Source organism: Cynocephalus volans, chromosome 8 (assembly GCF_027409185.1).
Source record: "Cynocephalus volans isolate mCynVol1 chromosome 8, mCynVol1.pri, whole genome shotgun sequence".
Lineage (NCBI taxonomy): Eukaryota > Metazoa > Chordata > Mammalia > Dermoptera > Cynocephalidae > Cynocephalus > Cynocephalus volans.
Window position 1 is genome coordinate 46,184,711 of NC_084467.1, and position 72,089 is coordinate 46,256,799.

Here is a 72,089-nt window from a genome sequence, read left to right on the forward strand (position 1 = left end):
TCACTGTCCAGTGTTCGTCTGTACAGCCTGACCCTTGTCCCTTGAGTTCCCCCATAATGCCCAAGATAACAATTCCCACACAGGGTGGATGGTTACTGATTTGATGACCTTAAGCTGGAATTTTCCAATCACAAGACTCATGAGAGATAAAGGCGAGGCACATGACAAAGAGAAGGCTGGCTGGTCTGTGGAGGAGACAGAGACACATTAAGGGCTACAACAGATGAGTGAGCCTAAGTCATGCCACGGGCCTAAGTTACACCATGGGCCCAGCTATTTCTAGAGGCAAGGACTTTTCCTCTCCAGTGTGTTCTATCTAAATTCCTCCATTTGACATCTGAAAACTCCATCCAATGTGCTCAGTGATCAGAAGCCATTTCTGGGGACCACCAGACATTCTCATGTGTGCAACTAACTGACAGGCATCTGATTTGATTCTCAAACAGCCCTGTGAGGAAACCTCTATCTTAAAAATGAAGAAACAGAGCTTCAGAAAGAGTTAGCAATTTGCCTGACACTACTGGCCTCACAAGTGGTAGAACAGGACTCGAAAACAGGTCTGCTCCAAGCCCAGTCTGTAACACCATGCAATCCTGGTGCTGTTCCCATGCTGTGTGGGAAACCTGGAAGGACCTGAACCTAGGCAGAGAGGTGAGGTGGGCAGGAGGAATGGAAAAGAAGGTCCTAAACTCAGGCTGATGGAACATGGGTCCGACTGAAGGAGGCTCTTAATAAAAGGTTATCATTTTTCACCTATCATATCCAAAAGTTCGATAATACCTTCCGTTGGCAAGGCTGAGAGGACATAGGTATATTCCCATGGAGTGTGAATAGGCAGCATAGGTTGAATATCCCTTATCCCAAATGCTTGGGACCAGAAGTATTTTTGGATTTTAATTTTTTTTTGGACTTTGGAATATTTGCAGATCCTTAATGGTAGAGCATCCCTTATCCAAAAATCTAAAATCTGAAATGCTCCAATGAGCATTTTGTCTGAGTGTCATATTGGCACTCAAAAAGTTTTGGATTTTGGAGCATTGCAGATTTTGGATTTTCGGGTTAGGGATGCTCAACCTATGTCTGTGAAAATTACAAATTAATTTATCCTTTGGCTCAGCAATTTTGCTTCTGGGAGTTTAATGAACAGAGATACTTGCATAGAACTAGAAGACCATGTGCATGAGATTATTTAGGGAAAGACTGAACTCCATTGTCCATTAAATACAGGGTCAATGGGCTGGCCCGTGGCTCACTCAGGAGAGTGTGGTGCTGATAACACAAAGGCCACGGTTTCGGATCTTATATAGGGATGGCCAGTTGGCTAACTGGCTGAGCATGGTGCTGACAACACCAAGCCAAGGGTTGAGATCCCCTTACCGGTCATCTTTATAAAAAAAAAAAAAATACAGGGCTAATTACAAAAACTAAGGTACACCAGCCAGCTGCCAAAAAGCCCCAGCAAAAACCAAAAAACTAGGGTACATTCATACAATGAAACAATATGCAATGGGAAAAAAAAGAATGAAGAAGCTCTGATATGAATAGATCTCCAAAACAAGCTGTAGAACAGTGTATATATACTATTTTTTGTGGAAAAGATGCGGGGGGAGTAAGAAATAAGGAAGAAATTTTAAAAATCTGTATATCGGTATTTGTTGTAGATGCATTTAGAAACTTTGGGAGTGCGCTGGGAGCGCGGCGACTCTCCCGCCGGGGGTTCGGATCCCATATAGGAATGGCCAGTGCGCTCACTGGCTGAGTGCTGGTCACGAAAAAGACAAAGAAATAGAAACTTTGGGAGAATATGCAAGAAATTAATAATATGGTCATGGGGATGGAGGGGAAAAAGAACAGGGTGGATGGGGGATATGGATGGGAAAGACCTCTCACTGTACATATTTTAGCTTTTTTAACCATAAAAATAGATTATCTATTCAAAAATTAATTATTATTTTTTTAATTTGGTGGCTGCCTGTACCTTTGACCTTGGTGTCACCAGCACCATTCTCTACCAAGTGAGCTAACTGGCCAGCCCCCAAAAATTAATTTTTGAGAAAGGCTGTGTGTAGAAGGCTCTGCCCATGCTCCCTGTCCAGTCGAGTTAGTCTGCTGCACATACTCTTGCACACACTCACTTGTCCCCATTGTCTACCACCCCTCCATGTGTCACTCAGGTTTTGGCTCTCCCAGGAGGTCTTCTGTGAGGTCACACTTGCATGCATTATGATTTGCTGCATTTGTCGGAAGTTGTACATATGCTCTGAACCATTAGTCTCCTTCCCTCTGGATGAAGAAGACAGTAGTATCTTCTCCAGAGAGACTAAGTGGCTTGTCAAAGGCTACCCAGGGGCAGAGCCGCAGCGTGAGCTGGCTCAAGCCCTTCTAAATCTCTCCTCCCTTCTGTGCCCATGCTGCCTCCATTGCAGCTCCCAGCAACTCCAGTCCCTGAAGAGAGAGAGTGCCTGCTTTGACTTTCTTTATACCCTGATGGAGTTGAGTGGCAGACAATCACATGCTATAGGAAGGAAGGGAGGAAGACGGAGGAAGGGAGAAGAGAGTGGGGACAGGGGAGGGGGAGGGACACTCACTCTTGCAGAGATCAGTCTGAATCATCAGCACTGGCCGTGCCCAGGTTTGAGTTGTAGGACATGGGCTCCTCAGAATAGTCTGGACTCTTGGAGCCATTCTCTTGGAGTGGGCAGCTATCAGATCTTAGGCTGCAGGACAGCTGCGACGAAATGGCCATGTCCAGGCTGAGTAAGGAGCAGTGAGTTACCTGTTCTGCTGGATCTTATGGCTTGAATGCTGGACTTCGATGTCCTCTGAGTCTGAGAAATGGGAAACTGAATCCAGACACTCCTGCTGCAGTTATGCCCCAGAGGTAGTGAGAGGGTTGAGCTTAGAGAGTGGGCAAAGCCCAGAGAGGGCCAGTGGGGTGAGTGTCCACTCGTTTAAGACGGCAGACTTGTAGGAGAGTTCAAAGGACAAGGACGTTAGCCTCTGCAGGAAGCTGAGAAGGATCTCACCCTCCTCAGCATCTCAAAGCAGGGCTGTGGGCTGATAGTACTTGCACAGCCAGGCCTGCTCCTGGAAGAGAGGTTCAGGTAGCACTCCATCAGGCCTTTGTCGAGGACTAGCCAGAGCCACACCCGGCAGTGGCCCGCGTCCGTGTTGACAAAGACCAGGAGCTCCAATTCCAAGATGATGTGTCTGGAAGGGGGAAGAACAGACTCATTTCAAGAAACTACCTCAAATCACTCAAATCACTGAGATGTTGTTTATCTACTGGGTAGCAAGAACCGAAAATAATGACTACAAATATATATAACAGGCATGAAAAATTCCTGGATGATAGTGTTTTAAGGGAAATACAGAAATATTAAACTATAACCCCCAATCTTTGAGGTTATGTCACGAAGGATAATTGCCATACTTATTACAACTACTCCTTGGACCCGTAACATCACCTGCTCATTCAAGACATGTTTGCTGAGCCCCTAAGTACAAGGTCCTGGCAGCTGTGATAAAGATATGGTCCCTGCCCTCAGTCCAAGTAACTGCCTTTCAAGGGCACATTGAGGTGAGCCCTTCTGTTGGTAGAGATGGAGTGGGGGTTGGGTAATCATTCCTGGGTTGGAATAAGAAAAATGCTATAGAAAGAGCAGTATCTGAGCCAGGCCCTGAGGGATTTCAAGAGGCAGAGATGGAAGGAGATCCTACTAGGCATAAGAGATTGACAGAAAAAAGGCATAAAGCATAGGAGAGCAACAGGCCTGTAACAGGAGTGGGGAGCACTCCTATCACAGCACACAGAGGAAGAGTGGGTGATTCGGTTGCAAAGTCAGGTAACGGAGTGTCTTGAATATCAACTGATAGGGCAATGCAGGACAATGGTTCCCAGCCTGGCTGTGCATAAGCCTGGAGAACTTGATCAGCAATGAGACCCCAGGCTAGCACTTGGAAGCCTGTGGGCTGGAGGTTTCTGCACAGGACCACAACTATGTACACTTGAGGTTGGATTACTCTGGATAAGGAGATCAGACCCAGGCGTTCCTGAATTCCTCAGTCTGATGTAAATGCTCTTCTACATTACCACGGTCCCCTGTGCCTGTTCCTCCGTGGGAATACAGACCACACTCTACTGGACTTGGACTGAGCTCCAGGTAGCTTAAACTAGTAAATGTTGAGTAGCTGACTGACCTAAGGAAAGACAGAGTGAGACAAGGGGAACAATTAGAAAGCCATTGTCGCCCAGGAGAGACATATGAACCTGAGATAGGACAGTGGCAGTAGGCATGGAAAGGAAGATCAGAGACTGACAAGGCACCTTGGGGCTGAAGGTGGCATTTAATAGCTCTTAGAGGCACAGTGTCAGGTACTTGCTCAAAAGCCTGGGTAGTTAGAGGCAAGGCCAAAAAGACAAGTGTCTCAGGGTGAGTATTCAGATGTTCTACCTGAATTCCACTTTTACTTAAAAAAAACAAAAACAAAAACCTGTACCTCATTATGAGTACAATAGTTGGAACACAGATGTTCAAATATTCTAGGATAGGGTCAGCAAACTTTTTCTGTACAGGGCAAGATAGTAAATATTTTAGGCTTTGCAGGCCATACAACCTCTGCTGCCACTACCTAACTCTACCATGGTGTGGTAAGAAAGGTTGCTCCTACTAAAGGCGACCAGCCCAGTGGCTGAAAGCAGTCACAAGCGCTTGCCTGAGGACCAAGGGTCTCGAGATCTATAGGCACACCGGTTGGGAAGCTTGGTCTAGAGATAAACCTTTCTACAAGACACTCTCCACCCCTACCTCACCCTGTGTCTGCGCTAGAACAGAGGGCATCTCTGCTGGTTTCCCACACAGCTGGAGAGAATAGCCAACTGTCTCACGCTGAAACTCCTCCCCAAAGCAAAACCTCTCCAGGTGATCTCACTTGTGGGTGACAGCTTTCAGGAGGGGCCAGAAAACAGGCTGAGGCAGAGGCTTCTGGTGGGCACTTTTCTTCCTCTTTCCTCCAGCTTCAGCTCAGATGTGCCTGGCATGCAGGACATGGATAAACACAGCCTCCAGGGCACTACACATGGTGTTGGTGTCTCTGTCTTCACTAGTGACCATGGTGTCCAGGGACACATACTGCTTCTGCAATGACTTCACGGATTCCACCAGCTTCTTGATGACCTAGGCAGCGCCAAACAGAACACAGGCTTTAGAGGAAAATCTTATGGAGAGCCCCTGGAATGTGATTCTGCCTGTTGCCAAATACATGTGCAACTACAAGAGTGCACACATCTATGTATGCGTCTATAGATGTCTTCTGCAAAATTAGCACATGTTAACTATAGCAAATAGAGACAAAGCATAGAGGAGAAAAGGAAAATTATGCACACCACCCAGAGATAAACACTGTTATTACTGTTTTGCATATCCTTCATTGCGGATCCTTTCTGTTTTCTCAACTGAACCTCAATGAACTGATGGCCATATAAACTTGTTTTTAAATACTGGCTTCATCACAGTTACAGCTACGGGAGCTTGGGTAAATCCATCTAGAACAGGGGTGAGACTTCCCCCCTTATTTACATAATCAAGGTTCTGCAGAGAATCAAGCTAAGAGGCAAAAACTGCTGTTTTACAACAATAACAAGAAAACAGGAGCATTGTCTGTATTAAGAAAGATCCTAGGCCTAGGAGCCAGAGGCCTAGGTTCAGTCACAGCTCCGTCAATAACCTGGGTCACCTCAGACATTTCACTTAACCTCTTGGAGCCTCAATTTCCTCATCTGTTAAATGGAAATAATACTTCCTGGTCTACATCACTGGGGGGATTGCTCCTATTTTTTATTCATTCTTGTGTCCTCATCACTTGACACTGTGCCTGGCACATATAAGTACTCAATAAATGTTGAATAAATACATTACAAAATGTACATAAAGTCTTCTGGCTGGTTAGCTCAGCTGGTTAGAGTGGGTGCTAATGACACCACGGTCCAGGGTTCAATTCCTATATTGGCCAGCTGCCAAAAATAAATAAATAAATAAATAAATAAATAAAAACCCTACTTTTTTAGTCCAGGTTTCGATCCTTGTACTGGCCAGCTAACAAAAAAAAAAAAAAAAAGAGAGAGAGAGAGAGAAAAGAAAAGTTAAAAAAAATCCATAAAGTCTTTTGGAAATATTGAGTAAAAATTGTTCAATAATAATTATGTCAAACTTACATAAGTGTTGGAAAAGGACTGGGAGGGTTTGCAGAAAAACTGAATTGTTGGGTGGTAGGATTATGAATAAGTGCTTTACTCTTTCATTTTGATTTTAACCAAAACTAAATGTTAATATTCTTTGAAATGCTGAATGTGTTTTTTAAATAACAGCTTTAATGCCATAAAATTCACCCATTTAAAGTATACAGTTCAGGATGGCGGGTTAACTCACTCAGTAGAGTGCAGCTCTGATAACAGCACATCCCCTTACCCGCCAGCAGCAAAAAAAAAAAAAAAAAAAAAAGTATACTATAGTTTTAGTATACTCATAGAATTGTGCGACCATCACCATTATCTAATTTTAGAAGATTTTCATCATCTCAAAAAGAAACAGTGTGCATTAGTGATTGCCAGGGGCTGGGAGAGAGGGGAATAAGGAGTGACTGCTAATCACTGATCTGCTTTCTGTCTCTATGGATTTGCCTGTTCTATACATTTCATGTCAAGGGAATCATGAAACGTGACCTTTTGTGTCTGGCTTCTTTGATTTAGCATAATGTTTTCAAGATTCATCCATATTTTAGCATGTATCAGAACTTCATTCCTTTTTACTGCCAAATAACATTCCATGCAGGGATAATACCACATTTTATTTATCTATTCATCAGTTAATAGACATTGGAGTTGTTTCCACTCTTCGGCTATTATAAACAATGCTGTTACAAACATTTACCTACAAGTTTTTGTGTGGACATATGTTTTTAATTCTCTTGGATGCATAACTAGGAGTAGAATTTTTGGATCATATGGTAACTATATTTACCTGTTGAAGAACTGCCAAACTGTTTTACAAAGCAGCTGCCCCATTGCTCATTCCCACCAGCTATGTATTTCTCTACATCCTCACCAACAGCTGTTACTGTCTAGTTTTTAAAAAATTATTATAGCCATTTTAGTGGTTGTGAAGTGGTAGCTCATCACGGTTTTGATATGCATTTCCCTGATAGCTAATGATGTTAAGCATCTTTTCATTTATTGTCTATTTGTATACTTTTTTGGAGAAATATCTATTCACATCCCTTGCCCATTTTATAATTGGATTATTTGTCTTTCTATTGTTGAGTTGTAAGAGTTCTTACTATATTCTGGATACTAGACTCTTATCAGACATATGATTTGTAAATATCTTCTCTCATTCTGTGAGTTGTCTTTTCACTTTCCCCATAGTGTCCTCTGAAGCTCAAAAGTTTTAATCTTGAAGTACAATTTTAAATGTTATTTTAAGTGCAAGATATTATTAGTATATTATATAAAAAGTACAAACACTACCTTCAACTGAGCACCTACTCCGCGTTGGGCTAAGGGATGCCGAGATAAATTTGGCATACCCTCAAGGAGTCAGTCCTTGTTAGAAGGCTGAGCTGGCCCAGGGCTCTGCCCCAGCTCTGGAGGGCCCTGGGGTGGGGAGGGAAAGGCAACACAGACGTAGGGGCGTTGTGGCGGGGGTGCAGTTTGTATGAAAGCCAGCTGTGAAACAGGTGGAGCTGGACCCTCCAGTACCAGGAGGGGGAAAGGCACATCCCTAAAGGCTACGGTTTCTTTCAAGCAGAAAGTTCTCTGAATGAGGAGCAGCAGTGGGAAGAAAGGGAAATCCTGGCTTCTCCCCTAAAGCAACCTCAGGACTCCCACTGCGGGGCCAGCCCAAAAGCTGCTTGAGCTCCTGCCTCTCAAAGGAGGTGACAGAGCTTGGTCCACAGAGTGCCCGAGACAGCCCAGGGCCCAGCAGGGTGCAAAGGGCTCTCCAAGAGAGGGGGTCCAAGGGGGCTCTGGTGAACTGGTCACAAACAACTATGTTTGAAAAATCCTGGAAAACAATAAATATTCAAAGGTATATGTAAGCCTCCAACTTATCCCCATTACCGAAACAATAAACCAGTGCCTGGGAGTATCTGTTTCTGACCAATTCAATGCATGGCCAAACTGTGACCAAATCACAGCCTAAGGGCAGAGGGCTGAAGAGCTGAATGGAAATCCTTGGTCTTCAGGTAAGCTATCTTAAATTTGCAATTTTTAAAAATAAATTCTCATTTTATCACCAATAAGATGATCTAGAAAGGGCAGGATCTCCTCCTGAGATATGAGGTGCTCACTTTCCTTGGGGTCGGTTTCCAGGCCGCTCCCCCAGGTCTGAAACCACTCCTCCAGGACTCAAGCCCCTCCTCTGAGTTCTGAGCTACTATTGCTTATTGCACCTATTTTCAGCACAAGCACATGGAGACTGAGACTGAGACTGCGGGAGGCAGGTTTATGTAATTCCAGTGGCTGAGCATACTCAGTAGAAAGAAGCTTATCTTATGAATGACCTTCCACTATTATAAGTGTATTCGGTGGAATTTGATCAATGAGCATGCTCCAAAGAGACCACTGAGCATGTGCAAGGCTATGTTACATAACCTGTTACATAACTGAGAACTACCTCCTTAGATGAATATTCATTAGATAGTGCGAATATGTATAGGTAGCCAAATTATAAAAGTTAAATCCAGGAAGAAGGCAGGGGTGCTGCTCACTCTCTCTGGAGCCAGCCCACACTTTCTCTGTGAAGTGTGTATTTCTTATTCTTTACATTAAACCTGTTTTCATTTTCTACTCAAACTCTGCTCTTGAATTCTTTCTTGTGGCAGAGTCAAGAACCTGGTGGAGGACAGGGTGGGTTGAGGTCAGCTATCCGACTTCCCGAATCCCTCTCCTCTGGTATCACTCAGAGTCTGTTTCTTTGATAACTTTTTCTCAGCCTGAGGCCTGTCTTTCCAAACAGTGCTCATTCATTTCAAAGTGAGAAAAACCAGTGTAATGGCTGTCTTCTGCAGCCCTTCCCAACCCATGATCCTTCCTTGCCCATCTACTGGGATGGTAGCCTGGGGGTCCAGTCCATTCTCCACCACTGAGAGCATTTCCACTTGTGCAGCAGCTCCTGAGGTGAATCACATGACACCTGCAGGGACAGATGGCAGCCAGATGAGCCAGCTTCCAACTCATTTCCCAGCCAGGGTCTCCTCCTAGTGTTGCGGTGAGCTGGACTGAAGCCATGATGGGACCTAAAACAGCATGGGCTATGGGAAAATTTTAAAAGGACACGGTTTTCTTCTCAGCATGCATTTCTCTGAGTTCCCTCTTTTCCCATGGTTATTTGAGATATATGTATATATATATATATATATATATTTTTTTTTTTTTTTTGACAGGAAGTAGGATTTATTAGCAGGCATGAGTATAGAGGAGGCAGCACAGTGGAAGCCCTCATGAGAGCAGGGCCCGCCTCTTGTCCAGGGGGACACAGTTGAGGATGTATTTAATCCCACAACCATCTGAGATGAGCCGCTTCTCAATGACCATGTCTTCAAATCATCTGCATTAAACTTGGTAAAGCCCTTCTTTGAGAGGTGGATCTTCTGACAGCCACAGAACTTGAACTTAGTCCTGTGTAGGGTCTCAATCACATGCTCCTTGTTCTGCAGTTTGGTGTGGATGGACATGATGACTTGGCCTATGTGAACCCTGGCCACTGTGCTAACCTATACAAGCAACAGGCTGCATACAATACTGAGGAGGTTGCTGTTTGCAGCCATTGCACACCGGACCCCCACAAAGAAAGGAGCACAGTCAGCTTAACTGGCTGCAGAGGTTATTTGATATTTAGAACCTTGGTTATGGGGCAAGATGACATTATTTACATAAATGTAAAGCTGTTTTGCAGCTAGCCTGAAGTTGCAGACTTGCCAGGAGGCGTGAACTATCTAGACCCCGAGAAACCAAGTTAGACATCAATAAAGCAATGCTGATCCCATCCCTCCAGAAGGACCCTGAGATAACAGCAAGGACAGAAGCAGAAACCAGAGGGAGCCTTTGTGAGCCTTGCACTTGGCACCTTGCACAGAGCCCCCACAGCTCATGTCCCCCGCCCTCCTGCTTTTCATTTCCCATGTTCCATTCCCTCAGCGTCCTCTTTAAAAACCCCTCAGTGAATGTGAGTCTGGGAGGTGGCTTTAGTCTGGCCATTCTCCTTCAGGTTTACCAGAGAGATGCGCTAGCCTAACATTTCTCCTCAGGTCACTGGTATTCCTGAATAAAAGCCGACTTCCATGTTCACCAACATTTGACTTTTGAGTGGTTTGCTTTTGAAAGGGGGCAGGTAGCTGGACCTGGGCCTGGTAACAGGAGGGTCCAGAGTGGGTGGTGAGGGCTGTTTACTCCACACCAAAAGCAGCACAGAAAGGCAGGGCCCTGTGCGATTGGGAGGGTGGGGGAGCAGGAGGCGTGGATGAAAGGCTGATTCAAATACAGAGCTGAGGGTGTGATGGGGACACTGCAACTGAAGGTGCCAAGAACCTGCAGGGACCAGAAGCAGGAGCTCACAATTCACATTCAGGACCTGGGCCCTGCAACAGCCCCTCTGCCTCTCCACCCCACTCCTGTCCCAGTCCCACATCTGCCAGCTCAGCAGTGAAAAGTGAAAGGACGAGTCGACACCAGTTGACGATCCACCGGAAAGAGCTCGTTTATTAGGCGGCACACACAAATATATATAGGGCTTTTAGGGAAGGCTGATTGGCTTAAAATACAATCTCTACTTAGCATACCGCATGGTTCGCACCGGGCGGGAAGGAGAGTAGAAGGGCAACCAGCACCATGATGGGGTGTGGCCGAGAAGGACTTATGTGATCAGGGTGTGATCCCTTGGGGCATTTGGGTTCTTACATTCCTTGGTGTGATCCCTTGGGGCTTTTGGGTTCTTACAAAAAGTACAACCAGAACAGCTTCAAAAGAGGAGGGCTCTCTTGGTGCACTTGTCCTTCAGGCTGTTAGGATCTAGCGTGAGCATCACGGGGACATGTCTACATGGGACCACTGAGGGTTCTAATCATAATATGCCATTAACCAATGTTAAATAAAAATTATAGGAGGCTGCTGTTTTGGATGAAGTTCCTACACTAGGCCCCAACAGACAGGACTAAAAATCAAAATGGAGTCATCCCTGCTAAATTCCATGTCATTTAGGCTGTGGTCTGACATTCTGAGAAATCAGGAGAAAGAGATAACAGGCAATTTCCTGAACAGGACAGTTTAAATCTTCAGTGGGGGGACTGGTCCATGGCTCACTTGGGAGAATGTGTAGTGCTGATAACACCAAGGCCACAGGTTCAGATACCTATATAGGGATGGCCCGTTAGCTCACTTGGGAGAACATGGTGCTGACAACACCAAGTCAAAGGTTAAGATCCCCTTACTGGTCATCTTAAAAAAAAAAAAAAATCTTCAATAGATGTGATAATGAAGTTCCTTTCACTTTCATCCTCACACAGAAGAGAGAGCCAGAAGTATCCTGATGTAAACTAGTCAGTTATTTTTCTATTGTTCTGTCTTCCTGTCCCCACCATACAAGAAAAGTAACTTTGATATGACTGAGCTGCTTTCTTGTTGTTTCTGCTGTCTTCAGCCCTTTTCAACCCATTTTGCTCAGCTCAGTGGCACACTTAATCTATTTTATGGAATGAAGTGCTGCTGCCATAGAGATCTTTAACTAAATTTGTTGTTAATTGTGTCCTTTGACGCCAGCTAGGCATGCTAGGACACAGTACCAGATCTCTCAGATGGAGAGTAAGAATGCATAAAAGGCCTAGCACGGAACAGTATATGTAACCCCACAATGCCATTGCCTAAATGAGTGTGCAAGAGTAGCTGAATCAGTACCTTGTTAAATCCCTCAGGGCAGCCTGGCTTCCTCAAGGACATGGGTGGGGCTTCGGCATGAGCCTGATGGGGCTGCTGGTTGGCCTGACCCCAACCCAGCAACTTGGGCAGACCTGGGCTGGGCAGCCACATTTATATTTAAATAAATATCCAGGGCCAACCCAGTGGCTCACTCGGGAGAGTGCGGCGCTGGGAGCGCCAAGGTCGCGGGTTCGGATCCTATATAGGGATGGCCAGTGCAATTACTGGCTGAGCACGGTGCGGGCGACACCAAGCCAAGGGTTATGATCCCCTTACCAGTCACAATAAATAAATAAATAAATATCCAGCTCCTGCTGACCATCAGGGGACCAAAAACATACAAACAACAACAAAAAAATGGTTATGGCTGTCTCTGCTCTCAAATAATTATATGCCAAAGAAGTTAACACAACCAAGGAAATGTTACATACATATGGCCTCATTTCTACTCCTCTTAATCACCCTAGGATTGATAAGGAAATGGAGGCTGACCCAGGCTAAAGACCTTCCCAAGATCCCAGGGCTGATAGTGGCCTGGCCCTACCACAGCCCCCAGGGCGAGGCCAGCCCCAGCTCCAGGGAAACCCAGACTCCTGAGTGAGTGCCATCATCTCAGAGCTAGGATGCAAGGGCTGGGCTGGGAGGAAGACACTTCAGCTGGGGGCCCAGGGCAGGGGGTGCAGGGGAACATCAAGGCCAGTCTGGCAGGAAAGGTTTCCAGGAGAGCCCTGGAGCATGAGGTTTGGACAGGGTGTCCCTTAGTGGTGGAAGACGCTGATTTAGTCTCTGACTTGGGGTTGGCAGAGGGTAAACAGGACAGAATCAGGACCCAGAGCCAGCCCACCTCCCTAAGCCAGGCCATGAAGAAGGAGGGAGGTATGAGTGGAGAGTGGCCCCTGTAGACCCAGCTCTGTGCAAGGGGCCACAGACACCAGGAAGAGCCCTTGTCTCTGGCTGCAGCGCAGGGTCCTGCCTCACCCCTCACTGCATTCTCTGCTCCCACCTCCCCAGGGATTCCAGGACCCTCCTCTGGAGACCAGCTCCATGCTCTGGCCACCAGGACCACCAGAAAAGGGGTGTGTGCTGTGGTCAAACAGAGTCACTCTGGGAAACAGCCTGGTCCTGGAAGCTGGGCTGCTTCAAAGTTACCCTTGTGCAGCCCAGCAGGCAACGTCCAGGCTCCCTAGCTCCAAGACCCTGGGCTCTAATTCCAATCCACAATTCCAGCTGTCTAAGGCATCGCAGGCCTGCCCTTCCAGACAGAGCCCTGAAGCTCCAAAGCTGCCCTTCCCTCAGCCAGCTCCAAGGCCAGGAGCCTGAGGGCTTAGACCCCAGCAATCTGAATAATAGCTTGGGTCCATTAAGGCCTCATTATCTAATTAGCTCAGAGTAATAGAGTATTAAGGGGGGGGGGTTGATGGAACTATCAGTAAGTGTGTGCTCTGGCCAAAGTCTGCTAAAAAACAAAAGTAAACTGAAGCTAAAAGAGATCAGAGCAGAGCCAGACAATAGACAAGGAACTGCCACCTAAAACAAAGTATCAGAAAAGCCACAAAATGACTGACACAGCTCAGAGGAATACAGGAGAAGAGCCAATTGACAATTCACAAAATAGGACCAAGACTTTGGGGTTCAGGCCATAATTCAGGTCACTTTTGGAGGAATCCAAAGCACCCTACCTATTCGAGTCTGTTCTATCATGCTCAGGGAGGCAGGAATCTGACATCAGTGACATAAGAACTCACTTGGTGGGGCCTGAACAAGGCTTTGGGTCTCCTGCCTACTGCATCAGCACGCCATCATCCACCTGGCTGGCCCAGACCCCAAATGAACCATCATATGGGACTGGTTTCACTTTCTGTCCTCAGAATACTCTTCATTGACACCAAGAACCAAACCGAAGAGAGGTGTGACTTCAAGGAGACCTATGCTGAAGGGCGTAAGGAGAACTTGGGCAGCACAACCAAAGGGCTCTTCAAACATCACTGGTGAAAATTCAACAGGGGAAAGGTGACTTCTGCCATTTAGGAAACCCCAACTCACATTTAGTTCACCTCCACCCCAATGGATTGACTCACCCTTCCACAGCTCTCCAGAGTGAACAAAGCAAGCTGCTCTGATCTCATTCTCTAACCTCATTTAATTCTTATAACAATGCTGTGAGAGACGGATGATTATCTCTGTTTTACAAAGGAGAGAACTGAGGTACAGTAGAAATGAGCCTCAGGTAAAGGACAAAATTCTCTGGTTTCTTCATTCTAACTCCTGTGCCTTTCACTGGATCAAACTGTCTCAGGTCTTTGGCTTGAAGACTTTCAGGTAAACTATTACTGACAGAGTCTTCAGAGGTACTCAGAAAATCCATTTTATTAAATAAAGTCTAAAACCAGTAAGAATCACTCTTGTTAATCAGATTTCTAGCTGCAACCAGCTGAGTCCAGGAGCTTTCCATGGTACCCAAGTTTCAGAGCTATCCTTCCTTAAATGCTCCAACACAGTTAGGAAGGAATTGTCCTGTTGTTTTTCTTCATTATACTGCTTGGCCTTCTGTGCATGCCCAATTTTACTTCATCCGGAAACCAAGGAAGAAAAAAAAGAGAAGAAAGAGACTTACATTAAAAGAAGAAATAGATAACCTGGCTTCACCGCTCTCAAAACACTCAATCCATCAGTTAAACAGCAACCTCTTCTCCTTAGGGACTTCTCAAGCACTCCCAACAGCCTTCCCTCTTCTGCACGAACCCATCCAGCTGCTATACCAACTGATGAGTCATGTTTTTTCAGTTGGAAAAGAATGACAAATTTATCTTCTGATTCAGAAAGGCAGCTGATCTTTCAGACATGTGAGTGCTGAGTAAGTAAAAAGCACCTCCTTCCATGTGAAGAAAGTTGGATTCCTGGACAAGTGTCCTAGGAAGGGTAGGATTGGGGTGGGGTGCGGAGAGAAACCAGGTCTTTGAAGCAATTAAATACCAGCTGGAGGACGAGAAACTTCTAGATTGTGATTCCCAAACCAGGGGCTAGTGGGTGAGGGCAGAATTGTGAAGTCAGTGAATACTGGCTATCTTTCTTTCCTCCCTCCTTCCTTCTATCCAATAACACCCATCTCCCCCATATTCTTGTCCTACATTCCATAGGATTCTATGGACAAGACTCTGAATGGATGAAAATAAGAACTTTGCCTTACTCACTCACTATTGCGTTTCTAGTACCTTAGAACAGTGCTTGGCACACGGTGGGACTCAAAAAATACTTGTTGAGTGTATTGATGAATAAAATAAAAGCAAGGCACAAGGCAGGTATCTCCATTCACAGACTGTGGGAAGTTGAGGTGTACAACTCTTAAGTGGTGGGGTCACTGCAGAACTCCTCCTATTAAACCAAGCTGCCAATATGCTGAAAGTCATTCAGATATAATAGTAACTTACCTTAATGGGAAGGTAGAACGACATTCAAGTTTTAAAGGGTCATATATGACTATAAATGGCAAGCAAAGACAGTGGGGAGGGGCCTTCATAACTGCTGTCAAATGGCTGACACTTCTGAAGCCAGGTCATCAGAATTTGGAAGAAATGTGCACCAAAAATCCCTAGGAGACTATAAATACTGAGCATGGTCCTGGGTACCTCAGGAATGTCGCCCTGCCTCAGCTACTCTGAGATAACTCAGCTCCCTGTGTTCATGGAACCCAGATGGCCAAAGCTCAATGATCCAGTGTCCGCAAAAAGAAGCAGCAATTCAACAGCCTCCGTACCCACCCAGGCCTCAGCCTCCCCAGAGCCCATGCTTTTCACAACATGTAACATCACCTCTGGTACCCATCACAGCCCCTATATTCAGCATTAGGACTGATCTACAATCAGCTCTGGCAAGGAGGAGCACTGGGAGAGAGTAATTTATAAGTGCCAGGACAATGCACACAGGCAAGGCTCTGCAACCATAGCCATCTCCACACAGAACCTCCCGGAGATTCTCCAGGGCCAGAATACCACCCAAAAGGAAGTGTCCCAGCCCTGGGTTGAGTGAGCCGATCAGTGGCCATTTCTCACCTCCCAGGTATTCGAATGACACCAGAAGCCAGCACAAGTAAGTCAATATGAATGCCAGAAACATGATCCCCAGGTTCAGGGGCCAGATACCAGGAAAAACCCCTAACCCAAGAGTGGGGGGAGGAATCTCTAGTTCCCCCCTTTTATTTACCACCTAAAGCCCTGTGCACACCTATCAAGCTGCTTAATCTCTAACTGCCTGTCTCTGACCAAGCACCTAGATTTGGCTGTTGAGAGGCAGCTGGTGGGGTTGGCAGGGGACTGTACGCTAAGTTCTCAGATTTAATGGGAGCTGTGCCAAGGGAAGAATGGGCACAGAGTTGGGGTGAAGAGTTGTGGGGGGACGGCAGAGGTGAAAGGACATAGCGATCTCATTTTTAATAAGATTGGGTGTGGGTGATAGGAACTGAGGCAGCAAGAGTTGGTGGCTGTTTAGCAAAGACTTAGGAATGGGTGTCCTCAGGATAGCAGAGGGAAAGGAAGTATGTGGTGGGCTAGGAAGTTAGGGGTCCAGTCTGAAGACAAGAAGACACATGTAAGACTTGAGATGAGCCTGAAATCGGAGATATCGAAAAGAAAGGGGAGAGCTGTACAAGACACCAACTTTGGTGGTGGGTCTTAAATGAGAGGAGGACAGAGGTAGGGGGTTTGGGAGGAGCAGACCCTGGGGAACTGAGCAGGGAGGTGTGGGAGACTGGGATAAGAAAGCTAAGCCAGAAAAGGGGAAACCAGAATGGTGGGTCTAGGGAAGGTCTGCGTGGAGCACTAGAATTGCAGTTGGGGGGTGAGAATGAGTTGTGTTGGGGAAGGCGAAGGGATGTGGCTGAAATCGGGGTGGGAACTGGGGTAACGTGGGGTCACGAGTGAGGCTACATTTACGCAAGAGCGGTGGTGAGCGGATGGGGGTAAGGGCTGAGATCGGATCACGGGTGGGAATGGAGGGGACTGGCAGGCAGTGGCAGTGCGGGCCGAAGGCTAGGGTCGGGGTGGGGCGGGGCGCGGGCACCGGCTGGGAAGGGTCGAGGGCTCTGAAGCCCGACAGTCTCAAGGCACCCAGGGCTCTGGGATCACGGAGAAGGCTGGGGGCCCACCGCCCGTTCGCGTCGCGGCCCCGCAGCCCCAGCACCGCCCTCCTCGCCCCCGAGACTCACTGAAGGGAGCGGTGAGCGGGGCGGGGAGCGCTCCGGGCTGCAGCAGCTCCCGAACCCGCCGGCCGCCGCCCCCGAGCCCGCCGGCCGCCGCCCCCGAGCCCGCCAGCCGCCGCTGGGGCCGCCTGGTCACTGACACCGGGAAGCGGCGCCCGCGGCGCTGACGCCATCACGTTGGCTCGGCGCCCTGGCCCCGCCCCCGGCCGCGGAGCCAATCGCGGGGCCGGGAGGAGCCACGGGCGGGGCCAGCCGCTCTCGGAATCCGGAGAGGGCAGAGCGCCGGAGCCGTTGAGCGGCCTGGGTTCCCCGGGGCTCTAGGACGCCAGCCCGGCACGGAGAGGCGAGGCCACCGGCGCCGGGCGGACAGTGACCGCACCGCCCGCCTGCCGCGGGTCTGCGTCAGGCCAGCTCCTGTCTCCTGGGTTCCTGGCCTCGCTCGGCCTCGGGACCATCAGCGTGACTTTGGGCTGTCCCTTCGCCTCCCTCAGCCGAAGGCTGCCCACTGTGAGTGGGTCCAATACCGTCTGCCCGACCTTTGCCTCCCGAGGGCATCAGCGCAGCCTGGCGGACAGAGTCCGGGCCCTAATTGGAGCCTCTCACGCTTTCAGGAAAACTTGTTTTGACTGCACCTTATACCAGGGGACCTTAAGGTCCCTTTGGGCACTCTCCTATATGCAACTTGCCCATCAGCCCCAAGCGGTGCGAAGCTCAGGGGCCGCCCTGTTTTCCAGCCATGTAATTGTATGTTTTCTTTCCATAGTAGAAGTGACACTTTTCTCAAATGGACTCGGAACAAAATGTCAAAAGTAGCGACTGAAGCCAATGAAACACAAGGCGGGGAGTGTCGGCAGGTACCGTGCTCTGGACACTTGACACTTGCAGGTGTCGGTCAAGTGGGAGCCTAGGGCCTGAGTGTGGGCCGGGCGGGGGTGGGAGGTACCCCTATATGCAGGTCCTGAGAGTGCACAGGGGTGGCTGGGGACAGGCCAACTCTTGGAAGCAAGCTCCACTGACCTGGGCCACGGGTCCTGGGCACCCTCACTTCTCCCGGAAAGGTCTTGTTGTGGAAATTAGAAAAGGACAGGAACGGCAAGAGGAAACCTGGCTGTTTGTCAGTAGGGTAGCCAGTACAGCCCATCCCTGAAGATGTAGGTATGCACAGCCACAGGAAATACAGACAGATAGGGAGCTCCACCCCCACGTAGGGCACCATCCCGTTGGACCAATGAGCTCCCACCAGTTAAGGTGACAATCAACAGACTATCAATGGCCATATGACATGAATCCACCTGTGAGGGGTTAAACCCGCCCCCCCCAACGGCCCCCCGCCAATATAACTGTTGGGGCTTTGAGCTGTTGTCTTTCCCTCAAGCCGGCTCCATCCTCTGGATGGAGTGTATTCTCTCTAAGTAAAACTGTTCATTGCATTTCGCCTCGGGTTCTAGAGCCACACTATCACTCAAGCCCGCTCCATTCTCTCTGGAGTGTACTTTCTCCTTACTAATCTGTCCTTTGCTTTTCGCCTTTGTCCAATTCTTTGAGACACCAAGGACCCTGATTTAGCTGGCAAAACTTGCAGTTTCCCACAACATCTTGGTTCCCTGAATGGGAAACCTGCACTTTTCCCACAGCATCTTGGTGTGTGGCTGGGAAACAAAAAGGTAACTGCTTTTCTTTAGTACTGCTTTCACTTTTACCATTTTCTTTCTACCTCCTCCTCCCACGTCTCTAACTGCTCTCTGAGCCTCAACTGGCCAGGATCACACCCAGCCCGCTTGGCTTGGCTTGGTGCGGGCAGGTGAAACGGGCAGTCTGCCCTTTCTCCGGCTGGAGTCCTCCCCCTGCTCCTTCCTCCTCCGCTGCCTCAATATGAAGTCAGCATTGAGCTAAGAGTCCTGTGCCCTTCAGGCTGTGGAGTCTTATTTTCTCTAGGGAAATATCACCCTTCTAATCCATGTTAAGTGTTTCCTAACCGATTATTGCAATTATTGCTGACTGCCCTGTTGCTTTTGTGGTCTGCTTCATGCTCTGCTGAATTTTTTTTTGAGAAAAAAGCAGAGCTATATGACACAGGTGGCAGAGCCCCGCCCCCCAGCAATTTCTCTAGGGGTGGGATATTGCCCATCAGTTGTTAATGAGGTGCATCTGGGAGTCATTAGGACAAAGGGCATCTGGTGTGCGATTGGACAGTTCTTCCTGGTTCCAAGTGGTGCCTTGAGGAAGGGTCTCCCAGCTGAGCAGGTCTAGGTGGACTTCGTAACTCTGGGTCTTAGTGAGGAGAAAGCCAATTTTCTGAAAAGTGGAAGCAGAATGCCTCCAGTCTTGCTTGATGGGTCATAGGTCAGATTCTGATGATTAACCAGCTTATAGATATGGAATGGAAATTTGGAGTGATATCTGGGAGCGGCTGCAAATTAGAGCCTTTTAATTTAACTGCAATTTTGTTCTCCTGTATTTGAAGTTAAGGGCTATTTTGAACCCCTATATTCATCAGAATGGCAATAAATGACATTGTCGGGTGATGGAGTTTGGATGTGTTGTCCCCTCCAAAACTCATGTGGAAATTTGATCTCCAATGTGGCAGTGTTGGAAACTGATTGAGACATGGGGGTTGATCCCTCATGAATGGATTAATGCTCTCCCTGGGGGAGGGGGGAGTATTAATGAGTGAGTTCTTGCTCTATTAGTTCCCGTAAGAGCTCATTGCTTAAAACGACCCTGGCACCTTCTCTCTCTCTCTCTTGCTTCCTCTCGCTATGTGATCTGCTTGTACTCGCTGGCTGCCTGCCACTTTCTGCCATGAGTAGAAGCAGTCTGAGGCCCATGCCAGATGCAGCTGTCCCAGAATCGTAAGCCAAATAAACCTCTTTTCCTTATAAATTACCCAGTCTCAGGTATTTCTGTTATAGCAACACAAAACTGACTCAAACATTGGGCTAGGGCTCAGACCCTTCAAACCTGAACAGACTGGGCCACAGATGCTTCACATATAGGTCACGAGCTAGGTAATTGGGAAAAGACCCCAGGAGCCACTGGCAGAGTTGACAGGTTCATTCTAACATGAGCTTAGTCCTCAGCTTTCTTAGCAGCAGCAGCTTATGGCAGCCTCCAGCAGCAGCGGTGGTGGCCTTACCATAGCGTCCCAGGGCCCTGGCAGCAACAGTCTCTAGCAGCAGTAGCAGCCTCCCCATGGCCCCCCCAGAGGTATCCCAGGGGTGGGGGGCACTGTGGATCAGAGCCACTCATCCTTTATACTTAAGTCTGATAACCCAGGAACACCTGGGTGGAGTCAGACAACCAGAGAACACCTGGGTGCACATGCACAATTATATTAGACAATAACTGAGGAACACCTGAGCAAACATGTATATTTACATCAAATTCTCAGTAACTTTCTGAACATCTGAGGGACCCTGACCATTTACATTCACTTTCCCTACACTCCACCCCTTCAGGGTCCCTCACCATGCAATCTATGCATTCAGAATCTTCCACAATGTTCCCTTAGTGAGGATAACTAACCCTTATATTCATATAACCTATTGCACCTTGAGGCGTGTTCCTGTAGCTCTATCCTTTCAGCTATATTTAGTAACATTTCATCTCAACAGTTCCCAAAGTCTTTAGCTTGTTCCAGCACCAACTCAAAAGTCCAAAGTCTCATCTGATACTAAAGGCAAAACTCCTTCCAGCTGTGAACCTGTAAAAATCAAAACCAAATTTATCTACTTCCAAGATACAGTGGTGGGACAGACAACATTAGGTACACATTCCTATTCCAAAAGGGAGGAATAGACCAGAAGAAAGGAAAACAGGCCGCAAACAAATCCAAAACCCAATGGGGCAAACGTTACACACAATAGGGCATCTGGGCCCTCAAAGCATTGGGCAGCCTCCCTCCCACAGCTCTGCCAGGTGCAGCCCATTGAGCTGCCCTGGTGCCTGCAGCTTTTCCAGGCTAGCGCTGCATGTTGCCAGCAGCCCCACAGTTCTGGGCTCCTGGTGGCAGTGCTGCCATCCTGGCTCCACTAGACATTTCCCCAGTGGGGGCTCTCTGTGGGGGCTCCAGACCCACTTTTCTGCTCCACATTGCTCCATAGATGACCTCTGCAGCAGCTCCACCCCTGCAGCAGGTCTCTACCTTCTATACATCTTCTGAAGTCTGGGTGGAGGCTACCATACTTCCACTGCTCTTATGTTCTGCCAGCCTGCAAACTTAACACAACATGAATGCCACCAAGGTTTCCGGCTTGTGCTCTCCAGAGCTGCTGCATGAAGCACACTTGGGGCTGCCCAAGGCAGGGCTGCTCCAGTCAGAGCAGCCAGAAGGCAGGGAGCAGGTTCCTGAGGGCAGCAGTGCCTCAGGTCTGTCCTCCAGAAAAACAGATCTCCTAGGCCTCCAGGTCTGTGATGGGAGGGGTGCTTCCCAAACTTCTGAAATGTCTTCAGGGCCTTTCTCCCATTGTCTTGGCTATTAGCATCTAGCTGCCTCCTCTCTTGTTCCCGAATTACTTGAACCAGCTTGGCATAAGCTTGCCATTTACTCACAATTTTGGGCCGTTCTCCAGCATTTGCCCACACAGTTTGGACAGCTGTATCCACCCATGTCATCAAGGAGTGGTTGCTCTGCCCCTGTGCATATCTGCGGCTATTCTGTAACCACTGCTAAAGAGACAGGTACATGGTAATGGAAGCTAACTTTTCCACCTTGACACCAGGTGAAAACATACTTGAAATTCTGCAGGGGCGCCCGACCTTGGGTCATCTCCCCATCTGCATGTGGCACTCTTTTCTCAGGTTTGTGGCACCTCGCAGGCCACCTGCTTTCTTGGGTTTATGTGGCACTCAGCGGGCCACTTGCTTTCTCAGGTTTAAGTGGCACCCAGCAGGCTATTGGGTTTATGTGGCACCCGGCAGGCCATCTGCATGTCAGACAAATGCAACATGCATTTACATGTTCTCCAGAGCACATCACACCATCCACCCCTAGGTCCCATAACTGCAGCAGCCAGGCAGCCAGGGGCTCTCCATGTTTCTGCTGAAGCTGTTTCCCCAAGCCAACCAATTCAACCTGGGTATATGGACATAGGTAGTGAATTGGGTCACCTGTGGGTTGCCTACCAGTCTTCCCAGTCCCATTGGCTGCTCATGTTTCATGTTCTGTTGAACAGGTCATTCTAGGAGATACACAGTCTCCCCCAGCTCACCAATGGGTTCATCATTTTCCCTGGTGTCAGAAGCAGGAAAACCTGTTGTTGCTCTTCAGCCTCCAGGGCATGTACTCTCATTTCTAACCTGTCTGCTTTCTGTTTCAATTCTCAAAACCATGCCACTTCATGGAGTACCTGGTCCATGTTGACTCGCAGTACAGAGAGGAACAGTCACACCCCAGTCAACAGGAAAGCAGCCACTGAGCACCACATACCTGAGGGTAGCCACATTCCCTCCCCCTCCTAAGGGGCTAATGGCTCCTTTACTTTCTTGACCTCCTGTGCACTGCACCAAAAATGTAGTCTCCTAAACAGAACATAGCTGAGGGGAAGAGCAGTCCAACCAAAAAGTTGGAGGTCCAGTTGAAACAACCAGCCCCTGCCATTGCAGCTGGGCAGGGTCCCTGGCTGAAGAGTTCAGCCACAGTAAACCAGGGAATGGGGCTGGGTCCAACTTCAAAGAAAGCCACAAAGATCAAGATAGCTGCAATGCAGACATAGCTCATCCCATTATATTCATTCTTTAATAAGAAAGAAACAGTCATGAGGATGGAACAAAAAGCCATCCCTCCAAAGCCTATCATATGTAGAGTTCTTCTTCCTGCCCTTTCCACTAGAAACAGAGAAACTACAGTGAAGGTAATATTAACCACACTCACACCAATGGTGGCATAGATTGGCTCCTTAACACCTGCACCTTGGAATATTCCTGTTGAGTAATAGAACACAGCATTGATCCCAGAGAGCTGCTGAGAGAGCTGGAGCATGATGGAAATGAGGACAGGCTGTTGGTAGCTCGGGGCTATAAAGAGCTCCAGCACAGTGACTTGCTTTTCTTGTGACATCCTTGCACTCTCATCTTGCATTTTTTGGATGTCCTGGGACACATCCTGGGTACCCCCCAAATGCTGGAGGATCTCCTTAGCATTCTCCTCTTCCTTTCTGTTAATGAGCAAGAATATAGGACTTTCAGGGCAAAATGGAAGGGCTGCACTTTGTAGGACAGCTGGAATGATGGTAAAGCCCAAAAGTATGGGCCTAGCTTTTCAGACCCCAAAATGACTTCCAGACCAAAGATCTGGGCTACCAGAATCCCGATGATGATGCCCAACTGATTGAGAGTACCAAAGGCACCCCATAGGGCAGTAGGAGATATCTCTCTAATGTATATTGGCATAAAACCTGTGCAGAGTCTGCAGAAGATGCCAACAACCAAATGGCCCAGGACCAGCATTTCAAATGACTTAGCTAATTTACAGAATCCCATAAGGCAGCCACCTATGATGGCCAATACTTTGACAATAAGCATCGAATTGCACCTGCTGTAGAGTTAGGGCTGGGTCTGGAGCTCACAGACCCCTCAAGCCCGTTGTCCAGACTGGGTCACAAACCCTTCATATGCAGGTCTACAAGCTAGGTAACCGGAAAAAGTCCTTGGAGCCGTAGGTGAAGAAAGAGTAGTCTTTATTCAGCACAGTCATCTCAGAGCTAGGCAGTCCAAAGAGAAACTCCACTAAACTGCTACTGGCAAAGTCCAAAGAAAAACTGAGCAGCTGCCAGCAAAGGAAACATACTCTATTTTTAGATGTGAGCTCTCTGCTGGCCAACCGCTGCTTCACAAACTGCAGAACACACAAGAATAGCAACAAAACTAAAAAGATACATAAGCATGCATGCACACTAACTCCACCCCCACACAACTTGTTTACAAAGAATGTGCTACACCACCCCTAACCAGACCTGAGGCGAGGGGACCTGACTAAACTATTCTATTTTCCCCACACCTGCCCAAAGCAGTTGATGAAGAGTCAGAAAAGGAGCCAATCGTACCACCAACAGAGAAAATGGCCACAGACACAGACCAGAGGGTTGTGAGCTACACCTCAGAGGGAGAGTCCTTTGACCTCTCTTTCATAGGGTAATTGAGAAATTTTTTATGATATTCTTGTTGGAGTGAGCAGTACTGAAGCCATATTGGGACCTAAAGCTGCCCGGGCTGTGGAGGGGGGGAGGATTTTTAAAAAGACAGTTTTTTCTCTCTACTCTTACTTCCTATCCCCTGACTTATCTTACTCACTAAGTAGGAAAACAAGGCTGAGAAGCTAATTAGTACTTTGCAAAGCTAACAGTTCTTTCTTTGAGACTTGTGGAGTTTTGAGAAATGATCAAGGCCAAATGACTGAAGCTGACCTTGGGCACCAGCCAAGTACACCGGTGCAAATCAAAACCTAGCAGGGTCCTGAGATAACAGTGAAGATGAGAACAGAAACCAGAGGAGGCCTTGGCAAGACCTTGTACCTGACCCATAGAAACGGACCCCTTGTAACTCACATCTCCTGCTCTCTTGCTTTTCAGCTACCACATCCCATTCCCTCAAGCCTTCCTTTAAAAACCCCTCAGTAAATGTAAATCTTTGAGATGGGATAGCCTACCATCTCCTTCAGCTGAATACATCTGCTTTTCTAATGCCAACCGTTTGACTTCTGAGTTTTTTTCTTTCCATTTCAAGGGAGCGATCAGACAGACCCAAATCCAGTAACATTCTCAGGAGCATTGATGATTCCAGTGTTGTAGCCAAACTGGAAAGAGCCTATTGTAGCAACGGTGACGACAGATCAGAGGTGGTGTGACCTTCTGTGTCCCCATGGCCCTAAACTAATTCTTTTCAAATCTTCAAGAAAGATCTAGGAGTGGGATTCCAGGAGCACCTCTTCCAGCCAGCAAAACCTTCAAAATGTCCTTCTCGGCAGCAAGTTTCCTCGGTGCTGCTCTGATTCTTACCCACCATTACAGCATCTCCCAACTTGTTTTTTTATTTTTTTTTTTTTGGTGGCTGGTCAGTACAGGGATACAAACCCTTTGACACTGGTATTATAACACCATGGTCTAACCCACTGAGCCAACTGGCCAGCCGTAAGTACTAAACATTTCCTGAATTAAGTTGACTGTCACATGGCTGGTTAATTGTTAGCTTGGGTTTTTTTCTTTTTTCTTTTTGGTGGCTGGCTGGTACAGAAATCCAAGGTTCATCTTCGTGTTACAAGGTGGCTCTCTAAACAACTGAGCTAACTGGCCAGACCTTTCCCCTTTGTTTCTAAAAATTTTTATTTTTAACTATTTATTTATTTTTGGTGGCTGGCCAGTACGGGGAATGGAACCCTTGTTCTTGGTGTTATAAGACCGTAAAATTTATTTTTAAAATACATAATACCAAGCATATGATATAAAACTCAAAAGGTACAAAAGGGAGGGCCAGCCCATGGCTCACTTGGGAGAGCGTGGTGCTGACAACACCAAGTCAAAGGGTAAGATCCCCTTACTGGTCATCTTTAAAAAAAAAAAAGGTACAAAAAGGTATATGGCACTGCAGCCCCCAGTTGCCTTCCCCGAAGGCCACCATTACTACCGGTTTCTTGTGTGTCCTTCCAGAGGTGTTCTACACCAGCATTGTCCAACAGAGCTGAATGATGAAAAGTCTATCATGCTGTAATACGGTAGCCATTAGCGACATGTGGCTTGAACACTTGAAATATGACTTAGGAGCTGAGTTTTACATTTTATTTAATTTGTATTAATTTAAATTTAAATGTATATATTCAAATAGCCATGTGGGGCTACTGGCTACTGTATCGGACCATGTAGTTCTATACAGATAATGCACAGCACACAGCAGTGCACTATACACACCAACTACATCTTACCTTGTTCTCTCAACAAAGTGAAGGCCTACACATCTTTGACTCAGATTGTTTGTCTGCTTTTTTCTTTTTTCTTTTTTTTTTGGCAGCTGGCTGCAATCTGCCTCATTTTAAAAGCTGCTGCATAATATCCTCTTGTAATCCACTAAGGTGATCCTGTACCCAGCCTGGAGAGCCACAGGCCATAACTTTTCATAACAAGGTCTGAAATCTTCCACATATATCATAAGCAAGGCACCTTGCAACAACCCTAGGTTCCCCACCCACTTTTATCCACTGGGTCTCAGATAGCTTGAAATTGAATAGTCCCTTTTGGGGCATGTGGGAAACAATTTACCATGAATCACTGTCCTAAAATACACTCTCCACTCTTATGGCCCATGCCTGGAATTCAGTGACAACAGTGGCATTCTTCAGGGTTAATCACAGCTCTCTTTGTGGAGCAGTGGGGGCTCTGGTGAATCTCAATTGCCTTAAAATTGCCCTTAAGTCCATGTGGATCCCTGACTAGGTTTGTGCCTTTACACAGTCTTCCTCTTAGGATGGTTTAGGTGATGAGAATTGTTCCAGTTTCAAACAAGCTCTGGAGAAATTTCACTCATCTGTTTTGGTGTTTAGCCTTGGATAAGCCCTTTCTTCTGGAGGTCCCCATGGGACAGCAGGGACAGGATTTGATGTCAGATATGGGTACAGATCCCAGTTCCAAATGGCACAGTCTCTTTATAGCTTAAGGCACAATACTTAGCACTATGTGCTGACTGTAGGAAGTCAGTCTGTATTTCATAAGGAATCGCATGGGGAGAATCAAAGAACAGTCTAAACTTCACTCAGTAATATTCCTGAGTCATCTCTAAGGGCAGGGCTTGGTGCTAGGCATCAGGGGAAGGGAGTGGGGGGCCATGTGGAGAGGAAGGAAATGTGATTCTTGTCTTGTTAGGGTTCCTGATCTAATAGAGAATTGTGGTTGAGTCTTCACGGTGACAGACACTACCTATCACTATGTTACATTTCCTGATAACCTCTAGAAGAGTGGACCCAGGTCGTGTAACCTCCAAAGCAGGACTCATCACACATGGGTTAGAATTATCGGCCCCCATTCCTCACCCCTCCCTGTATCCACACACATGCCATAATCTCATCGTGGTGTTAGAGGGCACACTTAGCTCCTGGCTGAGGCTCCCCAAAATATGATATCGAACTCATGGGTCTGACTTCCTGCCCCCAGAAAAAAATCAAACAAACAAAAGTCAAATGTTTGTGAAAATAGCAGTCAGCTTTTATCCAGGAATCCCAGTGACCTGAGGAGAGATGTTAGGCAAACCTATCTCTCTGGTAAACCTGGAGGAGATTGGGCAGGCTAAAGCCATCTCAAAGACTCAGATTTACTGAGGTGTTTTTAAAGAGGGGGATGAGGGAGTGGAATGTGGGAAATGAAAAGCAAGAGGTAGGGAGAAATAAGCAGTGAGGGGCAAGGGCTTTACGCAAGGTCTCAGATGCAAAGTCTTGCCAAGAATGTCTGGTTTCTATTCTCATCCTTGCTATTATCTCATGGTCCTGCTGGAGAGGTAGAATCAACATAGATTTATTGATGTTGTATTGCTAGGGCTAGGGCTCACAGACCCTTCAAACCCATTGTACAGACTGGGTCACCAGACCTCTCACATGCCAGGCTGGGTCCTCAGACCCCTCACATGCAGGTCCATAAGCTAGGTAATTGGGAAAGATCCTGGGAGCCATTGGCAGATGATGTGAGCTCAGTCCTCAGCTGTAGCAGCAGAAGCAGCAGCGGTGGCCTCTCAGGGCATCCTGGGGGCACTGGCAGCAACAACTTGCATCAACAGCCTCCAGTAGCAGTGGCAGCCTTCCTGTGCCCCCCTCCAGGGGCATCTTGGGGGCGGGGGGCCCTGTGGATCAGAGCCACTGTCCTTTATGCTTAAGTCCATAACCCAGCACACCTGGGTGCACATGCACAATTACATTAGACAATAACCAAGGAACACCTGCATGCACATGCATATTTACATCAAATGCTTGGCAAGATTCTGAACATCTGAGGAGCTCTGGCCATTTTCCTTCACTTTCCCTACAGATGTCTTCTTTGATTTCCCTGGGATAGTATGTGCAAGTCTTCAGCTTCAGGCTGGTTGGAAAACAACTTTACATTCATGTAAATAATGTCATCTTGTCCCATAACCAAGGTTCAAAATATCAAATAACCATGGGTAAAGAGAAAACTCAGAGAAATGCACACCAAGGAAAAAAAATCATATCTTTAAAATTTGCCTAGAGCCCATGTGGTTTTAGGTCCCGACATGGCTTCACTCCTGCTCACTCCAACAGTGGGAGGAATGCAGTTTGCTAGCTCTAGACTTGCCCATGTAGCTTGCTTTGGCTCATGGTATGAAGCAGAAATGAAAATGTGCCAGCTCCAAGCCCAGGCTTGAAGAGGCTTATGAGTTTTTGCTTGCCTTGTAGGCTTCTGCCTTCACCATGAGAAGAGCTTCTCCTGGTAGCTCTTCAGCCGGAGCTCCAGAACAAACACACATGGGACACAGCCACTCTAGCTGATTTGCAGACCCACAAGGAGAAGGAGAGACAACCCAACCAGCACAGAATTAAAGCATAACTATTCTGGCTAACCTGCAGCCCTGCAAGAATCGTTATTCCAACCCACTAAATTTCAGGACGGTTTGTTACGTAGCATTGTTGTGGCAATAGCTAACCTATATACTCACTCCTTTATTAGGTATTAGGTTCAGCTGTTGCAATAGAGACCAACACAACAGTGGGTTAAATAAGAAGTTAATTGACTCTCATGTAACAATCTGGTTAAGATGTCCAGGGCTGGTTTGGTGGCTCATCTGTCAAGGACCCAGTCTCCTTCTATCTTATTTTCCACCCTCCTTGGGGTCTTGCCCTCATACACATGAAGCCTGCAGATGTTCACAGGTTACAGTCTGAATTTCCTTCAGCTCTGCAAGCCAAAACCCTCCCCAGTGTGGTGCCAAACCCTCTTTCCAATATCACCCTCCAACACACATAGCCTCAGCTCCAACCACTGTTTCCACTTGTGCTTCAGGCCTCAGATTTTTCCTCTTCTTGAATGGGTCTGCTTCCTCTGCTTCCCATCCTCCAGGTTTCAACAGCCTCTCCCACTGGGATGTCAGGATCCAGAGCCAGTAGAGCCTGATGCTCCCCAGGAGTGAGAGGCCCTGACTCCAGGGAGAGGGTGGCAGTGGCAGCATTACCTGTGTTTGGAGTCCAAGGTGAGAATCCAGTCTTCCTCGCACCACCCTGCCTGTCTCCTCCACCCTCATCTCCTGCTAGAGAACCTCTGCTTCCTCCCTGCCCTCTGCATCATACCTCAGTAGTTTAGTGAGCATAAAATGGTTAAAATATGTCCCTTTGACTCAGAGATTGACTCAGGAGGGGTGGCACATGGGTTGGAAGGGAGGTTTTGTGGATTGGCAACTTAAATAAGTATCCCAGTGATGTTTGAGGATATAAGTCCATAGACTATATTTTCAGAAATTGTATTTCCCTCTGGACACCTTTTCTCTGGCAGCACATTTGAATGGGGGCTACATTTTCTCTGATACTGTATGTCCTGCCGATGACCCAGCTTTTATTCCAGTGAGAACATTCCAGAACAAACTAAGGACCAATCCCACACATTTCTCCAATCACCTCTGGGGATGACTGCATGACATCAGCAACCTGCACCTCACCTGTTGCCTAGCTATAATGACACCTTCCTGGGACTCTGACTTAGCAAGGTCTTTACCATGTCACTCCACATAGACCCCTCTTCTTGGACACTCATAAGCTTACACCTCCTTGCCACACCTGGATATGGAGGTGTGCTGCAGAGTGTTGGCTGCTTCTTGGCACTCATTCCCACTCCTGTCTATGTAGGTGCCAGAAGTTCAGGAACTACACTTCAAGACTCCCTTGCCAGCAGGGTACTACCAATAAAATGTACTCATGTGAAATCTGGAAGGTGGAGAGGAAGTAGAAGTCAACCTCTGGAGCAGCAGACATGTAGGCTGTAGTGGCCAGCTGGACTCCACATTCCCCCACCAGTCACCAGTCTGGGGACCATGGGGATGCAATGACATCAGTGTGGTTTTCTGAAGTTTCGTGACTCCTTTCATTCTCTGGAAATCAGCTGTGGTAAAATAACAATCCTTCATACCACCCCCAAACTTTCACCACCTCCAGCCCCTCCAGTGATAAGCACTAATTGCCTGTATAAAATCCCTTTTTGTTTGAAATACCTAGAATGGTTTCTGTTTTCTTGTGTGGAGTGACATATATATGTGGTCTCTGTCTCTAGTTTCTGATACAGAGTTCCTAAAATCCTTGTAACTTCCTGAGCAATAGGGTGTTAGGAGCATCTTCTGTTCTAACATTTGGTCTCTGGTCCCAGTCCTGACACAGAGCTCCTAAATCCCTTGGAATTTCCCAGGTGACAGGAGTCTCTTGTTGGAGACTTGGCTCCCTGTCACCTGTGCAGCTACACATATTGCCTTTTGCTCCTTGCACTTCATGCTCCAGAATACCAGCCTGCACACAGTTCCAGCACACCCCAAGGTTTTGTGCTCCTCTTCCTTCATACTGTCTAGAATGCCTTTCCTTCCTGTTCTCAGCTAAAAAACCTTTCTTCTGCTTTTCCTCCTCTGAGCCATCCCTTACATCTACTCCTTTCCAGCCAGCCAAGAGCTGAGCCACATCTTGGTCCACTGCCACCGTCCTGTCTAACACACGTTCTTCTCGGTATTCAGATGGCTGTCTCTCTTCCCAGTCTATGAGCCCCTTGAGAAAAGGGCCTCTGTCCTAGTCATCAACTCTTTCTCCAGCACAAGGCACGGTGTCTGGCATATAACCCAGGCCCAGCTCAAGGTCCCTCTTCTTCACGGGCTCTCCCTCTGTCGCCTGACCTTCCCTCCTCTGAAATGCTACATTTCTTTTCTGTATCATTTTTGCCCTAGCCATGCATTGCCTCATTTCATCATCTTTTTAAAAAGTCTCTCTGACAGGTTTCATCAGAATCAGTGAGGAATTTTATTGATTTAGTAGCTGTTGGCCTTGTGTCCATCTGTCTCCATCAATCAGGTCTCAGTTAAGAGCTAGTCTTCTGAGCTGTAGTTTGCCTGTCAGTAAGATGGAAAAAGAGGCAGCCCTTGGTAGCTGTGTTTTGTGCCACCTGACCCTTGGCACCCCTCTCCTTTCCAGGCTACAGCCAGGAGTGCATACCTGGTCCACGGAGGGATGGTTCATCCACAGGCTGGCCAGGTGAAAACTATGGTCTCAGGCAGAAACTCTGCCCAATCTAGGACAAGCTGGGCAAAGCAGAATCTCTCTTGGGAGTTTTAATTTAGAAATATGGTAGGGTAGTATTTGAGACTAATAACTGTACAAACGTGAGACAGTGTTACACAAAAAATATTATCTAAGCCTCAGTTTGTGTACCAAATTTTAAATAATGTAAATATGCCAAAATAGGAACTGGAGTTGCCTGGAATCCCAGTCTAGACTTGGGAAGCCCAGCAGTACAAGGATTTCTTTTCTTGGTTTCTTGTCAGCTCCCTGCTTATGTCCAACACTCATTAAAATCAATATCCCAGCCCTATTATAGAGTTTAAATTGACATGGGAGTTTGTCCTTATGACTTAGTATAAAACTAAAGTGCCTAGTACTGTACCTGACCCAGAGCTGGTATTCAAGTACTGTACCTGACCCAGAGCTGGTATTCAATAAACAGTAGCTGCCGTCAGTATTACTGACTCTTTGATGGCAACCACAGTTTATACTTTTTTATATCCCTATACCCTATGGTAGGGCAGTGTAATGGTTAAGAGGCTTTGAAGTCTAGCAGCCTGTTAGACAGTGGGTTCAAGTCTAAGATCCTGACTCATCATGATGGATGTGTGGCCTTGGGCAGTTGGTCAGGTTACCTACATTCTTTTAGCCCTGGTTCCTCATTGGCCAAATGATGATAAATAATGCTATGCTTCCATGGACTGTTGGGGCTAAATGATTTAAGACTGCAAAATGCCTAAGCCAGCCAGGGCTTGGCACCAACTTAGCAAGTTGTAATTGGTAGCTGGGGCTGCTGCTGCTTCCTATTATTATTACTATTTAGTCTTGTACTTTAAACTCAGTAAATATTTCTTGGCTCACTGAAGTCACCACTTAGAGAAATACTAACTTTTTCATCTCAGGGCAGGCGTCAAGAGAACAGGTGTCTCTTGCCCAGCATCAGCAAGCTGAACAACCAGATGAGGAACTGATGGGCTGTCTCCAGTGTGTCTTGCTGCTCTTTGGGGGGCTCCACCTCATTCTCCTGTGGCTGGCACCATTCTTCATCCATGTTACCAAACCGCCAACATTTATTTGTGCTCAGATAGGTGGATTATCAATTCTAGTTCATTCAGACTTTTACTAATATGTTTAACTTTCACTGACTTACTAAATGTGATTTATTAATGGCTTTTTCTTTGAAGAGGGAGTGGAGGAAGACTTTCATCTTCTGCCAATTGTTCTCGCATTGTCACTTGGAATCATGCAGCCATAGTTCTGCGTGGGGTGAGGCAGGAAGTGGGTAGGTGTGGTGCTGGCAGAGCTGGAGGGAACCAAACAGCATGTACCTGACCTGCAGTAGGGTCAGGAGAGGTGAGGGCAGTGCATGTGACTGGAGATGTCACCCCACCAATATGTTTTCTGAAGTAAAGGCCTGTGGAAGGCAATCTTGGGACATTACTGCTCTCATGCATTCTTCTTTATCCTATCCCTCCAGCACCTCCCTGTTAGCTATACAAGGGTTTGGATTTTTAAAAAGAAACAGAAAACAATGTGAATTTTCCACCAGCTTGTAAAAGTAGAGAGCTCCTTACTAAGGCAGGACACATATTCATGTATGAGTTTGAGGGCTTGGGAGAAAAGAAAGAACTTGGCCCCACAGTGCAGGGAGGCTCAGTGATCCAAATACTCTGATAACCTTGAAGACCAAAGACCAAAGAGGGGGCCAGAGGGTGGATGATCCCCTGTGGGCAGGAAGTCAAGTTTGTTGTAAGTGACTGGTTCTTGATAAACCAGGGAAGAGAGCACCAAAACAGCTGATATTTGATTAAAAATCTGCACCCCTTGAGGATGACATATTTTCAAGGCTCCCAGAAATTGATTATATGGGAAATGAGGGAGAGAAGCCCTGGTCAGCCTTTGCCTGCATTGCCTCTTGTGGGACTACTGGCTCCCATGAAAGATTCCATCTTCAGTCCTGCTTTTCTTACCTATGGCCCTTGTTATTTGTATATAAATATTTAACTATTTACATTTTAATTTCTTACCACATGGCTAGAATTGGTTATGAATTTTAAACATTTTAATATGAGAAAAATACGTATTTTACAAGTGATGCTGAGAAGCCAGTATTAGAAAATAAAATTTGCAGATGGCCTGAGGCAGGATGGGGTCATTCTGTGTTGTTCTTGAGCACCTTCTTTTCCTCAACCTCATCAGGCATATCTATGTACATGGACTTCTCTGAGCTCCCTAGGGTAAGAACACTGCCAAGGCTTTTACTCTTGAAAAGAGCAACTGACAGTCTGGCTGGCCAGTTAGCTCAGCTGGTTAGCTCAGCCTTACATCACCAAGGTCACAGGTTTGGATTCCCTTACTGGCCAGCTTCCAAAAAAAAAATAATAATAATGAAAAGTTTTTTAAATCTCCTCATTGTAGATGCAATTTTTAAATTGTCCCCAATCATTTGCCCTGGACCCTTGTTGAAAATTTCATCCTCATCAGAAGACTCCTTGTCATGTAGCTTCTGGGCCATGTTTTTCTTGCATGTAGCACTGAGAAGTCTATATGTATCCCTAAGCCAAAGTGGCCACCTTAACCAGAAAAAGCCCTCCTAGAAAATAAAAGGGAAAATATTAATTCTGCATTTCCCCTGTTATCTCTGGACACAGCAGTGGATCTTTCTTAAATTTACCTGAGAGTCATTTTGCTGTGAGCATCTCCTACACAGCAGAAATCTGAAAAAGCCTCTTGGGAGAATACACACACACAAGACAATTAGTGATTCATACCATTTTCCATGTCTCTCACAACGTACATCTCTGGTCTTACTAGGGCTAAATGTGCACCTCAGTCCATAATCACAATGAACAAAATCACCACAGACCAGGTACCTTCAAAAGAATTTCATGCATGCTGGGCTTCTAGAAGCAGAAGCTCTCCATGTCTATCCAATGGGCCTCACAATGCCTCTGGGGAGAACTTTGTATGCAGCATGGAGTACAGGCAGGATTTTCAGCCCCACTTACCCCCTTGATCAAGTGCCCTCGTGCAGTGAACAAAATGCACAGCCACACTGGGCAGAAGCATTTGCTGTCTCCAGAAGCATTTTACATCAGTCCCCTTCAGCTTTGTTTTACATGCATCATTTGCTGGGGGGAGGGCGATACAGTGTTTCTGTTTTCCTAGCTGCTTTATCCTAGAGGCTGAATCACATCAAGCAAATGCCTGGGTTCAACTAGCTGAGTTATCCAGCTCATTGATTTTAATACTGCAAGATGTCACTGATGAATGAGTGAGTTGTGGAACCAGTTTAAAGGACATGACTAGCACTAAAACAAAATACTCTGAGTACAAACAGAATATGAAAAAAAATCAGTGCATCATTTCAGAAACTGCTTATGTCTATATTGTATGTGTGTACTGATTTGTGATTTGAGATGTAGCTCACAGTCCAAGCACAGGATAATAAATGGAGAAATCCCGGCTAGAAAAGGAATCATCCTCTTTCTGATACTCACTAGCAGTGTGACCATGGGGCAAGATATTTTTCCTTTCACCTTCTCTGTTTCCTTATAATAAAAGGAAGAGACAAACTACCATCTAAGGTCTCTCCTAGTTAAACTCTATGAGGTTTGGATAAAAGGAATAGAGAGTGAGGGCCCAAAAACCAGTAGGAAAAGAAGGTAAGTTTTTCTGCCACTTTAGAGGATGGACTCGTGTATTCTAACTTCTATCAGCCTTGAAATCTAAAAGCCTCAATATCGTGGCCTTCCCTACCCCCTCTCCAGAGCCTCCAAGAAGGCCTCTGGCCTGACCTGTCCTCCATGTCCCACCAGAAGGAACAGGCACCACCAAAGCCTCTCCCCTCCACCCTTTCTTGGAAGGACAGCAGGTGCATCCTTTCTAGTCGCTGCTAACTCAGCTTTGCCTGGGGAACTAATGTTGCTGGAGTCAGGCAGAGCACTGGGTTAAGGAAGTATTCCTGCCTCTGGCAGTTTTCTCACTGTAAAATGAGGGGATTGAAATAGATACATTTTAAGTTCTCCTCTAGTTCTAGACATATCTTTTTTTTTTTTTTTTTTTTTCGTGACCGGCACTCAGCCAGGGAGTGCACCGGTCATTCCTATATAGGATCTGAACCCGCGGTGGGAGCGTCACCGCGCTGCTAGCGCAGCACGCTACCGAGTGCGCCACGGGCTCAGCCCTCTCTCTCCTCTAGTTCTAAAATTGTAATTTAAAAATTGCCAGGTAAATACTTACCTTGGGGATATTTCTTTATTGTCCTCTGATACTGTTCTATGAGAATAAATCTGTTTTGGAAAAAAATACAATCATGATTTTCCATCATAATGACCATTGTCTCCAAATCTTTATTCATTCATTTTATTTATTATAAGTCTTTTCTACCTGGTGAGATAACTTTTTTGAGAACAGGAACTCTATCTGTTTAACAGTTCTTTGATTCTTCCACAGTACCTAGCGTAGGGTCTTGCATGCAGCTGGCACTTATTGACTCTTTAGATAATATTCAACAGATAATTTCTACCAAAAACTCTTAAAAGTAGGAAAAAAAGGAAACATTTGTAACTTGGTAAAAGTATCTCCCAGAAGCCTAAACAACAGCATGGTTTTAAAGTCAAGAACAAGAGTAGGATGCCTATTATGACTGCTACTATTCATCATTGTTGATTTGAGGTCCTAATAAATGCAATAAGAAAAATGGGTATAAGTATTGGAAAGGAAGAGATAAAACTATCATTATTTGCATATAAAAATGATGGAAAATCTAAAAAGCCCAAAAGAAACAACTAAAAATTTATTGAAAGTAATATGAGGATTCAGTAAGGTGACTAGGTACAAAATCAAATGATCAGTGCATAAACTTCAACAGCTTTCCTACGTACCCCAATAACAAATTAGAAAATGGAAGAATGATCCCATTTACAACAGCAACAAATAAACTTAACAAAAGATGTGTATTATCTTTGTGATGAAAACACTAGAACTCTTCTGAAGGATATTAAGAAGGTATAAATACATGGCATGAGATACCATGTTCCTAGAATGTTGTAAAGATGTCAGTTCTCTAATCTACAAATTCAATGCAATCCTATTCAAATCCCAAGACAATTTTTTACAAAAATTGGCCAGGTGACATTTAGGAGAGCAAATGAGCAAGAATAGCTATGAAATGTATGAAAAAGAAGACTAAAGAGCAGGAGGTCACCCTACCAAATATATAACTCAAAATATGTTATAAAGCAACTGGAATTATGTAGTGTGATCCTGGTACTGGCACAGAAAAAGACAACTGGATCAACAGAAGAGAACAGAGTCCAGATAAAGGTAGTGTTCTAGATCACTGAAGAAAGAATGAGCCATACAGTAAAAATTGTCTTAAAACAATTGAAAATTCATGAAGGGAAAAATAAGTTAGACTCCTTAATTCAACCATACTAAAAAACAAAGAAATAAAAAAATTCCAGATGGATTAAAAAATATAAATAACATAATGCTATAAAAGTACTAAAAGAAAATACCAGACTATTCTGTGAAGTGACAAAGGCCTCTAATAGGACTCACACCCCTTAAGCCATGAGGCTAGGGCCACAGATGCTATGGCATAGACTATAAATTACCTACTCTTCACAGCCTTTGGCCCTTTCTCCACTGGATTGTCTTTTTCTCGCTGGTTTATAATATTCTTTATAATAAAAATATTAATTCTTCTAGTGGTTTTCATGGTATTTCAACGTTTCAAATATTTCCTAGTTTTGTTTTGTTTTCATCTTTAAAGAGGCAAAACAGAGTGGCACTGAGGTGCGCAGGCATTGCATTCAAGGGAATCTAGGTTCTGCTTTTGGTTTTGCAAAGGGGACCTTAAATTGATCTCCTTCATCTGTAAAGAGGAATGATAACATTCTCCTTACAGGACTGTTGTGAGGATTAAGTCATACAATACATGGAAAACTCTTCATCCTATGCTTGGCATATTTAAGTGCTAAGTTTGCTAGCAAGGGCATAGACAAGGCAGGCAAATCTACCATGGTTTCTGCCTGTGATATCAGGCTTAGAAAGCTCTTCTGCACTGCAAGATTATAAAAAATATTGCTTCTATTTTCTCCTAATATTTTTACATTTACTGAAATATATTCAAGGTGAGAATAGGGATCTGCCATTACTTGCCCCTCGAATACTTAGGCAGCTGTTCTGTTAACATTTATTCATTTTCTCCCACTGATTAGATTAAAAGGTGCCATTTCGAAAGTCTTAGGAACAGAGAGGTCTGTCTATTGCTGGACTCTGCTTACTACTTCAAAGAAATTTTAGGTTGTATTATTCCTCATTGTGGAACTGCTTCATCTCTCCCTTCCTTTGAACACCTTTATTGTCTACAAGGAGACAGAGGAGGAGAGACCTACAGGTAAAACACTGCATGCTTCCTGTTGGAAAAATAGAGTAATTTAATCAGGCCCCCTTGCCTTAGGTCCGGTTGGGGGTGGTGTGGTGCACTCTTTGTAAATAAGTTGTATGTGGGTAGAGTTAGTGTGCATGCACAGCACTGTGACCTGGCTGGCATTGACTGCCTTGGGCATCTGCCATACATGGCCATGCTCTGCATCCTATTGCTTCCAATGACCTGTTTGCTGGTTATCTAGCTCATAGACCTGTGTGTGAGGAGTCTGGTGACCCAGCCTGGTGTGTGAAGGGTTTGTGACCCGGTCTGGACAATAGGCTTGAGGGGTCTGTGAGCTCCAGACCGAGTCCTAGCTTGACAATTGGCCCAGTTGGCAGGATTACAGGCAGCTAAAAGAGATTGACACTCTCTGTCTTCATATAGCTTATCATCTAAGTGGGGAAATGAAATAATAAAACCTATGAATAAATACAAATGTAAGGTTAAATTGTATACAGAAAGTAAAAGCAACATAGGAGTTGATAGAAAGTTCAAAAAAACAAAAGGCCACATGCCACCTGGAGGCCTCTGCAAGCTGACCCCAGGCTGGTCCCTGCCTCCTAGGTTCGGAAATCAGACTTTGTCCTTTCCAAGAGAGAACTCACTTCTTCCTTTCAGAGCAGTCTCACCTTATCAATATCACAGGACTGACCAAAAATCAGAATGCCAGATTACAACTTGACAGTGAGAAATAATCTCATTCCACAGACAACGCCTGTGTCTACATGATCAGGGAATCACCCCTCTGGAGAGATGGGTCTCCATGACCCACTGAAGCACAATCTGAAGGCTAATGTGAGAACAGAATTAGAACAAAAGGAATTAACTGAATCCAGTGTTTAATGGAAAGGGCTGAGGTGGCTGGATTCACCCATCTTCCCCCAGGTGCAGCCTTGCCTGGGCCTGACCCCACACCTGCCTGAGGCTCCATGTCAACTCACACACAATGAAAGGTGGGCACTGCACTTGCTGGCCTCTTCCTCACCTTGTCTGTGCTCTCACGACTAACCAGCCCTCTGCAGATGGACATGTTTTTCTTTACATATGTTAATACATCTAGTTGGGTTCTGCTCATGTCTGTAGACTAGGGACCTTACATCTCTGCTCTGCTCCATCATGTGTGGACCTTAGCATTTCTCTCTTGGATAGCCATCTTTTAAAAAATTGTTTACCACATTTTGGGTTCTGGTCAAGATAGTGGAATAGACGGTCCCCAGCATCACCCTCTCCCAGAAATCAACCAATTTACAAGTATATAAAATAGCAACAACAGCCAAGCTGGGGCTGCTAAAGCTCAGGGGAAGAGGAAAGACCTATGGAGTGCGTGAAGGTGGGAGAAGCCACAATGAGAGAAAGAAAAAACTGCTCTGACCATTTTGTGCTGTGGCTGCTTTAAGGCTGTAACTGCTGAGCACATGGAGCAGGAGCCAGCAAAAGCCATGGCTGGGCCCTTCAGATGGAGTTACTTGGAGGTGGCAGGGGAGAAGACCACTATGGGGAGAAGACCCAGGCCAGCAAGACCACTAATAGGGTTCCCGTGGACCCACATAGGAGCAGGGAGCCACAACAACTGAAAAAATGGAGCCTCTCAGATGCTGGTGACTCATCAAAAGGGATTGGTGCATGGCCCATCCCACGGGAAGTGTTTGCAGCATGGGCAGTGGGAGAGATGGGCCCACCAGGGGAACACTGGGGCACTGCAAGGACAGTTGATCTGCACCCCAATCAGCATAGGACCACTCAGAGGAAACTGGTCAGGAATATAGAATTGTATGGGGTGCAGTCTGATTGTTGGGAAAATAGAATAATTTAATCAGCCCCCCTTGCCTGCCCGGTTGGGGGTGGCATGGCGCATTCTTTGTAAGCAAATTGTGTGTGTGGGGGTGGAGTTAGTGTGCATGCACAGCACCATGACTTGGCTGGCATGGACTGCCTCAGGTGGCCGCCTCCCGCACAACCATGCTGTCCAACCTATGGCTTCCAAGGACCTGTTTGCCCAGTTACCTAGCTCATAAATCTGTGTGTGAGGGGTCTGGTGACCCAGTCTGTCATGTGAGGGGTCTGGGGACCCAGCCTGGCATGTGAAGAGTTTGTGACCCAGTCTGTGAACGGGCTTGAGAGGTCTGTCGAACTTCAGCCCCAGCCCTAGTTTGACAATTGGCCCAGTCAGCAGGATTATGGGCAGGTAAAAGAGCAAGAGCCTGACACTGATATAAAGGCTCAGGCCCAGATCAGAGTTTCTACACAACCCAGGTGCACCAACTCTCTGGAGAGCCGGAAGTACCTGTAAAGTCAATCATTATAACCTGGGCTGCACAAAAAGCCTTCCCTAGGGAAGCAGCAGCAAAGCAGCAATTTAGCTAAGCCACAGAGCTCAAGTACTAGTCCCAACAGGAAGTTCCCCCAGCTAAGAAGTAAGCAAAGGACACAAAAAAATTAGTTCTGGCTCAGACACACTGTTAGCATCCTGGTCAGCCTGGGGACACGAGGTATGGAGCTGGGGACCAGACCCATCTTTCACAACCAGGCACACAGCACCAGTACCTTGGTGCTCACCCAGGGACCCAAGCGATGTAGCCGGGGACTGGACACCCCCCACAATCAGGCACACTGCCAACACCAAGGAGCATGCCAAAAACATCACCTCCATGTGGGTGGCCCACCAGAGCCACTGCAATAACCATGGCTGCCACAAAAGTGGCTAGACATCACAACCACTACACAGATGGTCCACCAGCCACTGGAGTGCATTGACACAAGGAGAGTCACCAGCAGAGATAAAGAGAAGAAGAGATGTCTCTCTCCACAAAGCCCATTCCAGAGTGACAGAAGAAGCATCTGCTCTATGATAATATTGGGGGACCTGTTCACACCTCTCAGCATTGGACACATCATCTAGGCAACAAATCAAAAGAGTAACCATTATTCTTTCAGAAGGAGAGAAGAAATCTAGGGTAATTGGGGGGGGAGGGAGAGGGGGATGGGGAGAGGTTGGACAAGGGGCATAAAGAATAATTACGTTTGTAACAATATGTATACTAGTAATATTGATTTGATCAACATATCTCAACATTGAACCCGAAAAATATGTATAATCAATTTTGATTCAATAAAAATTAAATAAAAAATTGTTTACTACATTTTTAAGTTCTCAGGGGAGGGGGAGTGCCTCACTATAGACTCCAAGAAATGCTGACAAATCTCATGGAGGGACTAGGCCCAGAAGGGCTGGAGTATTCAGGGATGGCTCCATGAAGAAAGATGAACTTGAGGTGGCTGTTGAGGGACTCACAGGACTGCCACAGGCAGAGTGACTTAAGGGAATTTTAGATGGGCAAAGGCACAGACAGAAGTAGGAATGGGCCTGGGGCAACGGGGATGTGGTGGGGGGCTGCTTTGGCTGGAATGGAGGGCCACTATGATGATAGAAAAGGTAAATGAGATAAATTTACCTCAAATGAGGTTGGGGTTGGTAGGGTAGAGTCAAGATTGTCAGCTTCTTAAATCACTCTTTTAGTATGCCAGAACCTACCTGTTGGGAAAAGTAATAAGCTATTTTGGAATTGAACAAGAGGTAAACAGAGGCAAGCTCCAGGAATAGGCTTCTGTAAATATGACATGCCTTAGAGCAGCCTAATGCAGGATTTAGCTGCAGTGCTTTAACTGAGCCTATTCAGACAAGGCCTTGCACACTGGAGAAGGATGCGATGTAAACCTAGGGACTCTCCAGAGCAACGCTTTTATCTTTTGGCCTTTTCCTTTCTTCCCAGGGTGATGCCAGCTCCATGAGGCTTAAGATTATACATCTCTTGTCATTTTAGTAACAGAAAACCAGAGGTAGAATGAGCATGACCAGTGAGGACATAAAATTGCTGACATACTTTTAAGTTGGCAAAATTTTACTATCAGATCCACTCTGGCCTTCTTAAACTTCTCAAAATAGTCTAGTGGCTTGTTATTTTGATTTTAATTCCACGGAGATCTCCTGGGAGTGGGATTCCTTTAAAAATCCCTGGAATATACTTTGCAGTAAAAGAATAAAGCCTACCTCAATCTCAGTGACTGAAGAGGAATGTCAAACAGTAGTAAGTGAGAAAGTGGTTTTGATTTCCATTTTATGAGTTCAGATTCTATTATAAAGACAGACATTCTAGAACCTGAATTAATCCTTGTTTTTACCTCAATGAGAGAAAATTATAATCAAAATCATCACTATGACAGTCACAGATATTGCCAAGATGAGTTTGTTGTAATAGCCATATCCTGGAACTTCTTTAGTGAGCTAAAAAAAAAAAGAAAAGGAAAGAAAGAACAATTGGTTTTATAAAATAAAGAGATAGGATGAAAGCTGGGATGGCTGGGTAGCTCACTTGGGAGGGCATGGTGCTTATAACACCATGGTAAAGGGTTCAGATCCCTGTTCTGGCCACCCACCAAAAGAAAGAAAGGATGAAAGCTAACTATTTAAAACCCCATTCTTGGGCTGGTTTGTTAGCTCAGTTGGTTAGAGTGTGGCGTTGTTAACACCAAGGTCAAGGGTTCAGGCCCCATTAGGCACCAGCTGACAAAAAAAGCAAAAACCAAAAACCAAACAAACAAAAAACCCCCATAAAACCCCACTCTTCCAGATGAGTAGCTTACAGATTCTTAAAGAACATACTAAATCTAATGTGTTACATAATCTTATTATTAAGCATTTTCTTCTACAATTTATCTTGTGTGTTAGGTCTGCTTTATTCCCTAAATGAGCAAAGTGGGAGATCACTGTCTTGGCCGAAGTTATATGACCAAGACAAGACAGGGACTAGGAGCCTCTGGCCTTCCTACCTGGGCACTTTAATGGCGTATCCTAAGTGATGGAAAATTCTGGGTCTCATGTTTCAGTAGTTGTCCTCACCTCACATGACTCCTGATCTTTCTGTTCTCTCAGGGCTTCTGTGTGGTCATTGATATAGTTCTCTGTTTTCTATTGGTCTATATCCCATTCTGCCTTGGACACCTTTACTTCTTGCTGCTCACTGAGAAGCTTCATCAGGAGGCCTGTTCTGGAGATGAACTTGGCACAAGTCATTTGTACATGGGGCTCAGAGAAGTCCATTTTCAAAGTCAAGATAACATGAGAAATGAATCTTCTCATGTCATTGTCGGAGATGAGGGATCCTAGCTGCTGGTTTAGCTGAAGTTAAAATTGATCACCTGGGGTTGAAAGCAATGGGTAAGTGAAGCCTTTGGGCTTGGGATGGGGGTGGTAAGTCATTGCCCAGACTGCGGTTATTCCCACTGTGTTCCATTGGATTGTTTAGCAGCTGGTATTAACTTTAATGCAGTCACAGAATCTACAGCAAAATTCTTGTGGGTTGTGTTTTCAGGGATAGCTTCTATTGGTACAGTGGCATTTTCTACAGAAACGTTTTATTGGAAGTATTTCTTGCAGTAGTGTTTTTTTCTATAGAAGGCTCTGAAAGAGCAAATAATTCTAGGAAAGGATTTTCCCGAGAACTCAGGTCTCCTGAAGATGAAAAAGCCCCTCATGAAGGGGAATTTATAAAGCTCCCCACTGCAGAGAATGGAGGCCTCTTTGCAAACATCAGCCTCTTGAGTGAACCTTCCTTTCTGAGCTTTTGACTGAGTTTGGCCTTGGGTGTTCTGTGGACCACATGAGAGTGAGTTTTATGAAAATGGTGATTTTTTTATGGAATGTAAGATTGGTTTAGCAGCCTTCATATTTTTAACTCTAGCATTTGCATCTTCTAAAGCAAAAATAGTGTAGATTGAGACTTGATCTGTTTCTAATCTTAGGTAGGGATTTTGCAGTGGTGGAAGAAGAGGACCTGCTCACTGAGAACTGTTTCAGGAAAGAAGAGACTGTGGCCTTATGTTCCTCTGTGAATGAAGGCTCTGTATGGAAGGGGTTTCCCACTAACTTCCTGGACCTCTGCAGCATGTGAAGTTTTTCCAGCTCCCTTGGGTTTGATCTTCTGAGCTTTCTTTCTTTAGCAACCTTCTCCACAAACAGCTGGCCACTCTGTTTCCTCTTGAGGTTCTGATCCCTCACTTCTTTGAAGTGCCTTTTCTTTATGCCCCTTGGCCCCTTGAGGACTCTGTTCACTGCTGCCTTTTTCCTATACTGGTTGGCTGGTTAGCTCAGTTGGTTAGAGTACAGCCTTGTAACACCAAGGTCATAGGTTCAGATCCCCATACTGGCCAGCTGCCAAACAAAAAAAGAAAAAAAAAAAAAAAAGAAAAGACATAGAATTTTAAATAACTCAGAATACCACCATCTTGCTTCCTCTTCTCCATTCTTTAAACTTATTCATTGCTTGGCCACACACCACCTCACTGGTCCCACAGGATCCCAGCTTGCTCCAGTTATCTCCATGCCCTGTTGCAACACTTTTGATGGCCAATAGCTAAGAAGGCAGTTTTCAGAAGCACTTCCCAAGCACAGGAAGTTGTCACAATTTTCTGTGACCCCTCTGCCAAGCCAGGCATGCTTGTTTGGTGGATCCAGGAGCCTTGCTGGGGCTGGAAATGGTCTTCTCTAAGACCCCGTGGCACAGATGGGCATGTGGGCAGGTGAGGAGCAGAAGATGAGTGCAGGGACACAAGAAGGGGGACCAGTGGGGTAGACACTGCCCAGGCTGAGCAGAAATGTTTAGACAAGGAGGGGAAATCATCACTTCTCTGGTCTCAGCACCCAGTGATTCTACCCACAGCACGTTTCCTTTGTGCATCCCTCCAATTGGTGCTGCTGGTTGTCTACAGGATGCCCTTGGAGGAAGCCACCTGGAAGGTGCAGAGAGAAAGAGCCACAGGGATCATCAAAGATGATGACAGGCTCCCATGTTTTGGTATATTCATATGCTAGGGCTGCCATAACAAAGTGACTTACACAACAGATGTGTATTTTCTCATGGTTCTGAAGGCAATAAGTCCCAAATCAAGGTGTTGCTTTGCGTTGCTTTGCCCCCCATGGATTTGTCACCCCACTTCCCTGGGTGATGGAGATGCAAAGGATTACTCAAAGCCCACCTCTACTGAGCAGTGAGAGGCCCCGAAGTGGTTAATCTCCTGGAACCCTCAAGAGAGAGGCATTCCTTACTTGGGAAATTAATGCTGAATTGGGGTTCTCATCCTGCGTTTATTTTCTAGACCAGGAAGTTACAGGAAGAGAACATAGGTGGGGTTATAGTTTAACAATATAGGCTGTAACTTTCAGTGAAATAAGCCAGATGACATCCGAGTAAGGCAATTAAGTGGTCCTATCAACAGTTTGATCTTAGCAAACATTTCTTCCTATAGCAATTTCTCAGTATCTTTACATAACAATCAGTAACTAGTCTGTCTTTGAGCCAGCAACCTGCTGTGCCACAATCCTTATCTTGCAACAGAGACTTATAGCCTGAGGGAAATTTCCTGTCCTTGCAAGGTCAGTATTTGAAACTGTAAGGCTTTGGAAAACCAGGCCCTGTGAAGTACTTATGCTTTTTAGTATATTCCACATCAGCTGAGTTGGTTCCTTCTGTGGACTGTGAGGGAGAATCTGTTCCGGCCTCCCTCCTAGCTTCTGGTGGTTTACTGGTAATCTTTGTGCTTCCTTGGCTTGTAGAAGCATTGCCTCAGTCTCTGCCTTCATCTTCACATGGTATTCTCCCTGTGTGTGTCTTTGTGTCCCAATTTCCCTCTTTTAAAATAAGGACACCAATCATATTAGATTAGGGGTCCATCCTATTCCAATATGACATCATCTTAACTAATTATATCTACAACAATCCTATTTCCAAATAAGTTGCATTTTGAGGTCCTGGGGGTTAGGACTTCAACATACAAATTTGGGGGTGGGGGTGGGGAACAATTCAATCTATAACAGTTGAGTACCTACTATGTACCAGGCACTGTGTGCATACTTTTAGATATTACATCTAACCCTTCAACAGTCCTGCAAGGTGAGTGTTATCATACCCACATTACAGAGGATGAAAGCAAGGCTGAGAAAAGTCGAGGGACTTGCCTGAGGTTAGACAACAGAAAGACCATCTGAATGCATCACCCAACCCTTGCTGAGAACCTGGGAGTTGGCCACTGCAGCACTTCTCTCCTAGGACCCCAGATAGGAAACTGTCTCTCCATCAACTTTCTCCATATGTGCCACCCTGTTTAGAGTAGACTGGCTGAGGATCACTTGGTTCTGTCAGATTTCAACCTAAATCACTCATGAGCTGTGCCTCTTCAGAGTGAACATGGCAGGTGGTCTGTGGGTATGGAGCCTTGGATGGATGTGGAAGACAGGATGTGTTGGGCTGGAGCCTGGCTCTCTTCTGCACATGCTGCCTTGCTTGGCAAGATTCTTCTTCTTCTGAGCTAGTCTGGATGCTGGGAAGTCCAAGGTCCAGGGGCCACATCTGGTGGGGACCTTCTTCTTGGTGGGAACTCTGTACAGAGTCCCCATGGTGACCAGCTTATCACATGGTAAGAATGGCCCATAGTATGGCATATAATGTAGGAGTTTAAATGAATGGAGTAACCACACTAAGTATTAGGAAGGAAAAAAATCTAAGACATATCATGAAGCGAAAGAATCAAGTTGTAGAATGTTAACATTTAGGTAAAAAAAAAAAAAGATAAAACTGCACAACAAACCTATTTTGCCATGTGTACATATATGTAGGCAAATGCATGGGGGAAGGCCTGGAAGGATATATACCAAACTCAGAGTAGTGCTTACCTCAAGGGTGAGGGATTAGGGCACAAAGAGGGTTTCCACTGTACCTGTTATTTTTATACATTAAGAATATAGTCATGTATTACTTGTATAACAGAAAATAAATTGCCCTTTACTTATTTTGAAGAGAGCCCACCAAATTTAATTTTTAAATAGTCATAGATTGCAATCAATAGAGGTTGGTTTGGGATATGGAAGGGGAAATACCTTTTCTCAGAGGTATTGTCCTCAAAATTCTGGACCAAGAAGGTCTTACAATGCATTTAGTATTTTGTATTCATATCTGGAGAGAATATACTCAGTTTCTCAGTCCAATGGTATGCTTCTATGTATCTTCATCAGTGTAAGAAATAGAGTTACCTTGGAAATTTCTGTGAAGAAACACAGTTCATATCCTTGAATAGATAGGAAATGAATGAACAGAATAAGTAAAAGAATCATGGCAACCTCATGGGGAATACTCAAATACGTAAAATACTAGCTTTCTAATTTCCAGAGCTATCAGTTTGCACAATTAATAAAGAAATAATTTGGGATCACAGGCACAAACCATGAGGTATCTCCTCAGAATCTTCACTTCCAATCTGTCCAATCTTTTGGAAAGATAATGCCAGTTAGTTACTTTGCCTTTTTTCCTCTTTTTGCCAGTTCATTACTTTGAATGTAAATATTTTTTCCCAAAATCAGTCTAAACTGACTCCTTCTACAAATCAATAAGAAAATGGTAAATAATTCAACAGAAATATGGGCAAAAATCTATCATTATCAGCAAAGAAGAATAAAGAATCCCCATGCCAAATAACACCAAAGCTTTGGCTAAGGGTCCTCTGTTGAAACCTCTCCAGGTATTGGAAGGGAAAGAAAAATTAGAAATTAGAGGGTCTAATGTGCTGATATGGAAAGAACTCTTAGAAATACCATATAGGGAAAAAGCACAAATCACTGAGCAAGAAATAAAGCATTACCTCATTAGGAAAAAATGCAAAGGAAAGAGACTGGAAGGAAGGACATACACACAAATGGTAACAGGGGTGATCTATGGGTGGTAGTGAAGTTGGAGGTAGGGTCCACAGGTCTGATAGCCCCAACCCACCCAGTCCTCTTGATTCTTGGCTCTGCCACAGGAAAGAATTCAAGGGCTGAGTCACAGTAGACAGCAAGAACAAGCTTAATAAAATAGATAAGAAATACAGGTTCCACGGAGAGAGTGTGGCATAGCTCCAGAGACTGAGCAGGGCACAAACCAAGTTTAACACAGAAGTAAATTCAGTACAGACATCAAGTCTAACACAAAAGCTAAAGTTCAGTACGAAGTGCAGGCTGGCTCAAGAGAATGAGTTGCTGCTTTCTGAGAGTAAGTTAGATACAAAGTAAAGTATACACATCTCAGCAAGAAAGTGCGGGCTGCCTCCCGGAAAGTGATCAGCAACAACCCCGCCTTCAGCTGGGATTCAGCTTTTATACTTTTTCTATCTAACAAATATTCAATTAAGGGGGTGGTTCCCAGTTATATGCACCAGAATGTTCTGTGCTCTCTGTTGAGCATGCCCAGCCACTGGATTGCATAAACCAGCCCCCTGTGGTCTCATTTTCCCTGTGTTGGTGCTAAAAATAGGTCTAACTGGCAACAGTAACTTTCCTCTAGGGGACAGCTCAGAGGAGGGGGCCTGAGACCTCAGGGAGTGGCTGGAAACCCAGAGGCATGTCCTGAAACCAGAGCCCAGGGAAACTGAGCACATCCTGTATCAGTAGGGTGCAGGGTGGGGGGTGATAAAGGGGTCTGGGGGGTTACAGATTTTCACATTATCCTACATACTTTTGTGACTTTTTTTAAAAAGTGGGAATGTCTCCATTAATGACACATGTTTAAAGGAACCTGTCAGATTCCTTATATTTAGTTTCAACTCTGTGGGTGACTGAATCCTTACCTCTAACTCTGTCTCCATTCCTCAGCAACAACTTACTTAGTTTATATACACAATTTCCCCTGGAGAGGGGCAGAAAGAAGTAAAAAGAAATACCTGTCTTCTCGTCTGCCTAGTGGACATTTCCACTCAACCAGAAGACTTATGGTTGCTCTATGCTCACCACTGAAAGGTGCCTAGCGCTGAACTCATCTCCCTCAATCTGTCTCTCCTTCCCAACTGTGACATTTCCACCTGTCATGCCACCATCGTTCTCCTCGTTATCCAGGACAGAAACTTTGAAGTTATATTTGATTTTTCTCTTTCCTGTACACCCTATCTCCCAACTCTTCAGTCAGTTACTAAATCCTGTCTGTTCTTTCTTTGAAGTGCTCCCAGGATTTTCTTTCCACTCCTGTCACAACCACTCTGATTCAGACCCTTCTCACACCACTGCTAGATTTTGCTAGAGATTTCTATTTGGTTTACCTCTATTAAGCTTCCCCCTCTAGATGACTCTAAATATGTATTCTAAAATAATTCTCCTGTTTTAATCTTTTATCTGTTTTGCTTGAAAATTTCAATGGCTCTCCATATCTCTTTGTGTAATGTTCAAACCCCTATAGCTGATATTCAAGCTTTTTCATAATCATTGCTTCCTAACCCAATTCTTTGCAGCCATACTGGTCTACAAAATTTTGAACATTCCTGCAGCCATGGCTTTGCCTGGGCTGTACTCCCTATTTTTCTCTTTTTAACAAGTTATAGCCACTCATTAAGCCCCAGGTCAAATTTAAGCTTACTTGTTAAGCCCCAGGTCAAGTTTAAGCTTACCCATGCAGCTTTCTCTGATTCCTACACCTCAGTTATTATAAATTCTGGTGAATTAAAGCACCTATTGTCTGCATCTAATTTAGTTCTTAATTATATATCACCTCCCTTTTTATGCCTAGTCCCTTTCTTCCCACCTATCGTGTTCATGTTCTGGAGACAAATGTCATACTTCTGCAGCTCCCACAGTACTTAGCCCTGGATTGAGTACAAAATGGCTGTTATATATAGAAAGCCAGGGACAAAGATGTGTTCCCAACATACCTGAGGGACTGAATAATAATAATAATAATGGCTGCCATTCATATATATGCTAGGCACTGATATCGGTGTTATATATTCACTCATCTAAATCTCACAGCAATTCTATGAAATGGTAACTATCATAATCCTCATTTTATAGGTGAGAAAATTGAGTCACAGAACTAAATAACTCACCCAAGGTCACAAAGCTAATTAATGACAGGCCTTGCTTCAAAGCCAGTCAGTCTGGCTCAAGAATCTACTCTTAACCACTTTGTTGTCTCATCACTAATGAGATGGGGAAAGGCAGCCTCCTCTGGAGAGGGTAGCTCAAAAATGGGAGAGCAGACGTTAAGAAATGATATTATGGGGCTAAATAAAAATGGATTAAAAGAAAGAATAAGGGCAATCACAAGTGAAAGCTTGGAAAAAGGGCAAAATGGTAAGGAGAATGAGGATAAGGAAAAGTTGACAAGCAAAAGGTAAAATCAGAAAGTCAGTCAAAGTGGATTGGAAAGATGAAAAAGGCCTAGGAAGACCTCAAGGAAAAGGCTGCTGTGCCAAGCAAGGGGTAAGAAACAAATGAGGAAAGGTGATTCTTACAAGATGATGACGGTGCTATTGTAAGTTTTGGGCTCCTGCACAAGCACTCAGTGGAGCCTCTGCTCTGGGCTGAGACCAGTTACAGGACAGTGTCTCATCTCTGCAGATACAGAGCTCACATAGGTTGATGCTCCCGGTGGCATTCTTTTCTGGGGTGTAATTTTCAGAAGATACCAATGGATGCTGAGTTATAGTAAGTTCCAGATCAAAAGGGTGAACTGTGACTTCAGTCAGGTTTGGATGCTAAGTATGAACCTGGTCTGCATGTGGAGCTGTAGTCTTCTTCAGGGTTGTAGAATGCTCAGCCTCTGTAGTAGATACTGAAGTATGGTAAGCTCCAGGTCTAAAGGACAAACTCTGACATTGGGCGACACTGGTTGCTGAGCTTGATCCTGACCTGGTTTTGAAACTGCCACCTCTTGATACACTTGAGGTGGAGCTACAACCTCCGTAGGTGGCTCTGGAGGCTGAGTTGGGGTCTTCTGCATGGTGGGAGAAGATTTCAGCTCTGTAGTAGGTTCTGTAGTTATGGTCAATTCCAGGTCCAAAGGTTTAACTGTGACTTGAGTCAACTCTGGATGCTGAGTCTGGACCTGGTCTGGATGTGGAGCTGTAGTCTTCTTCAGGGGTGTAGAATGTCCAGCTTCCAAGGTGGGTACTGAAGTTATGGTAAACTCCAGCTCCAAAGGTTGAACTGTAATGTTGGGCAGTGTTGGGTGCTGAGCCTCATCCTGAACTGCTGTTGAAATTGTCACCTCTTGATACACTGGAGGTGGAGCTACAACCTCCGTAGGTGGCTCTGGAAGCTGAGTTGGGGTCTCCTGCATTGTTGGAGAGTGTTCAACCTCTGTAGTGGGTTCTGGAGTTATGGTAAGTGCCTGATTGAAAGGCTGAGCTTTCAGCTTTGAACTTTGAACTTGAGTCAGGTTTGGATGCTGAGCCTTGGCCTGATCTGAATGTGGATATGTTATCTCAGGGGGCTTTGGAGAAGGAGCTGTAGTCTTCTTCAGGGCTGTAGAATGTTCAGCCTCCATAGTGGGTTCTGGAGTTATGGTAATCTCCACGTCCAAAGGTTGAAATGTGATGCTGGGCAATGTTGGATTCTGAGCTTGATCCTGACTTGGTGTCGGAACTGTCATCTCGTAGTGTGTTGGAGATTGAGCTACAACTTCCTTAGGTGGCTCTGGAGGCTGAGCTGGGGCCCCCTGCTGGATTGGGGAAGATTCCACCACCACAGAGGGCTCTGCAGTCTGAGCTGCGAACTCCTGCAGACCTGGAGAAGGTTCTGCCTCCTTTGGGGGACCTGGAGGCTGAGGAAGGGCCTCTTGATGGACCGGAGATGGTTCTACCTTCTCAGGGAGTTCTTCGGGTTGAGATGGGGTCACCTGTTGACCTGGAGAAGGTCCCACCTCCTTAGGTGGCTCTGAAGGTGGAGCCGCAGCCTCCTGAGGGACTGGAGAAGGCTTGGCCTCTTTTAGGGGGCTCTAGTGGCAGGCCTGGGGCCTCCTGCTGGCTCACAGATGGTTCGAGCTCCTCAGATGTTCAAGAGGGATGTTCAGCTTCCTCAGCGGTCTGTGCATATTCAGCCACAGCCTCCTGCTGGGTTGAAGAGGGTTTCTTATCCTTAACCGGTTTTGGAGATTGAACTGGAGCCTCTTGTTGAACTGGTAAGGGCTCAACCTCTTCAGAAGACCCTGGAGGTAGAGTTGGGGCCTCCTGCTGGGTTGTAGAAGGTTCAGCATCATTAGTTAGCACGGAGGGCTGAGCCGTAGACTCATGGCAGATTGGAAAAGATCCCACCTCTGCAGCAGCTTCTGCTGTTATGGTAAGCTGCAGACCTGGAGGTTTAATAGTGATATCGGGCAAGTTTAAATGCTGAGTTTGTGACCTGGAGGCACGACTGTCACTTCATGACACTCTGGAGACTGAGCTGGTTGTTCCTGCTAGGTTTGAGGAGGTTCACTGTCATCAGGAAACTCAGAATTCAGAGCTGGCTGCTCCTGCTCACTGGGAGAAGGTTCGGCCTCCAGAGGAGCGCCTGGAGGTTGGGCTGGGGTCTCCTGCTGGCCTGGAGAAGTTTCAACCTCCATGGTAGGCTGTGTAGTTGTGGTAATGACCACATCCGCAGGTTTGTGGGCTACATCTGGGCTACAGCTGTAACCCTGGGCAAATTATAATGATGAGCTTGGTCCTGATGTGGAGGTTGAACCGTTACCTCATGATTTGGTAGAGTTTGAGCTATACTTTTCATAGGGGACCCTGGAGCTTGAAATGGGGCGTCTTGCTGAACCAGAGAAGTTTTAATCTCTCCAGGAGACCCAGAAGGCTGAGCTGGCTGCTCCTGCTCACTGGGAGAAGGTTTGGCCTCCACAGGAGGGCCTGGAGAGTGAGCTGGGACCTGCTGCTGGCTTGGAGTGGCTTTAACCTCCCTAGCTGACTCTGGAGTTACTCTAAGCTCCAGATCCACAGGTTTAACTGTGACACTGTGCAAGTTAGAGTGCCGAACTTCATTCTGACTTGGAGATAGAACATTTACCTCATGATGCACTGATGGCTGGGCTACAACCTCCTCAGAGGGCTGTGGAGATTGACCTGGGGCCTCCTGCTGGGTTGGAGAAAGTTCTTCCACCTCAGGGGGTTGTTTAGGCAGAGCTGGGACCTCCTGCTGGGATGGAGAAAGTTCTGTCTCCTCAGGGGACTGTGGAGGCTGAGCTAGGGCCTCCTGTTGGCCTCCTGTGGCTCCTCACATATGAACAAGGAGCCACAACAACTGAAAAAATGGAGCCACTCAGAGGCTGATGAGTCATCACAAGGGACTGGCACATGGCCTCTCCCATAGGAAGTGTTCATAGCATAGGGGGTAAAGGTCTCATTTCACTAAATAACATCTATAACACCTAGAAAGACAGGAAGTCCCCTGGGCTACCAACCCAGAAAGGGGGAAGAGCTGGGGGCCTCAGCAATGCCCCTTAACACCCATAACCAATCCCAAGGGTGGGGGACGAGGAGCATGGCCACACTCCCTGACACCTGCAGCCAGCCCAGCAGCCACCACCGAGCCACTGCAGGAAGTACCCCAGGCTCTCCTGAGCTGGGGCAGTGAGGGGCCTCGGGCCTTGGCCACACCCCCCAACACGTGCAGCCAGCCTGGTGACAACCACCGAGCCACTGCAGAAAGCGCCCCTGCCTTTCCCAACCCGGGACAGTGGGAGACCAAGGACCTTGGCCATGGCCCCCTGACACATGCAACCAGACCAGCAATGACCACCAAACAGTAGCAAGAAGGGCCACAGGTTCCAGAGCCAGGATGGTGAGGGTGAAGGCTTTTGACACATCCTCCTAACATCTGCACCCAGCCCAGCAATGACCAAGCCACTGCTGGAAGCATCCCAGTCTCCCCTGTAGGAATGAGAGGGGTCCCACAGGCCTCAGTCCTGCCCCTCCTCCTTCCTCCTTTTTCCATCACATTTCCTTTCCCTTTCCCCTCTCTTCCTCTCTTCCAACTGCTCCACAACAACATCCTAGAATGTAAAAAATGATATTAATAAAATTACATTTTCTTTTTCTTTTTTTTTTAAAAGAAGCTTTAGCCTCCTCAGGGGCCTCCTGTTGAGTTGAAAGTTCTTTGTCCTCAGGGGGCTGTGGAGGCTGAGCTGGATCTTCTTGCTGGGCTGGAGAGGATTGGATCTCTTCAGGGGTCTCTAGGTTTTGAGATAGGGCCTCTTGCTGTAATTGATTAGTTGCAACCGGCTCAGGGGCCTCTGGACGCTCATCTGGGTCCTTCTGGGATTCTAGAGGAAATTCAGGATAAAGTATATCCATACTTGAAAGTCCATTATCATCCTGCAATATTTGTTTCTGATGCTTAGGTTTGGATGCAAATTGGTGTGGAGTTCCAACAACCTTAGCAAGCCACGGATGCTGAGCTAGACCTTTCTTCTTGTTCGGGGGTGAAACAACAAACTTCGTTCCTTTTGAACTCTATCTACAGTTCGAATCTTACTTTTCAGAGAAGGAGGCAGAGCCAGGGCCTGATTCTGATTCCAGTCTTGCACTGGAGCCATCTCTGGGAGCCTTTGTTGCCAAGCTAGCTTGTCACGCAGATCCTGATGTGGAACAGCAAACTGATCTGGCTCTCGGGACAGCTCTCAAGCTGAATCCATGCCCAGGAATGCAACCGAATTCTCAGCCGATTCCTGATATGGGACCAATATCCGGGAAGCAGCAGAGGATCCCAGGTAATCAAAGTCCCCCGGGTCTGCCGGGGGTGTGAGCACATGTGGTGATCCAGGTGGGCAATCAGACGAGCGCGACGACGAGGGCTCAGTCAGCCCTGGGGGGTTGGAAGTCAGAGGGACAGGGTGCCAGGCCCACTCAGGAAGAGGGGCCACCTGGACTAGCAGCCATAAGAGTGCAAACGTCAGGAGGAGCCGGAGGGCTCAGAAGCGCAGCCAGGATATCATATGCGGAAGCGCTGGGGCATAGCGACCCAGGCCAACGGGGCACCCGCGCCTTGCGCTCAGCCGGAGCTCAACTATCCTGGCAGCTCCGCCGCGCCTGCCCTGACCGCCTGTGGCCCCGCCCCCGGCCCGCCCTTTATTTATGACATCTTTGGTTACCCAGGCAACGTTTATTAGTCAGGCCTAATAAACGCCACAAGGCCATGGGCGCCACAAGGGCGAGCCTTGTCCCACAATCACGGTGCTCAAACCTCCTTGCCCCCTGCAGAAATGACAATCACCTCCGGATGGGACAGCCCTTCCCTTCCTCGGGGAGGCCCCCAGCAGCCCGTTGGGGTGGAGCTGCAGGGCATCCCAGGAAGTCACAGGGCCTCTCCTCTTGGGATGTTCACAAGTGCTGCTGTGCTTCTGCCAGCCCGAACTCCCTTCCAGCCTGAAATCTGAGAGATCGTCTTCCCCTTGGTCATACTCCTTCCAAGAAAAGCAACTGACCTGCAAAATGAGCGCCAGTCAGGGCTGCAGGCAGGAGAACACACATTACGGTGATTTATTCCAAAATATTGCCATTTCCTGTAAACTCTGTGTCCTTTGTTCCACGTTTAATAATTAGTTCACCACTCTCCTAGGTAGGGGCTACCACAGAATCAGTGATGACCCCAAAATTTCTGTAGGAGGGGTTTTGGGGGGTGGGCAATTCAAGCCTGTGCAAGAGAGTTTGAATAAGAGTGAATAGCCCTTTACATTGGTGTGGGAAAACTTCCCCCATCCCACCTGGGCTCAACACAGCTATTAATCTAGAAGTAACAATACCACTTTTCAGAGGTCTCCTATATGTACACTTGGGGAAGACACCAAGGAAGTTAAAGTTAGCCTGTTAAATAATTTCCTTGAAATACTACTATAACTAGAACCCTCTTGACTTCATTCACAGCCCTTCTTATAATCCATTTTATTTCTTGTTCAGTATCTGGCACAACCCCTAGCACGTAAGCTCCAAGAATGGGCTTCATCTTCTTATTCCCAGGGCTTAGCACATGACTTGGCACATAGTGCTAGTTTTAAAATGGAACATATTCCAAGATTCGCCTCATTTAGGGAGGGATCAGTTGTTATAATCAGATTCCTGAAATTGGTGATTATTTCCTTCCTTCCACATTTCACAGGGAGCTACACTTCTTAAAGCTGGAAATTTCCTTGACTGCTTTTATTTAAATTGAATTAAAATAATTATTTTACATGGAAAAAAAATTCAAATACATTTTCAGAATGTAACCACTATCTCTTTCTCTACCTTCTCCAAAACAAAACACTTTGCAAGTTTGGGGTGGGTTAAATAATCAAAAATCTAGCCCCAAATTAAGAAACACATTTTTTGCTCCTTTAAAATTTTATTTTATTATTTTATTTTTTTAAGTTTATTATTATTATTATTTTTTTACATTCTAAGATGTAGTTGTGGAGTGGGGGGAAGGAGGAGAGGAGAAGGGGAAAGGAAACAGGGTGGGAGAGGGAGGAAGGGGGGTGTAGTTGAGGCCTGTGGCACCCCCCTCATTCCTGCAGGGAAGACACGGAGGCTTCCAGTGGTGGCTTTGGACTGAACTTTAAGTTTGCATTTCTCGCTTTTGTGTTAGACTTGATGTCTGTACTGAACTTTCTTTTGTCTTAAACTTGGTGTGGGCCCTGCTCAGTCTTGGGAGCTATGCCACACTCTCTCTGTGGAAACTGTATTTCTTATCTGTTATATTAAACTTGTTCTCACTGTCTGCTGTGACTCTCCCCTTGAAATCTTTCCTGTGGTGGAGTCAAGAACCTGAGAAGAGGACTGGGTGGGTTGAGGCTGACTACCCAGCCCCCCGGACCTTACCTACAATATCTATATGATTATTAAGACTGAATTTTTGGCTTTATTATCAGGCAAGTCTTTACCCTACAGAATACATTCCTTCTCAAATATTTCAGGAATAGTTACACAAATTGATTATAAACTAAAGCTACACGTGATCTCTCAAGTTCCCCAAAGGAGAAATTATATAGGCTCCGTACTCTGACTACAGCGAAAGCACCCAACTTCTTAAAACTTAAAAAAAACACCCTACACGTGTTCTCCCCATCCCCAAAGAGTTATTGAGTCAAAGACAAATTCAAATCTGGAATAACAGTTTTCCAATACAATGAAAAGGACAGCAATGCATATCAAAGTTTCTAAAATTTAACCAAAACTGTATTTAAGGGCTGGCCTGTGGCTCACTCGGGTGAGTGCGGTGCTGATAACACCAAGGCCATGGGTTCGGATCCTATATAGGGATGGCCGGTTAGCTCACTGGCTGAGCGTGGTGCTGACAACACCAAGCCAAGGGTTGAGGTCCCCTTACTGGTCATCTTTATAAAAAATAAAACAACAAAAAACTGTATTTAAAAGTATATTCATAGTCTTAACTGCTTTCATTCAAATAAAACAAAATAGAAGGAGCCTGGCCTGGAGCTCTGAAATTGTTTAACCAGCTGATCAGTGGCAAAGCCAGGATGGAAATGAGCTCCTGGGCTCCAGAACCGTTGGTCTTAATGTATATTCCACACCATTTCCCCATTTTATTGCTGGCAACTTACCTTTCAACTTCTTTGTTGTGACATTACAGTCAAGAAGTGCTAATATAAATTACAAGAAAGGAGAAAGAAACTGTGGGGTTTTACTTATTTATTTAATGGGGTGGGCATTGAAAATACAGAAGATGGGAAAACCAGAAGATACCTGTATCCAATGAGCACCTGCTCTGTACCAGGCACTGTGCAGTGTTCCTTACCACTGTCTCATTTAATCCTCAAAAATCTCTGCAGAGGGATATTGTTACTTTCTTTTTGTAGACAAAGAAGTTGAGGCTCAAAAGTTGCTAAGGAGAAGCTGAACCAAGGGTCAAAGCAAAAGTCTTTCAGGCCCCCAAGCCTGCACTGTTTCTGCTGCTTGATGTGGTCTGTGCCATGAGCAATGGAAGAGAGAAAAAGGGACTAAAAAACCCCAAACCAAACTAAAACAACAAATAAAACAAAAATAAGTGAATTGAGCAATCAACTCAAGAAGTTAGAAAAAGTACAAGGATGCAGCTCTATTCACACAGCCAAGAGTTGGAGCCAACCCAATGCCATCGAGACATGACTGGACAAGGAGAATGTGGTAGATGTGCACAGTGGAATGCTACTCAGTCGTAAACAAGAATGAATTTCTGCCACTCGCAGCAGCATGGATGAGCCTGGAGAAAATGATGTTAAGTGAAATAAGCCAGGTACAGAAAGAGAAACACCACATGTCCTCACTCATAAGTGGGAGCTAAAAAAAATAAACACACAAAAAAAGAAAGAAACAAAGATACAACAATCACAATAATTCATTGAACTTTCAAAAGTAGTGAATAGAAGTGTGGTTACTAGAGGTGGGAAAGGGGGAGAAGGGCTAGTGAGAAATTGGTGAAGGGTCACAGAGAATGATCACATTTTGTAATGATGGATATTATGGATATTGTAATGATGGATATAATCATTACCCTGATTTGATCATCACATATTATACAGAGGTATTGATATTCAACCCTGTATCCCACATTTATGCATAATTGATTATGTTTCAATTAAAATAAGAAAACAGAAAAAGTACAAGGAAAACATTTCCAAGGAAAACAGGAGGAAGTAAGGCATACTAATTAAAGCACAACATATTTAACTGGATCCAGAGGAAAATGTTGGTGTGATAGGTTAAAAATGGAGTTGGGAAATGGTTATAGAACCCATGTATTACAGATCTCGCTTACTCTGGACCTTGGATCCTTCTCTGTAACACTAGAGTTAGTTTAACTAAATTCATCAAAGTTTCTGGAATGAGTTCCTTGCAAGGACAGGCCACTCAGAAGCCAAGGGTCCCCACCGACCAACAGACTCTTTTAATAATAACCTGGAAGGTGAATTATCCAAGAAGGTAAATATAACTAAATATTTCATAATAACAGATTCTAAAGCCCTGTTGCCTTAAAAGCATTGCTAAATACTTTCTTCCAAAAAATTATATCCTGCCCTGAGAGAGGCTCTCAGTAGGACTGAGCAGTGCCTGTACCTGCTGCTGGCCCTGAGAGCAGGGGAAAAAAAGAAGTCACATGTCTCTGCTCAGGAAGGTGCCAATGGGAAGCCCCTGGATTGTGCTGTGAACTACAAGACAAGTGAAATACAAGCATACATTTGAAAAATCAGATGTGGCCCTTAGTGAATGAGTCTGGGTAGTGGATAGCCAGCAGACATCATAGGGTGGTCCAGTCCAAACACCCCACCTACATAACTTAAATAGGAACACACTACCCTGGTGGTCAGCCCTGTGAGAAATGAATGCCACCACCAAGCTGAAATCTGCCTGTGTCCACCTTCTCCACTCAACCCTGGACCCCACGCATTGGGCCACAAGCATTGTACCTTCCTGCATGGAATGGCCAACTGCTGAACTTTAGAACCAAACAAATGTGGGCTCAAAGCCTAGCCATGCCCCTATATTGTGCAATATGCCATGGTGATGCTGCTTGTTGTAGCTGATGGGCCAACATGCCACACCTCTGGCTGCACTTGTAGCTGGTACGTTTGCTGTGATTGTACACATGGGTGCGAGCATCTGACTACTCTGTTATATGTTCCAGTGTGGTCATGCCTGAGCACTTACACAGCGCTTACCTATTATTTGATTACTTCTCTTTAGTTTCTCTTATATATTATAGTTAGGGCATTATATTAATTTTTAAACTGATGATCATTCTGAATGGATAAAGAAATTGTAATACATTCATACAATAGAATACTATTTAGCAATAAAAAGGAATGAACTATTGTTATGCAAGACAACATGGATCGATCTCAAAATAATTATGCTGAGTGAAAGAAGCCAGACAAAAAAGAGTACATACTTTATTGTTCCATTTATAGAACACTCAAGAAAATGTAAACTGATTTATAATGACAGAACACAGATCAGTAGTTGCTTGGGAATTTGGGAGTAGGAAGAGGCAGAGAAGGGATAACCCAGGGGCACAAGGAAACTTTTGGGGATAATGGATATATTCACTATCTAGAATGTGACAATGATTGCAAGTGTACATATATTACATATATCAAAAGTTATCAAATTATACTCTATAAATATGCACAGTTTATTGTATGCCAATACCCCAGTAAAGCTGCTTGAAATATTTTAAAACCTCTACCATTAAACAACATATATTTTATGAAAAGGGAGTTTGGGGTCTGGCATGGTTGAGAATCCCAGCATCAAGCAGGGGAGAAGCTTCTCCCACTTCCCCGCCTTCAGGCAGGTGTGCTGTGCAATTTATCCAGTGGCCACTAGAGGACCGCAGCGACCCATGTACAGGAAGTTAGGGTTGCAGAGCTTCAGCACAGAAAAATTCTCTGCTTTGTGCTCCCTTGCCTGGAAGGTGGGCATTAGTAACCCCATTACACTCGCTAGTAGAGCTGAGATTTGAGTAATAGTCTCTTTGGATCCTGATTCTACCTGTTGGTCCCTCATCACAAGGAGATGCGCAGATGGGGCAGGTGAGGACCAGGGAAGCGTAGTGACTCATCCAGGCTTGCACACATAACCCAGGTCCTGGGCATATCCTTAAAGGAAATGCCTGAAAATTCCTTGGGATTAGTTCCAGTCTTTGATGGCGGTGCCTGACATTCCCACTCAACAGCCTGTGCTTGTAAGTGTTGCTCTAGGCCGGCCATTTGCTCTGGCCTTATTTCCTGTTGCATCCCCAATGCCTATAATAGACTCTCAATGAATATCTGTTGAGTGAGTGAATGAATAAAGGTGCCCTTGTTTCTGGATATCAGGAACCGGCTGCTCCTGGACCTATTCACTGGGGAAGATGCTGTAGGCATTGGCCCTGCTGTGGATGTCCAGAGAGCAGCCAGCTGTCATACCCAAGGCAGGAGCCAAGGGTATGGGGATGAGTGGGACGTGGGTAGGGGAGGCAGGCAGCTGGTTTCATTCCAGGAAAGTGACTAAAGCAGTTGCCTGTACTCCACCCTGGCAAGAGGCAAGCCCAGAATCACAAAATCCTGCTGGGTGCATAGGCAGCATGGATGGGGGCGGCAGCAGGTAGCACATTTCAGCCACTGAGCTGGGATGGGGTCAGAATTCCAGTCACAGGACAGAGCAAGCCAAGCCACTCATCCTCACACTGGACAGGTGACCAAAGCAAGAACTCAGGCCCAAGGATCAAGTCAGAAGCCCCATGTGTCAGTTAGGGTTAAGGTGGGTTGAGAGGAATGGAAAACTCCACACATTATTGGCTCAAACAGTTTAAAGCTTATTTGTCTCTTGCCTCTGTTAAGTAATCCTGAGGGAGTCTGTCCAGAGCCAACAGGGTGCTCCATGGTGCAAAGGAGATGACAGAGACAGAGGACACAGGCTCCGCTGTCTCGTTGCTCTGCTATCCTCAAATGTGACTTCCACCCTGTGGTACAACATGGCTGCTGGAACTCAACTTTTTCATGGCATATTCCAGGTAGCAGGAAGGAGGAGGGGAAGGAGGAAAGCTCTGTCCCTTTTTAAGGGCAATTCCAGAATTACACAGACTATTTTACTCACTTTCTTTTCTTTTTTCTTTCTTTCTTTCTTTTTTTTTTTTGGCGGCTGGTCAGCACAGGGATGCAAACCCTTGATCCTGGTGTTGTCAGCACCATGGTCTAACCACCTGAGCTAATCAGCCATCCTGCTTACATTTATTGGCCAGAACTGAGTCACATGGCCACACTTAGCTGCAAGGGAGGACGAGGAACATAGTCTTCATTTCACACACCCATGGGCTTAGCCAGAAATCAGAGCGTCTGCAACTGCAGAACAAGAGAACATACATCCAGTGACTCAAATTATGAGTCAGGGCAGAGGTCAACAGGGAACTCACAGTTCAGGCTCAGGTTGCCGCCCTAGGTCCTAGGGCCTAGCTGAGATCGGGTCCTAAGACTTTAGCTGTTCAGACTGGGGAGCTGGAGAGCCCAGCCTCAGGACCTGGCTGTTGGGGGGGTACCTGCTACTGCAGCAACAGGGAGCATTTTGCAGATAAGCACGGCATTAGTTCAGGAAGAGGCATTCATGGTAAGGAAGCAGGCTTGAGCAGCTCGTTGTCAAGGATAGGCATAGACTCAGAGGCCAACAGCTGCTTGACACTGTGAAAAGCATCCTTGGGATGATGAGTCAGGACCCAGACTGCCTTTTCCCAGCGGGCAATGAAGTGGCTGATGGCAGCTGCCTTTTTTTCTTTACTTAAAAAAATTATTAAAAAAAATTTTTTTTACCAGAGAATAACATGCATCTAGAAAAGTATGCAGATCATAAATGTACAGATCAATGATTCTCACAAAAATGAACACACTCAAGTAGCCAGCACCTCGATCAAGAAATAGAACATTACCAGAATGCTGGAAGGCTCCCCCGTGCCCCCTTCCAGTTACTGCCCCTCCCTTTCCCTCCCTTCCCCCTGCCCTCCCCTCCACTCTTCAACCCTCAACTCCCGACTGGCATTTTAAAAATCTTTCCAGGTGATTCCAAGGTATAGTACAGTCAATGTTGAGAATCACTGCTTTTATAATAACAGTTCTGAAACTTGACTGTATGTTAAACTGAACGTGGGGAACATCTACCTTTTGAAGTAGAAGATAGAATGGAGATAGCTAAGAAGGCAGTGTTGTACCTGCCACTTACCAGCTGTGTGACCTTGAATGAATGCCTTCACCTCTCCGAGCCTCACCTGGGAAATGGGAACACTATCACATACTCTGCAGAGTTGAGGCTGAGAGACAGAGGATGCTAAGCCCAGGCTTATGTAGGGTTTGGATATATGGCAGCTACTATTATCATTTTTATTAAAAGTGAGCAGCCCTCTCCTTTTTTATGCAGATGAGACCCAATCTGGAGATAGTGGATACAGGTCATATTGATGAAAGAGTCATCAGGTTTCGTTGATGAGAGGCCAGGGTCTTTCTAGGGAGCATGGGAAAATGCCAGGGGCAGCAGACATTATAAGCCAAAGTTGACAGCATTAGGGACCAGCAGCTGTGGATGAACTTGGGCAGCCCAGCTTTGGCAAAGCCAATCCTCCTTCAGCAAGAGCAGCAAGAAGCTGACTGGCTGCAGGCTCTGACTCTGAGAGCTGGTTATGGAGGAAAAAGCAACAGCCTTTATTGTGCACCTACTATATTTCAGACACTGTGCATTCATGCCTTTAGTTCTGTGAGGCAGGCAGACTCATCCCTTTTAACAGTAGCGGAACCTGAGGCTTCCTGGCTGCAGCACCTGCCTTACAGGGCCCTGGGGTCTCCATGACGCTGGGACCTGCCTTTCTGTTGGGCTGCATACCTGGGGACATGCTGTGTTCACAAATGACCTAAGGATACTTTATTTGATTAGATGCTCATCTCTGTATTTTTTTCCCAAAACAAAAAGTATATGGCTTTTTAAGCTGTTAACTACTTTATCTTTTTTTGTACTTATTACAAGATAATGCTTTTTTTTTTTGTAGAACATATAAAAAAATAAACAAAAAGGAAAAGATCAAAATCTCTCATTGTCCCATCCTGCAGAGATGACCACTATCAATGTTTTGGCATACGTTGTTCTTATATGTGAGTCTGTGCACACACATGTGTGTGTGTGTGTGTGTGTGTAGAAATTTACCAGAAAGGAGTCACATAGTACAAAGAAAGATAATTTGCTTTTCTTTACTTAGTAACACATACTGGCTATCTTTCTATGTCATTGAATATTCTTCTATAATAGTGGCTCTGCATTAGAACTGTCCAGGGAATCTTTAAAAATATTGATGACTGGGTTTCATCCCCAGAATCAGATTTAATTGGTCCGGAATAGGGCTGGGCTTCAAGATTTTTTAAAATCCCCCAGGTGGTTGCATTGTGCAACCAATCTTGGGAGCCACTCTGCTGCAGCATCAGTTTTCACCAGGGGCCTTGCATCCCATCTTCTGCAGGGACGCCCTGTAATTTGATCAATCTCCTTTTCTTGGACATTTAGGTTGATTCCAATTTTTCATAATTATAAACCTGAAGTTAGCAAACATTTTCTGGGAAGGGCCAAAGACTTTTATAAATTTGAATGTACATTATTTAGAAAGCCATTTAAAGATGGTAGATGATGCTGAAGTTTTTTTGTTTGTTTGTTTTTAATCAGCCCCAGCACCTGTGACATTCAAATCAAAGCTTTGCAGAACCAACAAAGCACCTCTGTGAAACCTCAGTGTTCCACAGGGAACACAATTTGAAAACTGTTGCAATAGGATAAATTCTTGGAAGTAGAACTGCTGGAGAAAATAGCCTGAACCTTTTAAAGATTTCTTTATATCGCACCTGGGTCCCAAAAGTGAGTATTGCAGGAGGACAAGCCTCAATGTGCCAGCATTTGTCAAGCCTCTGCTTGCGGTGCACTTGTAGTTGTCCTATTGGCCAAAGCAAGTCACATGGCCAAGCCCAGAGTCAATGTGGGAGGGACAACAAGGGTGTGAATACCTGGTGTCATCCTTCATTGGTGGTCACCGAACAGTCTATCACAGGTTACTTGCCCATCCCTGGGACAATCACTGAGTTCAGGCAGAAGAGGTACTAAGATTGTCCCAGCCTCATTCACGTGTCCCCTTATATCTGGAGTGGGGGGATCATGATTGGCAGCTCCCACCGTAACTGGTTGGAATAGGGAAGAGCACTTCCTCAAAAGAAAGCAGACGGCATTGAGAGCAGACAAAATAGTAAATACCCACTTCCTTGGGGGCAAGACGTTTTCACAATTCTGAATACAATTTAACCAGAGCCAACACACCTTGTGCCTATGGGCCCTGTGGGACCTGCTCAAGGAGGGCAGTCCCCAGGCAGTTGTCTTGACCTCCTGAACACGATTCCACTTCTAGCCTTCACGAACCCTGGTGCAGGTGACAGGAGTCACTATAACATGTCTTTCCCTTCACTGGGATGGTGTCTGATTGGCCTCCCTGCTGAAAAGGTCCTTTACCTTGCAGGATGTGCATGGAGTCCATGAATCTGCCAGCAGAGTGTGGAAAGAATTTCCCAAGCTGAGTAGGAGCTGGCATTGCTAGGCTGTTTGGGAGAGAGCAAAGCATTCATATCTTGTGTTCTGTGGCCTGCGGCAGCAGTCTCCTTCTGCGTGCCCACAACGTGCTATGTCTCTCTCTCCCAGCTCCTTCTCACTGGTTTATCATTACTGAGTTTCTCTATCTGTCTTCCTCTGTCTTCACACTGCTGGCAGATTCAAGGACTGAGCTCCTTATGGGCAGGGACTGTTTTTCACCACGATTTCTCAGCACTTGACTGGGCCCAGCACATGGCAGGTGTGTTCAGTGAATGGGTGAACAAGCTGGTGACTTCTCAACCTCTATCTTCAGCCTCAGGGTCCTTCTTCTAAGTTCCCCATTTGCACTTCCGACTGCCTGCCTGACACTGTCACATGCACATCCCACGGGCACTTCAGACTCATCATGCTCAGCCCTGAGCCCCTCAGCTCCATCCTAGCCCGGCCACTCCTCTCACTTGTCCACTCCCAGTGAAAGCCAGAAATCTGGGTACTGTCCCTCAGGTCTGAGCAGTGCCCAGGCTCCAGAATCTTCCACCCCTTCCCATCTCCTCTTTCACTGCCTTAGTTCATTTTCATTATTACCTTTTTAAAAAAACTTGAGGTGAATTTCACATAACATAAAATTAGCCATTTTAAAGAGACCAATTTAGCAGCAATTAGTATGCTCACAATGTTGAACAACCATCTCTTCTGCCTAGTTCCAAACCGTCTTATGACTCCAGAAGGAAACCTCGTACCCCTTAAGCAGTCACCCCTCTCTCCAGCCCCTGGCAACCACCAATCTGTGTTCTGACTCTATGGATTTACCTCTTCTGGATAATTCATATAAATGAAATCATATAGTGTGTGACCTTTTGTGTCTGGCTTCTTGAACTTAGCATGTTTTTGAAGTCCACCCATCTTGTGGCACACATCAGTACTTCATTCCTTTCTATGAATAGTATTCCATTGCATGGATAAACCACATTTTGCTTATCCTTTCATCCACTCATGGACATTTGGGCTGTTTCCACCTTTTGGCTATTGTGAGCCATGCTGCTATGAACGTGCATGTACATGTATTTGCGTACCAGTTTTCAGTTCTTTGGGAGTGGGATTGCTCCTCGTTATCTTTTGCCCATCAACAGTCCACTTTACCCTCCAGATGGCTATGAAGGTGACCATTTCCTTCCTTTTTCAAAAATACAATTTTTCTTCTTATTATAAAAGCTATAGATGTTCATTGTTAAAGTTTTGAAAAATACAGAAAGAAGTTGTTTTATTTTTAATCCAGGGGAATGTAAATACCAGACTGACGGGGTGCCTCCCCCCGACTTGGATAAAGTCTGGCGTGTCCTGGTGCCCACCGCCTCCTGAGCCTTCTCTTCCAGTTCTGCTCCTCACTGCCTCCGCACCCGTGATTCCTGGCAACCCCAGTCATGTGCTCCTCCAGCTTCTGAGCCATTGCAAATGCTGTTCCTCCGAGAGACTGCCCTTCCTGTCCTTCTCACCTGACCTATCCTACTTACCTTTTCTGGCTCAGCTCTCCCTGTCACTGTTCTCCCAGAATGTCACTCATACCAGAAAGTGGCCAGGATGACCATTGTCCTGTAATGGGAAAGGGAAGCTGACCCGTGCAGGATGTGGCTAGGTTCTACTACTTGACCATAAAGCAGCACTGATTTTACTTCTCACCTCTCCACAGTCTCAGATATTCCCCACAGTGTTCGAGCTAAACAGGGAACCACCAACTCACCCAAGCCCTGTCATTAGGGGTTGGCATCTTGCTATATTTCCCTATTGTGATGGCTGTCAGTGAGACTGGCACAGAAATGAGCAATCCAGAAGGATCTTTCTTTTCCCCTTTCCTTCCTCCAGGCTTGTTCTTTCTACTCGTGAAGCCAGAGGCTTTGGAGTTTAATTATATGCGGCAGTTGGAAGCACAGAATGTCAGAGCTGGAAAAGAAGGACCTTGTTATAAATAATAGCTAGCAGCATTTATTGAGCATTAACTCTGTGCCAGGCCCATTTCCAGGCATTACCTCATTTAATCTTCCCAACAATTCTAGCAGGCAGGTACCATCCACCATCCCTGTTTTATAGGGAAGGAAACTGTAGCTTAGGGAGGCTACAGGGCATTTCCCAAACTGTGTTAAGGGGTGTAGAGTAACACAAAATATTAGTTGGTGTTAGTAAAAAAGGGTTTCATTGTCAGATACTGCATCGTGCATCCCCCCTAGGAAAGTCACAAAGCACACACACGCACTGAAGGTCCTGGGAAGTCCTACAGCAAAGACACCTGTTCAGGTCAGTGTCTCTACTGTAACAGACCTCACAGAACTATTAATCCACAGAGCACAGTGTGGGGAATGCAGATATTGACCAACCTCCCCATTTTACAGATGGGGTAACAGAGGCCCAAGCAGTACTTTAGAGGCAGACCAGGCACAGACCTTGGTCCCCATGCCACCTGTAGTCCACAGGATGCATACAGCAGAGGAAGGCAGACTATGGCCCATCTGGCCCCCTACCTGTTTTTGTCAATAAAGTTTTATTGAAGATTTCTGATTAAGCTCCCTTGATTTATAGATGAGCCAATTGAATGCCAGAGAGGATGGATGACTTGTTCAAGGTCACATAGCCAATTAGGGGCAGAGGCAGAAATAGATTCCAGATCTCTGAATTCCAGTTATTCTCTGAAACACAAATCAGACAGGTGGCAGGCGTGGGGTGCGAAGTTCCATGACACTTGTGACACCTGTCTCTGCTCTCCAATATGTGGCACTTACACAGGCATTGCCCCCTTCTGCTACTGCACAAATGCCCAAGGCATTTCTCCTACCACTTGGCCTGAACTGCCTGGGGGCCTCCATTTGCCTTCCACCTTCTGTGGGTAAACAGAGCAGGGGCCAACCCTGCAGTCTCACAGGGGGCAAAGGCTGAACGGAGCACTCCATGTTTATTTTAATTCTGTACCAGATGCAGTAAAACGTCATTAACTTCCCCTGTGCAAATTTGAAACGTGAGATCATTTGGACAGGAACTGAGCAGAAGGCAACCTTTGCTTGCTGCAGGGAGAGTTTGCCAAACAAATGAATAGTGTAAACAGGATCCTAAGCGGGTTGTTGGAAACCACTTCAGAAAATGTACAAGGGCTCTTGGGCCTCCCCAAAGCATACTGTCATACAGTGGTCATCTAGTTACATTTTTTGAGGGGGGGATGGCTTACAATTATGCAAATAAATCTACTTAAATATGCAAATAAAATTATTCGTATCTCTTCATTAATATAGCTTATGCAAAGAGCACTTTCTTAACCTTGTTTAAAATGTGAGCAATAAAAATAGATATTTTAGTTGAGATAGGTCCATCCAGCAAGTGGTACTAATCAGGAGGTTTTATTAACCTCTTGTTCTGGAGGAGGGGGTCTTTTTACTGACCCCAGATGGCCAAGGCAAGCCAAAGAACTAAAGGGCCATCTGGAAACAGCTGCAGGGACAACAGGGCATAAAGTCCCTTGGTGGCGGTTCTTCCAGGGGCAGCCAGACTGCCCAGATGGCCCTTCCAGACCTGGGAGAAGCAGACTTGTTGCTGAGGTGGAGGGTAAAAACAGTCCTGTGTAGGTGGCAGCTGGGCCCAGAGGCACTGGCTTCCTTGTCTCTGGAGCAGGGGGGGCGCCCAGTTGACAGATCCTCCTTGCGTTCCTGAGGCCCTTCCCAAGCCCTCGGGGATCGGGGGTCTTTTCCTAAAAAGTACCTCTGCCCCCCAAACCAAGTGCTGGCAAGAACTTGGTTGTAAGGTAGCTAAGGGATTAAATCCAGGCTGTGCCAGTCACCAGCTCTGTGACCTCAGGCAAGATTTTTCTCTTTTTGAGCCTCCATGTTCTCATGTCAAATGGGGGCCAATGCGTTCTTTCTACGAAGCTTGCTGTGAAGATTAAATAATGATGATAGCTAATGTTTCACTCTGCAGCCTCACTCTTCCATCCCTCTCCCTTCCACCAGTTGCTCACCTTCTAGTACATTCTTCAGGAGTGGTTCTGAGGCAAGCCAGCACTACCATGTCGTGAGGACATGAGGACACTCCTGCAGCACCATGGAGAGATCCAATGGTCAGGAACCGAGGCCTCCTGCCAACAGTCATCTCAGAAGCTGATCCTCTACCCACAGTCAAGCCTTTGGATGGCTGTGGCCCTGGCCAACCCCTTGACTGCAACTTCATGAGAGACCCTGAGCCAGAGCCACCCAACTAAGCCACTTCCGGATTCTTGGCCCCCAGAAACTGTGTGAGATAATAAATATTTGCTCAATTTGGGGTTATTTGTGATGCAGCAGTAAATAATTAATACACTTACCTTTCAGGTTTACTATAAGAATCTAGTGTTAATACATATAAATTGCAACCAAACTTGCTGGGACCAGAGGCTACAGAAAGGACAGGAGGAGAAGCAGAGGAAGAGGGGTGGGGCAGGGAGCCAGTCCAGGCAGAGCCTCACTCCTGATGTGGAGGAGTCTGAGAGATGGAAATGCAAGTGGACAATGGCCAGATCATATATCAAAATAGAACTCTGACCCCAAACCTGCAGCAACAGTCCGGGAAGCCACACAACAACCCCTGTAGCAATTAGCCCCAAATGGCCAGGACTTAATTAATAATTGACAGCTTCCCCAATTTTGTCCCTACTTCCAATATCCGACAAACTGGAGGAAGGCAAATATGCTCCCTAACCAATCCCATAGGAAGCCCCCGTTCTAGGGAGCCCACCGACAGCTGTCCTGAGCTAACAGCTTCCAATCAGGGCACACCTGAAGCCTCCCCTTTTTTCCAATGTGAAGTTTTCCCACTCCTCTGCCTGCCTTTGAGTCTCTGTCAAATGGAAGTGACAGTGGCTGACTCCCTGGCTATAGCAAGCTCTGAATAAATACCCTTTGCTTGTTCTCATTAGTGTACTCTTTGTTTATTTCCACAAGCCCAAGTTCTCTTTCTCCCTTCCTTCTCTCAGGTCAAAGACAATATCTTCACACTGGCCTCCACTACCCCAAGTATCCAGAGAAACCAGCTCAGGGATGGTGGAAGAGAGGGGGACAGGAATAATTAAGAGTGTAGCTTTGGAACAGGACAGATCTGGGCTCAAATTCTGGCTTAGATGCTTAACTAGCTGTGTGTTCTTGAGTAAGTCAGTTAAACACCCTGAGCCTCTGTTTCCTCACGTCAAAGGGACAGTCCAGCAGAAACCCAAAGGCTGGTGTGAGAATTCAGTGAGGTAATAGACTGAATGCACTGAGCATATGCTAGGAGTTTAGTACAGGAAAGGTCGGCCATCATATCAGCCTCCTCGCCACGTGCTGGAGCGGGCAGGCCCTGTACCGCACCCTTCCTCACCTCCAACGCCTTTCTTTGCAACAGGCAGCCTGACTTCAGCTGGATGGAGTCAAGGACATTGGCTCCAAGTCCACTGTATATCAAAGGTCAGGGTTTGGTCTCAGGAGAAGAATGGGCAAAGGACATAACCGAGCATTTTTCTAAAGAAACCCAACTGGCCCAAAGCAGAGGACAAAACGTACAGGCCAGGTACCCGCTTGTCTCCCTGCTCTATGCTGGCTCTGAGTGGTGGTCAGGGCAGGGAGACTCCTGCCCAGAAAACTCTGAATGCCAGGCCAGCTTCCCAGGGCTGAGGAGGAAGAGTCAGGCCGGTTCGCAATCTGGTACATGTGTACGTGCACGTGCCTCAGTTTCTTCTTCTTTAAGATGAGAATTTTCATAGCTTACCAAGACACACACACACACACACACACACACACACACACATGAATTAGTGCTCTAATAATGAATGTGCATGTGTGGGTGTGTGTGGGGGGAGGTGTTTTAGTACATTTTGGGCTGCTATAACAGAATATCCGAAACTGGGTAATTATAAACAATAAAAATTTATTTGTCGCAGTTCTGGAGGCTGGGAAGTCCAAGATTGAGGGGACAGCATCTGGTGAGGGCCGTCTTGCTGTGTACTAACATGGCAGAGGGCATCACCTGGCAGGAAGGAAGCAAGAAGAGAGCAAGAGGGAGCCCAACTTGTTCTTTTATAAGGAACCCACTCCTGCAATAAGGGCATTAATCCATTCATAAGGGCGGTGCCCCCATGACCCAAACACCTCCCATTAGGCCCACCTCCCAATACCTCCCACTGGGTATCAAGTTTCCAACACATGAACTTTGGGGGACACATTCAAATCATAGCAGGGGGTAGGGGCTTTGAGGTACTTGTGTGCTGGAGGCTCCTGCATCCCCTCACTCCAACTTGCTAGGCCTTTTCCATCTGCTCATCTTCCCTGCCACCACTGGGCTTCAAGTCTCCAGCCAGCATCTTTTACCTGTACTATTGCAAAGACTGAGTGCTTTCCTTACTCTCCCACAACGATCAAAGAATGAAAATTAACACAAGGGTGCAAACATCCCCCCACCTACCTTAAACTCAGGCAAAGACTTTTAAAATAATGACAATAACGAGGATGGTGGGGGGGGGAGGGGCTTCTTCCCCACAGGGCAAAAGTGTAAACTGGTACAACTGGAAGACAATTTGGTAGGATGTACCTTTTGATTCTACAGGTCTATCTTTCAAAATATAATCTAAATAAAAATTAGTTTCTGCACAAAGACTTCCTTACATGACTCTTTACGGTAACATTGTTTCTAAATGCAAAGAAAAAAAAAAAAAAAGGAAACAATGCCAATATTCAAAACCAGGAAACTTGATTAAATAAATTGCAGTGGTCTGTATCTCCTTGAAACATCCTCGCTTCCCTAAAAATAATACTGTAGATCAGTAGTCCGAGCATCACCTGGCAACTGTTAGAAATGTGCATTCTGGGGCCCTGCCCTGCACCTACTGCTTCAGAAACTCTGGGTGCAGCCCAGCAATCTGGGTTTCAACAAACCCTACAGGCATCTCAGAGCCACTATTGTAGATGACCGTCACAGCGGAAAGACACACTGTTAAATGACAGGAGGTTACAAAACAGCACGCGCAGGACAGCGTGCGTGAACAGTGCATGCCCATTTCAAATACATGTGTAGAGAGAGACCTACAAATAGGCAAAGGCCAGGAAGAGTTTGTACCCAGGTGATCACATCGACCCTCTCTGGGTATGAGGTTTTTAGATTTTTTTCATTTTGCTAATCCATATTTCCTAACTGGCCTACGATGACTATGTTTGTGTAAAAAAGAAAGGGTAAAAGCCCCAATAACCTATATTTTTAAAATAAAAAAGTTTAATGGAGTGGGTGGAGAAGATGTGGGGAAGAAGGCAGAGGGTATTCTTCACTGCGACAGCCTTCAGCCCGGGAAAAGCAGGACCGCCCGGGGGGACCAAGGGCCATGGCGCAGTGCAGC

General features: G+C 45.9%; 1 long non-coding RNA gene, 1 other non-coding gene and 2 pseudogenes across 2 annotated transcripts; all 4 read right to left on the reverse strand.

Annotated features, from left to right (window-relative positions):
* Nucleotides 1-9,745: 9,745 nt before the first annotated feature.
* On the reverse strand, nucleotides 9,746-9,878 carry LOC134385361 (small nucleolar RNA SNORA70). The gene has a single exon (XR_010024342.1). It is a non-coding gene; the product is annotated as a small nucleolar RNA SNORA70 (small nucleolar RNA).
* Nucleotides 9,879-14,090: 4,212 nt separating this feature from the next.
* On the reverse strand, nucleotides 14,091-17,271 carry LOC134385133 (uncharacterized). The gene is made up of 2 exons (XR_010024277.1): nucleotides 17,169-17,271; nucleotides 14,091-14,534 (listed from the first exon to the last, which is right to left on the reverse strand). It is a non-coding gene; the product is annotated as an uncharacterized LOC134385133 (long non-coding RNA).
* Nucleotides 17,272-22,638: 5,367 nt separating this feature from the next.
* Nucleotides 22,639-25,021, reverse strand: LOC134384142 (solute carrier family 2, facilitated glucose transporter member 3-like; annotated as a pseudogene).
* Nucleotides 25,022-42,014: 16,993 nt separating this feature from the next.
* On the reverse strand, nucleotides 42,015-52,388 carry LOC134384143 (leucine-rich repeat-containing protein 37A-like; annotated as a pseudogene).
* Nucleotides 52,389-72,089: the final 19,701 nt, after the last annotated feature.